General features: G+C 40.0%; 1 protein-coding gene across 1 annotated transcript; it reads left to right on the top strand.

Annotated features, from left to right (window-relative positions):
- The first annotated feature begins 43716 nt into the window (after positions 1-43716).
- Positions 43717-50288, top strand: LOC139694860 (uncharacterized). The gene is made up of 6 exons (XM_071593383.1): positions 43717-43747; positions 43866-44038; positions 45398-45886; positions 46075-47110; positions 47825-48873; positions 50274-50288. Exons 1-6 carry the CDS (start codon positions 43717-43719, stop codon positions 50286-50288), a joined length of 2793 nt encoding a protein of 930 aa, XP_071449484.1.
- Positions 50289-72089: the final 21801 nt, after the last annotated feature.

The raw sequence follows: 72089 nt of genomic DNA, 5'->3' as shown, positions 1-72089 counted from the left end.
TACAAATGAAACATGAACCAGAGTAGGAATTAAATCAATCTCAAAAGCAATGGTCGCACCAAGCAATGCTGATATAATTACGAAGATATTCATTACGCTAAATGTGGGGCCATTGATTGGGAAGATTTCATAGACCCAAATGGATAAAAAGTTTGTTTTCAAATCTACCAACAAATATGTATTTACGATCCAACTGCGTTACACTTCACCAAAGTTGAACTACTGATTGTACAGAGAGGGAAATAATTCCCGCCACTCTTCATTCCAAAGATCTCCCGCACAGGATTGAGTGCACTGAGCAACATCAAAGAACCGCTCAAAAGTCTTCGACCATTTGTTTCTTCCAACGATTCAGCGTGAGAGATAGGAACTGCAGTTTGTGTTTGAGCCTCGAAGACTTCGCAGCCACAAACATTTGGCTGGGAATGGCCAAAGGCATTCTCCCTTTAGGGCTATACTGCTCCACTCCAAATCCAAAAGAATGGTCCCCCTTGATCTCGAGCTAAGAATAATTTCATTCCATTTCCTCCCGACGAGACCATCCAAATGTTGACAGAGGAAAGGGAACGTTCGAGAGCGAAAACAAGCAAATAACGAAACGCGTGAGGCGCGCTTCGCTCTATCGACAGGAAGGGAGTTCGGGGGACGAAGTGGATGGGGAACCCCAGAATGTCCCGCAGTCGATGGGGAGAGGGAGGAGGGTTTTGGGGGGGAGCAGCAAAAATCCTAAGAGTCCGTGTAAGGGATCTGAGGGAGGGTCTCCTGCTCGATGTTACCCGAGTGTGGGAGGGATGGAGAGATAGGAGGATGGGGGCGGGCCGCACTGCCCCGAGAGATGCTAATGCGACCGTGCGAGGGGGTAGGAGAGGGATTTCCGGATGGCTGAGGGTGAGAGGGAGGAAATTGTGAGGCGTTGGAGAGGGGAGGTGGGACACCGAGGGCCATAAATGTTAAATCCCCTTCTTATAAATCGCTGAGCGTCTGAGCCGGGTTATCGATAGGGGCTGCCACTGGGCAGTGGTGCCCGGTCTGTGCTGCGGGCCGGTCAGGGGGAGGGTCTCGCAGGAGGAAGAGGAGGGGGGGTCGATTGCTGAAGGAGTCGTGCGGAGTGTGGGTACGGACGAATTGGCCAGGATGGGGGCGAGCGGGGAATCGCGTCGACCGGCGAGTATGGCCGCGGCATCGGCTCCCGGATTGCTTGGCGCGCTCCCCCTCCCATCCTCCGCTCCTCCCACCCATCCGCTCCTCCACACACACACGCAGACACATCGACACCCGTTCTCGGCATCATCGACAATTAAGAGGCGGCCCACCGAACGAAATGCACACAATTGCGGCACGTGGCGTCATAACATCGCGAGGACGGCGTGCGTGATGCCATGCGCTCCAGCCGCTATCGATATGTCAAAATCGAAGTCTGGGAGTGGGGGAAGACACTTCCGCCGACGACTCCCGGTCCTCTCTTCCGAAGCGGACACTTTTCCCCTTCTCCGCAGATAAAAGTTGAGCGACAGATTTGTCATCACAAAGGGGAAAGAGAAATCTCTCAGTCGATGCTGCGGATGTTCGCCCACGAAATTCAAACAGTTTTCTCTCCTCGTGAATTACACTTATCCCACATTGAAAATGCATATAAAATGGATTTTATAGACGGCGAGAGAGGATTTAGCATGGTGGCATATTTTACGAGGTCTTTCATCCGTGAAGGCAATCGTGATGGGCTCGAGGCAAGATTATGATGGCGTCAAATCTTCTTGGTCTACGTTTTTCGTTTCATTGACTTCATGACCGACTCTTCAGAAAATGAAAATGATTATTTGCCACTCAAGACGTCAACTAACCCTTTATTAGGATAAGTGCGAATCGAGGAATTCGCGCAGCTTGTAAACCAGGCAAAGGGTAACACTTTGATAGTTAGATTGAATAAAAATAAAAACGTCCATTCATTAAAATTTCACGCAGGGGTGGTGTGTAGATTAACAGGGGGTCTCCGAGCGAGAGGGGCGGCCAATTCCTCAGCATCCCACGATGCTGACACGCAATCAAATCGACGCACTCCGTTCCCTAGCGCACTAATCAAACTATTAATCTCTCTATGAGCGGAGTGATGGAATAATGATGACGCAACAGCGCGTCCGGTTGCAGATAAAAATACCACTACCATGAGGGCGCAAGTTTCAGGAAAAATGGACTGCCCGGGAAGAAGAAGAAAAAGAAACAGAATAATAAAGCAAGGCATAGTCTTGCATATGAAAGGACGAATTAACCCTGGCGTAACATATAAATGAAATAGGAAAATATAGTCCGTGGAGATTCACATCTCGAAAGTCCTCGTTAACATTAAATGTGAATAAGTAAGGGAAACTGAAAGTCCTTCTGTAACAATATTATCCACCATAACATAAAATATAAATTACTTTCATAGAAATTAACCCGACATTTGATGCTGAAGGGAGTGTTTATAGAGTATCTTTTTTGCTAAAATCGTATTCGTAAAAACAGTGATGTATAGTATATGTAACAATGTTTTTACATTTTTAGTCATATTGATTTCATGTGTATTTAGCAGGTGTCCTCTTTTTTGATATTCAGAACTTATCAAGGACCTTCTGTGAATAAGGAAAGTGGACCTGGGCCATCGTGGTCCATTGTGAATAAAGAAATACGATTTTAGCAAAAAGGATACTCTATAAACACTCCCTTCAGCATCAACTGTCGGGTTAATTTCTATGAAAGTAATTTATATTTTATGTTATGGTGGATAATATTGTTTTAGGAGGACTTTCAGTTTCCCTTACTTATTCACATTTAATATCGCTGCAAAGAAAATGTTAACGAGGATTTTCGAGATGTGAATCTCCACCGACTATTTTTTCCTTTTTCATTTATATGTTACGCCAGGGTTAATTCGTCCTTTCACATGCAATACTATACCTTGCTTTAATATTCTGTTTCTTTTTCTTCTTCCCGGGCAGTCCATTTTTCCTGAAACTTGCGCCCTCATGGTAGTGGTATTTTTATCTGCCACCGAACGCGCTGTTGCGTCATCATTATTCCATCACCACCCATAGAGAGATTAATAGTTTGATTGCAAGGGAAAACTAGCAACAGCAGGACAGAAGACGCCGGAGAAGAAGACCACATTAGTTAGAATAGGAACGTGGAAAGTTAGGACAACGATGAGGACAGGGAAATTGGAGAATGTAAAGCGAGAGATGGAAAGGGGAAATATAGATATTTTAGGTCTATGCGAGGTGAGATGGAGAGATAGCGGGGATTACTGGAGTGATAAGTATACGTAGAATAATATAGAGCGGCGGGAACGAGAGCCAAAGAGAGGTTGCCATAGTATTAAATAAAGAGGTAGGAAGAAGCGTAGTCAACATAGAGCAGGTAACATATAGAATCCTACTAGTAGAGATCCTACTAGCAGAACCGACGAACTTGGTTATTATTCAGCTATACATGCCACCGAGCAACCATAAGGAAGAAGAGGTCGATAGGATATACGATCAGTTAGAGGACATAATCGCGTAAGTTCCCGAAGGGAAACATTTGATAGTGATGGGGGATTGGAATGCGACGGTAGGCGAAGGAAGAGATGGTGATGAGGTGGGGGACTACGGTTTAGGCACGAGGAATGATTGCGGGGAGAAATCAGTTGAGTTCTGCAGGAGACAGGGGTTAGACATCACCAACAATTGGTTTAGACACCACAAAAGACGCAGGTATACATGGAATATGCCAGGTAACTCAGTAAGGTATCAGCTAGATTATATCCTGGTTAGATACAGGTTTAGGAAGAGTGTGATAAATTCGCACAGCTTCCCGGGAGCGGATGCGGACTCTGACCACAATTTAATTGTTATGAAATCTAGCGTCCGTTTCAAAAAGATAAGGCTGGGGCGGCGAGTTAGCAAATGGAATGTAGAAGCATTAAATGGTTTGAAAAGGAAGGAATACAAACAGGCGATAGAGGAAATCATGGAGGATGGTAAAGAGCTAAGTACTATCAAAGAAAAATGGGAATGTATCAAGAAAGGGTTGTATAAAGCCGCAAAAGACACTATTGGAACCGTTAACGCTAAAAGGACTAGGAAACCATGGATCACGGATAAGATGATTACAAAGATGGATGAGCGGCGAAAATGGAAGAATGTAAATACAGAATTAGGCAAAATGAAGTACAAAGAATTAAACAATAAATTGAGGCGGGCAACAAATAAAACAAAATAAGCATGGTGCAAGACGCAGTGCGAGGATATGGAAAGTCTGCAGAGGAAGGGTGAAATCGGTGCGCTGTACAGCAAAGTTAAATCTTTATCGGGAAGTAAGGAAGGGAGATCTATGCTAACAGTTGGAGATAAGGCGGGTAAGGTAATAGTTGACGCAGGGAAGATCCAAGAGAGATGGAAGGAATATAAAGCAGAACTGTATAGTAAAGAGCTTAGACCAACAAAGTTAGACATAGAAAAGGAACATGGCGTAGAGGAAGATAGCTTAGGTCCAGGCATACTAGACACTGAGATAGAAAGGGCATTAAGGGAGATGAAACTCAATAAGGCCGTGGGGGTGGATCACATTCAGTGAAAAAAGGAATAGATTGGAGGGAAAGGAGGCTAATCCGCAACCTGTACATGTCTCAGACTGCTCAGGTGCGAGTGGGGAACGGGGAGTCCCGTTGGGCAGTGTTAGGAAGAGGTGTAAGGCAGGGTTGCCCATTATCACCGTTGTTGTTCAACCTGTATGCAGATGTAATGATTAAAGAGGCATAGGAAGAACTGAAGGTAGGAATGAAAGTGGGCGGGGAATTCGTAAAATCAGTTAGTTTTGCTGATGACCAAGCTTTAGTTTGTCAGTTAGCCAAGGGGCTGCAAGCATTGCTTAGTGATTTGGAAATTCAGTGCGACAGGTATGGGATGAGAATCAACATTAATAAAACAAAGGTTATACGATTTTCAAGAAAGAAAAAGGCTTAGCTAAACATTAAAATAGGAGGGCGAAAACTAGAGCAGGTAGAACAGTTTACATATCTCGGTAGTGTTTTGGACCAACACGGTAAAAGTAGTAGGGACGTAAGGAGAAGAATTGCGCTAGGCAAAGAGGCTTTCTCAAGGAGGAGGGAGATGATGACAGGGACGCTGAGTAAGGATATTAAGAAAAGACTCGTATGGAGCGTAGCTATGTACGGTGCGGAAACGTGGTCATTGAAGCAGGAGGATAGACGTAGACTGGAGGATTGTGAAATGTGGGTGTGGAGAAGAATGGAGAATGTGAAATGGACAGAGAAGAAAACAAATGAGGAAGTACTTGATATGGTGGACGAAGAGAGGGGTTTTTTGGGAGAAATCCTATGGAGGCAGGAAAAGTGGCTGAAGGGGGTATTGACCGGCAGCGGGATGTTGAAGATTGTAATTGAGGGGAGAATGTTAGGCAAAAGAGGAAAGGGAAGGAACAGGATAGGGATGTTGGACGGGATGAAGGGAGGAAGAAGGTACTCAGAGCTGAAGAGGGACCTGATTTAGAGTAAGATGTTGTGTTTTGCTAGGGGCCACAAATTATTTAATTAGTAATTATGTCTGGCCAAAAACCTACCTTAACCGGTAGATTACCTAATAATAATATACATCACTAAATTTGATCATTTCCTTCAATTCAGACTTAGACAATTAGACAATACTTCCAGGTCAAGGCCTTGAGGCGAGAAACTATTTGCTGTGAGAGTTGAACTGATCATTTATTTAGTTGAAATCTTAGACGGTAAAAATATTTTTACCTTCAACTTAGTCGATATAATAATTAATTTTGACGAACATATTATAATCACGACCCACATTAAAAGGACTTCCAAGTCGCTACAAGGAGCTACAAGGCAAAATGAATTTTTAATGGTTGCTGATGACCAATTTTCAAACACCAAATGATGTCATATCAATCGGCCAATGAAAAAATGAATCCCCACATATATTCCTGGGTATTAGAGAATCAAATTTTCACGTGGAATTCAATCAACGGCTTACCTTTCCAATGCTTAAAACAGTAACCCTATTCCAATGACTACTTACGTGTTTGCTGAAGGCATGTAAACACTGTTCTTTGACAATTCATTACAAAGGAGTAATACACTCGGGTTTCCATTTTAATTGCGCGTCCTAGTCCGTCCGCTCACTTGACAGGTTGTCTCCCTTCAACGAATTCGTGTCTGTAACTGTAAAACTGCAATATGAACACATGAAAGGCTACATATGACGAAACGTTGAGGTCTCATTTTCAGTGCGTAATACCCCTGATCTAGAAACCTTAGTACTCCGCAAGACCGAGTCGGGGTTCTTGACAGTGGCGTGTGTTTCCGAGCTGTTATTCCCATAAAAAGATTAAAGGTTTATTCCCACGGAAGCTACAACAAGCACATATGGAAACGATATGACCTATTATTCTGGGTTCACCGCCACTTCCCCCGTATAAAACGCTTCAGAAGGAAAACAGTCCGTCAATCACTGCTTTGTCAGGGCTCGCAGGAACGCGTCCCTGCCAACAGGGTGTTGACTCCATCCGTCCTTCGTGAAGCTCACTAACGCGGAAGGGATAACACTTTCATTCTCGGCGTTGTTCTCTTAGTTCTCGGGAAATGGCGCTGGCATACCTACCTTTTGCCTGTTTTCAAAATTGACAGCGAACACTTCATCATCCCTCTGTATATTTATTTCTTCTGCAAAAACATGAGAAAGTCGCCAGAGGGTATCCTGTATATATTGACAAATAAAACCGTTTCATCTCCAAATGAGGTATTCCTCCTCAGTGGGATATTATTTTCATCCTTAGTAGCTGCGGGAGGCGAGGTCATTTCAGGGAAACCCGGCGTCGGCACTAGCCTGCTCTTAACGAAAGGCGCCAAGGGGTCCACAGCTTAACGTCCCATTCGAGGGAAAGCGTACTCACTCAAAGTGCTCTCCACAAAGCACCTCAAGTAGGGATCGGGATACCACTGAATAAAATCGGCCATCTCCGGGATTCGAACCCGGGCCCTCTGGGAGGGAAGCCTTTACGTTAGCCGCCGCACCATCCCGATCCTCTATTTTCATCCTTTCTTCTTTCAGTGGGCGCATGAGCAATCTCCTTGGGCTGTCAAACGTAATAGTTGGTTTAAACCACAACTAAACTTTAGACTAAAAACAACATTTTAACTAAAAACTACACATTTAAGCTTAATACCAAACGTTTTAACTATAAAATTAACATTTGAGCTACAAACTACACATTTAAACTAAACACTAAACATTTAAACTATAAAATTAACATTTAAACTAAAAACTAAATATTTAAACTAAAAAATAAACATTTAACTAAAAAATAAACATTTTAACTAAAAACTAAACAGTTTAACTAAAAACTAAACATTTAAACTAAAAACTAAACATTTAAACTATAAAATTAACATTTAAACTAAACACTAAATATTTAAACTATAAAATGAACATTTAAACTAAAAACTAAATATTTAAACTAAAACCTAAACATTTAAACTAAAAACTAAATATTTAAAATAAAACCTAAACATTTAAACTAAAAATAAACATTTTAACTAAAAACTAAACAGTTTAACTAAAAACTAAACATTTAAACTAAAAACTAAACATTTAAACTATAAAATTAACATTTAAACTAAACATTAAATATTTAAACTAAAACCTAAATATTTAAACTAAAAAATAAACATTTTAACTAAAAAATAAATGTTTAAACTAAAACCTAAATATTTAAACTGAAAAATAAACATTTTAACTAAAAACTAAACATTTAAACTAAAAACTAAACATTTAAACTAAAAACTAAACATTTAAACTATAAAATTAACATTTAAACTAAAAACTAAATATTTAAACTAAAACCTAAACATTTAAACTAAAAACTAAATATTTAAAATAAAACCTAAACATTTAAACTAAAAAATAAAGATTTAAACTATAAAATAAACATTTAAACTAAAAACTAAACATTTAAACTAAAACCTAAATATTTAAACTAAAAAATAAACATTTAAACTATAAAATTAACATTTAAACTAAAAACTAAATATTTAAACTAAAACCTAAACATTTAAACTAAAAAATAAACATTTAAACTTTAAACTAAACATTTGAATGTTGTCATCACACATTTTGAGGAGAACTTGTATCTTATCTTGCATCTTATCTTGAAGTCTGAACTGAAATACGTCATTTCAACGCAGAAAACGTTTTCATAAAAAATTCCTAGATGAAACAGTTCACAAATTTTTCATTCGTCTAAATGAAACATCGCAGGGGCGTGTTGACAAATTGGATTAAAATTAGAAAAAATTCAAATTCAAACAATCTCGTGTTTTTTACGGCATCTCATCCAATGGAAAACCATAGTAAGCAAGTAATTTGCGGAAGACGAGGAATTGAAGAGATGGACTTTTTGGAGACTAACAGGGAGATGATCGCGGAGGCTACCCTGAAGATTTATGCCAACGGTCACCGGGCAGAAATCGTCACTACCGAAACGACGCCGCGAGCTATCTCGACTTCTCCCATTCTCAGATGTCGATTGCCGTCGCCAAAGCGAATCGACGATAACGTCGCCCGTGCGAACAGGCGATGTAATCGTCCGTGAGATACTAATTTGCTGACCCGAATCTCTCGCCAAATACTGGTGTAGTCGCGGATCTTTTCATGGTATGATTTTTGTTACTTTACCAATCAGTAAATTGCTTTTTATGACTAATTTTATGATCATGTTTTGAGAGAACCGAATTTTGGATTTTACCCGCCATCAAATACATTCCATGTTCTTAAATATATTGACAAAATGGCATGAGAAATATGGAAATTACTCTTTGTATTTCTCACGCCTATCTTTGCAAATCAATATATAATCTACACACACGTGCACATTACACTAAATATTTTTCATTGGAAAAAGGTATACTGTAAGATTGTCGTCTTGCAATACAGCAATGTCGTTAGCTTAAATGTAACTGCCACTCTAAACGACAGCGAATACTCTGAAAATTATATTAATACTCAATCTCGGAATAACAAATCCTTTTCAAAAGCGTACTTCGAATTACGCTTCAACAGCTGACTGAAAATATATACTACTGCAGCGGCAGTAGTTTGATTAAGGGTACTAGTAAAGAGGGACGTACGGAAAACCAATTATTTATTTTTTGTTAATTTTTCTTAATACCCTGGAAGCCACCGCTGGTGTGTGCGGTACGGGATGAATACACACCAGACTAATTTTGACCCGATTATGACACATAGTGCGGTCGGTAACAGAAATCGTTTGTATTTCTGTTAACAGCAGTTTACAAATATCGTCATTACTCAAACCCTATCATTCCACACGTCATTTCCGCGAATGGTGACGTCATTGACATGCTCCTTACAGCTATACAACTAAATATGCGAATTTTGTAAATGCCAAATTTTAAAAAATGATTACGGCTATCAAAAGTATACGATTATGAAAGATTGTCCAGGGTGTTATTAAGGTAGCTTTTGAATGGAGGCTGCCTGTACATCGATACATTTCCTTGCCTCTCCTTTTAAACACAACCTCATATTCCGGCACCACAGTAAGAACCTCTTCAATTTGCTCACTTCCTTCCTCCCTCTATAACGCCCCATGCCCTCCGCTCCCTCGTTTGCCTAACATTCCCCCTCCACCGCAATCTTTAACATACCATTAGAAAGCTCTTCTACCTACTAATACAACATATGACGACATTGACAGTTACTATCAATGTTTACCAATTTTTCACTATCCTAAAAGCATCCGGTGTCAAATTATTGCTGTTACTCACCCGACGCTATTTTACTTACTATTTAACATGCATATAATTCACTAATCAAAGTAACTTTTTAAGATATTTCACGTTCTTTAACCTCGGACGTACGCGCCCAATGTAAATAAACGTTTAAATGACTCGCGATTCTTTCCACTCTACCGTCGCTATGCAAATAGTTGGAAACCAAGGGTGATTACCATTGGCTGATTAGTCCACAGCGACTTTTGCTGTACTGATCACACATAATTTAAGCGACTCTGAAAAAATTCGACAAATTTCGTCGACGCCCAATCTTAGAAAAGCGAGAGTCGGCATGTTCCGCTCATTTGCGAAACGTCGACCAATTATCTTAGAACTGCCCCCGATGCATGTCCTCGACTGTTTAGTGGTCAATGATCACGCCCAAGGAGTTACAACCCAATATTATTGCGTAATACTAATTTTTAAAAAAATCCCATTCTCACGACACAAACAACGGATGCAGTGCGCATAGCAAAAGTTTTTAAATACGATACCAAAGTAAAACATTCTACACGAGTTTGCTATCCTTTGTAGGAATATGCGATCCTAACGGCTGCGTCATCCATTACACTAACAGGCCAAATCATTAGCGAATACTAGAAATGGCGACAGGGGTCACCAGAAGAGAATTAGCTGCGAGGGACTAGGAGTGGATTTCAAATTTGTCGTCGCTGTGGCGTCTAGCCCAGCCTCCGCCACTGGGGGAGGCGACCAGGGGCTAGGGCCGGCATCCCCACCGCCTCGCCCCAGAGACGGTTGATTGTTGGCCCTGAGCCATGGAAGGAACCACGGCGTGTCCGCCGCGCTCCCCAGCCTTATCCAGGCGCCCACCCCCGCCGCCCTGACAGCTAGCAAACGCCGAGCGCCCCGACTACACACGAGCGGAAGATAGGGAGGGAGAGGGGGAAACGTCGCCTCCCCAGGAGTCAACCGAAAGGAACAATGTTTGCGCTTATGATTTCCCACGGAGACCAGCTCATCGCGGAGTCCACGCTGTGCAAATACAACGCGCCCCGCGCACGGAAAATAAACGGCCCCAAATTAGAATTTCGACTCATGAATTTTATCAAAAGTTTTGCTCAAACAGAGAGAGAGGGAGAGACGAAAAACAAATAAGCAAGCGGGGCCCCTCTCTCCTGCCCTCCTTCCCCCCCACCTCCCCCCACACACACACCCTCCTCACCCTCTTTTCCCTCCGACATCTCGCCGCGATCTTGGCCCGTCCCAGGGGTGGCGGTCGCGCACCAGGGGCAGGCAACCGACGACGCCTAACCACCGGAACTTCACCCCGGTCGCGTAGCCCCGACACCCGCGCCCGCCTGAGCGATTCGTCTTCGCGGGGACTCGAAGGGATGGCACCGCCGGGCATCCGGACTCTCTCCCCCGGCCCCCCCCCCCTTCAGGGGCATCGCAACAAATGGGCCGAAGGGAAGAAGGCAACTGACACGACGTGTTCTCCAAACTCACACTCACACCTTCGTATTCACTGCGTCCAACGATGGCTCAATGGAGGAGTATGATCAATCTTAATGGCACTCTACGGATCGGAGACATGGAATATTGGACCAAGGAAGAATAGAAGCATTTGAAACATGGTGCTGGAGGAGAATGCTGGATGGAGAGACAAAGTGAGGAACGATAAAGTATATACGCAGAAGAGCAGAAGAGGAAAGCACCTTATGGAAAGCTCTACGGCAAAGAAGTACTAGATGTATATGACAAACATTGAGGCACAATGGGTTAGTTAGAAACATAATAAAAGGACCAATTGAAGGAAAGATCCCGCGAGGAAGGCCAAGAGACAAGTACATGGGGCAAATTAAGTAGGACGTAAAAGAGGGAACCTATCAGAGGGTGAGGGAATTAACACTAAATAGGGAAGAACGGAGGGCTGCAGTAAACCAATCCTATGATTCAAATACTGATTATGATTAATCTTAATGTGATAAACATACGCACAAAAGTTAAAACTCTCTCCGGACAATAATTCTATTTCCAATAGGTAATATGGAGAGGATAAGAACATGAGGAAGGTGTGTCATTCGTTTTTAAATGCACCGCAGGAGATCTCAGTCTCGCCGTTTTTTCTCTCGATATTGCTGAAGCAATGCTAAAACTCAATCTAAAACGTGAATTGATAAACTGAATTATCTCGTCATAATGGTACACGTACTAAACGACAGCATACTCCGCCTACAGGGTCGCACCCAAAAGTGGTAGGACTGATTTTTTACAAGAATTTTATTGACGATATACTTTCATCGACTTAATAATCTTCAAAGTGTGCTCCTTGAGCTGCTACACACTTAGTATAACGTTGCTCCCATTCCCCGTGCGCCCGCTGGAAATTTTCTTTGGGGATGCCGTTGATGACCCTCGTCGAAGCCTCTTGAACGGCCTTTATCGAGTCAAAACGTCGTCCCTTGAGCTGTCTTTTCATCAGGGGAAAGAAGAAGTCCGGTGGGCCAGATCGGGAGAATAGGGCGGGTGAGGCAACGTGGCAACGCCGTATTTGGCCAGGAGCTGTCTGACGACGAGCGCGCCATGGCAGAATTTTCCGCACCATCTTGGCGCACACCTTGCGCATGGCCAAGTCCTGTGAAATAATGCGTTGGACGTTGGATGCAGACAGACCCAACTAGTCTTCAATTTCTTCACTGGTTAAGCGTCGGTCTGTGTTCAGCAGTGTCCTCACTCTGTCCACAGTCGTGTCGGTTCTTGCCGTCGACGGCCGTCCGGAGCGATGGTCCTCTTCAACGAGCTCCCTACCCTCTTTAAACAACTTGTGCCACTCAAATACTGTGGAACGGCTTAAGGCAGTGTCCCCCTAATCCTGCTTGATCATATCGAGGGTCTCAGTAGCCGTCTTCCCGAGTTTCGCACAAAACTTCACGGAATAACGTTGCTCTAAATTCAGATTCATTTTGTTTTTCGACGCGGACAAAAAACTTGCTTCACTAAAAACGGTGTCCTCACTCAACGACAGCCCACAGGCGACTGAGGTTGGTTTCGGTCTGTTGCTAAGAGCCCCCTCCACCTTACCCTGCCAAGCAGACCCCCCTCCACCGCTCCGTTCGCGCCAGAGAAAATCAGTCCTACCACTTTTGGGTGCGACCCTGTAGTTTCTCAAATCTAAATCAAACTCAATCTAAATCGCGCCATTTGGGCTACATACATCGCAGGCCGCTAGGTATCAGTGGTTACTGCATGATATTACTACCTACTTGTATTAGTTTCTACGGAGTGCCGCCTTATCCACACTGAAGACCTCTTACTCGACTGCTCAACAGAGATACGACACGCCGGATACGACACAATATTTTTGTCGAACGATTGAATAATTCACACCATGAGCGAACAATTTTATTAGTAGTGGCGATACGTCCTGGGGAGGAAAATAAGCATGGGCAGTGGTGCATATTAAATTCAAGTAAGATCAAATGCGGGCAAACATTGCGTGGTTTCCCAACCTCGTAACGGCGCCAGAATATTCATCCCAACCTCCCGGGAATTGTTTGCGGGCGAACCTTTAGGTGATTAGCCGTAACCTTATTAATCTAACCAATGCGGCTGGAAGTTTCTCTCCACCCAAGAACACATCAATGAAGTTGATGCCATTGCATGCTGGTCAATTCGTGTGAATTTCTATTTTGAGGGAGAAACGCATTTTTCAAACATTTTCCCAGAAGTTCATTAAAAACACGCGACGAGGCTGGTTTAGAATGTACGAGACCTGAATTCATTTAATTGTTAATTTGTTTTAGTAGAGATATTTAATATTCATTTTAAATTGTTCCTATCTGGCAATACTGCCCCAAATATCACAAAAAACCTTTTGAATAAAAACAAATCGGATAAAAACCCATCCGGACAGAAACCAACCTCAACCGGTGCTCTAGCCATCATGCATATTTATTTTTCCATTCTTTCATTGTGTTACTTGGAAAATATTGAGCAAAATAAATTTCCTCTCGCAACGTTTGTTATCTCAAGTACCTAACGGCACCTGTACAGGCATGCATAACTGCGGGTGCTCACGATGGCGAAACCATGGTAACCTAAACAGAGAGCACATCGCTTCTTCTTTGCGGAAAATCAAAGCAGAGCTATTCATTCAATGCTAGCGCAAACCCCTTTCCGCATCAACTGTAATCCTACAACAATCACCTTATACATATTGATGAGGCGTCCACCATCTGAGGGTGTCGGCTGCTCACCCTGGTGGGGTCGGGGATTGCCTTTCAACAGCGACTGAGATGATTGGCATCGCCCTCTCCCCCACCCCTCACTCTCTCTCTGCAATAACTGTGCTAGAGTCTTACCGCCGGAAAAATACGACTCTCAACTATCATCATATTTTAGTATTGTAATTGGCAATTGTGTTGGCTAACACCCGGCTGAATTAGACGTGCTTGCTGCAAATCACAATCATTCCACACCTTCTACGGTTTTGTCTTTTGCGTTGCATTTTTGAAGAGGGGCGAAAGACTCCTCATCCCACGTCTCCGATTTCTGTGCAGTCAACTTTGCAATATTATAAAGACATAATTTAACATAACATAACGATTCATCAAAAAAAACTTTGGACTAATTTTTTATATAGTTAAAAAACCGCACAATGTACACGGAAAGGATACTGAAGATGAGGATTAGTACAACATTTTAGCAGTTTCAAATATGAAAACGTAACGAAATTGAACTCCATGGGGAATGCTTGCGGTCTCTTTAAGTCTTTCCGATCCAATAGGTAAATCGAAAGGGAGAGATAGTATTGTAGATATTTCAACGACGAAACGAAAATTATCGTTCCAATGGAGAAATTTAGATCCAGGTCAAAGAAAAATGAGAATCTTCAAAAGATGAAAGTAGCAATGCTGGAAAAAATCCACTTCGACGCTTTGAGGAAAAGATTAACATGTGTGTTAGTTTCACAAATAAAGACTGCGCTAGAAATCCGTTTGAAATTTGTAAAATCAGAGCCTACCTGAGATTATGGCAACAAATAGGCAAAAAGGCATTCAGGAGTTTTGAAAATCTTCCCTTATACCATATTTTATTACTTAATTAACACAATGAAATACCGAGAATGCATTAATTCTAAAAAAAAATAATTTTTCCATCCCCAGTAATATTTGCAAAATATTTTTTCCCTGAAATGCCAAATGTAGTATAGTGAGGACGAGAACAAAATGGATATTCAATCTAAGGATACAGCACTTTTGAACTAACTATGTATATTTTCAATGTTATGCATATGTGAATATGTTATAGAGAATTAATCTCAGTTATTATCACCCATGCAATGGATTTTCAGCTCAGATTTGAACAAGAGCTAAGGTCATGGCATCTAATAGTGATTATTTTTTATGTGATCGGCATCCCTTCAGCCTCCTTTATATTTCGATCAAAACTGCTAAAAAGACCTCTGAATTATCCATTCAATACATTTTGACTGATTACTTCCTTAAGCGGTGTTTCAAACAAGCAAAGGATTTTTCTAAGAAAACTCGTATTAGTGAGGTGCAAAATTAAAGTAACTAGTTCAGTTTAAGTATTGAGGACCATCTGAAAAAAAACATAAAACATAAGGTGACAATAAGAATAATTCACTTCAATTTACTACCTATTCTACAGAATTCTACTATTCTACGACCGCATACTACATTCCTTCAACGAAAATAGGATAAAAAAGCCCTGAAAAGCTTTCAACATTTTCACTTTTGATAGCATTCTTAGTTATGTACTTGGAATCGCATTTATCTCACGACTAATAAGGATGTCTCCGTAGAAATAACAGCAAAGCAATGTCCCGCTCGCCTGTTAAGCTCGATCAGACACGCGATGGTGACACTGCATGACCTCGCTTTCAACAGCGAATGAAGCCATCGTCCGCTAAACGAGGGGTACAGAGGTTCGTGACTTGGTAGCGTAACACTTAGCTCCTCTTTTAATACCTCCACAACTGCTCCTTCTGGTCATTGTCCGTTTCCGCTGAGATGCAATGGCATCGCATGCACACCAGCCATTACACAAATGGTTGTCCAACAGCCTCGTGCGCCCATTGGAGAAAGAGAAGGTTCGCGTAATCTCATCATCATTTGTCAACAAGTCAGCTAGGCTTTAAGTGAAAAATTTGATGCGCCGCGGAGAGATACGAGAGGGCAGGACGACGGCGAAACCAGCGGCGGCATGACGCACTTCGAAACAAATTGAGGTGCTTACCTCTAATTCGAATCCTTACGGATCCGCTCTCTTTTATGGGCAGACGGACGAGGGTCTGTGCAGATACGGAACAGCGGCGATTGATTTTCGGAAGTGTAAACGCCGATCCGTCAATCAAGTCGATATATTAGAGGACAACTACAATAGTGAACACGCATTGCGTTAAGCTATTATTCTTGCTCGCGTGAAAAAATGAAACGTAAGGACAGTGATACATATTTACTCAGCAGATGCACATCTGTGGAGGGAATATCAAGTATAAGTACATTGATTACTTAAATATATTATAAAAAAATAAAAACCTAATTCATTAGGCATTGAAATTGAGAATCATTAAAGGAGATTGCCTTCCCCATGGACTATAGCACTGACGAGATGGACGGGCCTGTGCGTTCCGATGACCCCTGGAGTTGTGCTGGAGAGATCAACGATCCAGTTACCCAAGCCATAAAAGCCCAAGGGTAGGAACCAGACGAAGGGTAGTACAAACAGCGTCTGTTCCTGAGCCAGGCGGCTTCACAGGCGTCTGTCCCCAGTGGGGCGGCCATTGAATGATGGTGTGATGTTAAATACACTATTGAGTAAGTCAATGGGAAACCACCTCAATAACTTATTCCAAGCATTTCATGATGACTTCAAAATAAAATCCTGGCAACTACGGGACTCGGTCCTATCGGCCGAGTGTCGTGCCCGGCAGCGAGAGAGGCAAAGCTTCCGCGGTCATAATCTCACGAAACCCTTGCAAAGGAAAAGGAAAACCGACAGCAGAAAAACAGAAACTGCAGAAAAGAAGACCAAATTATTAATAATGGGAACTGGGAATGTTAGGACAATGTTGAGAACAGGAAAATTACAGAATATTAAGCAAGAGATGGAGAGCGGAAATATAGATATTTTAGGTCTATGCGAGGTGAGATGGAAGGATAGCGGGGATTACTGGAGTGATAAGTATAGAATAATATACAGCGGCGGGGAGGAGAGCCAACGAGGGGTTGCCATTGTATGAAATGAAGAGGTAGGGAGAAGCGTAGCCAACATAGAGCAGGTAACGGATAGAATACTATTAGTGGAGATAAAAGCAGAACCGACGAACTTAGTTATTATTCAGGTATACATGCCACCGAGCAACCATAAGGAAGAAGAGGTCGATAGGATATACGATCAGTTAGAGGACATGATAGCGTGTGTTCCTGCAGGGAAACATTTGATAGTGATGGGGGATTGGAATGCGACGGTAGGCGAAGGAAGAGATGATGATGAGGTGGGGGACTACGGTTTAGGCACGAGGAATGACCATGGGGAGAAAGCAGTTGAGTTCCGCAGGAGACAGGGGTTAGTCATCACCAACACTTACTTTGGACATCACAAAAGGCGCAGGAGCGGATGAGGATTCAGATCATCATTTAGTAATAAAGAAGTGTAGTATCCAATTCAAAAAGATAAAATAGGGAAAATAGCATTGGAAATGATAATTGGAAGAAATGACTGGAACAACAAGAGAGGAAAATGAGCAAGCGTTGGAGAAATTACGAGTGAGGACAGGAACCTGGGTTATACAGAGAATGGAAATATATCAAAAGAGGGATATCGAAAGCCGTAAACGAAACTACAGGGTCTGTATAAAAAATAAGTTGAATGATTTTTTCTCACCGACGCGGGCGGCTGTAGTGGGGCGATTTGTGGTGAAAATAGGCGGTGGGAAGTCATGGGAAAGCACGCGACAAGCGTCTGTTGTCTGTGAGCCGTTAAAATGTGCGGTCACTGCTAGACTAGAACCCCTGTGTGAGGGTCGTGCCACGAATTCACGGTGTCACGTTCCATGGAACAACGATACGTTATAAAATGCTATGGTAAGCTCGGTAAATTGGGTTTGGGAGATAAAGCAATGCCTCAAGAAATGGTTTTCGCTGGCACAAGATGTTCCGGGAAGGTAGAGAGGAGGTTGAAGACGAGGAACGTCCTGGACGTCTGTCATCAACAGAGTGCGAAGAAAATGTGCTTAAAGTGAGTGATCTGCTCGATGCCTATCGACTGTCAGAATGTTAGTAGAAGCGCGCAATATTCCAAAAATTAGAGTGCATCGCATTCACACGAAAGATTTATTAATGAGAAAGGTGTGTACCAAGATGGTCGCCAAGGTGCTGTCGAAAGATCAAAAGGCTCTTCGTATTATAACTCCGATATGGTACCGCCGGACGTCTTTTTGTTCCCAAGAATAAAAAGGAGCTTGAAAGGCAACCATCTTCGAACACTTTGTAACGTCAGAGAGGCTGTGAAGAGGAGCCTAAAAGAGGTAGCATCAATGTGTCTATGGGGGCTATTTTGAAGAATTTTGGCAATTTGTTCTTTGATCAGGAGCAAATATTTTGCCGGATTAATTCAAATTATTTTTGGGACCGAACTTAAAAAGAACGATAGGCTAAGGGAACAATAATTAGGATAAGGACGAGAATTACAAAAAGAGAGACCAGGATTACGGATGATGAACGATTAGAAAGATGGTGAAGAGAAGAGGAAATGGAAGGTTTTAAACACAGAGTTTGACGGAAGTATGGAGAGTAAAACTGAGGCGACCAACAATTAGGGTGAGATAAACGCGGTGGATTATGCAGTGGGAGGATATGGAAAGTGAAGGGTGAAATTAGTGCACTATACAGAAAGGTCAAAACAGCGTCAGGAATTAAAAGGGGAAATCTGTCATAAAAATTAAAGATAAACGGAAAAAAACATAGATTCAAGCGTAGAAGATTCAAGAGAGATGGAAGGAATACACAGTAGAACTACATGGTTGGCCAGTCTAGAAAGCTTGGGGATTTAAACAGAATTTTATTCAGATGAGGGCAACTTAGGTCCAGATAGGTGGGGAGAAGGAAATAACTTTAAATAAATTCAAATCAAATAAGATCATGGCGGCACGCAAAATTCCCGTGGAACTACTAGAAAGTTTAGAAAAAGTTGAAAGAAGAGTTTTAACGGACTAATTTGTGGCATTTATGGTGAAGGCATTTGGCCGGAAGAATTAGCCAAATCAGTGTTAGTTCCTATTTCAAAAAAAGGTAAAGACTACATCGTGTGAGGACTACAGAAGAATAAGTTAGATATCGCAAGCAGCTAAAGTTGTTCTCAGGATCATAAACAAAAGGATAGAGAGTAGGGCAAATGATTACTTAGGGGATGATCAGTTTGGGTTTAGGAAGGGGAGAGGCACGCGTGACGCCATTGCAGTAATGAGATACAGATAGAATAATATTGTACAGTCACGATGTATTTGTTTGCTCCGTATATATCGAAAAGGCGTTCGATAGAGTAAATCGGGTGGAATCAATGAATGTTTTGCAGGAATAAGAGTATGTTAGAGGGTTAGGAGATTTATCCGCACTTGTACATGACTCAGACTGCTCAGGTATGAGTGGCGAATAATGAGTCCGGATGGGCAGTGTTGGGAGGAGGGAGCAGTACTTATTTATTTATCATTAATCCGAAAAAAAGCACTCTTTGGCCATTACATTGGATTTTTTAAACTTGAAAATAACAATATTTACATAGAAGACAGGGGTGTCTGTTATCAACTGTGATTTTCAACATATATGTGAAGGAAATGCCTTAAGCGGAAGGAATGCGAAGAACTTGAGGTGGGAATGAAAATCGGTGGAGAATTCATTAAATCTGTTAGGCTCGCTGATGGATCGAGCTTTGGCTTGCCCCTGAGCCAATGGTTTGAAAACGTTGCCGAGAGCATTGGAAAGTCAGTGCGATAGGTATGGAATGAGAATATACGTTAACAAAACAAATGTTATGTGGTTTTGAAGGAAGAGAAAATTTAAGTTAAGTAAATATTAAAATATGAAATTCCAAGAAACTGCGGGAGATACCGCAGCAGTAACTTTTGACGGAGTCATCCGCTAATATGCATTACAATGCAACAATGTCAAAAATCATTCACCTTGACCGGGATTCGAACCCGGATACCTCGATGTTCGGCCGAGTGCTTTAGCCAGTTAAGCTATCAAGGCGTTTTATTCCATCATGAAGGTTTGGGGGCTTTAAAGGAACAAGATGTTGTGACGAAATACCGTGCATAAAATGTCACAGGCATTCGTAGTCGTGCGCGACGCGCCACTGTCCACGAGGTTAAAACACTTAGCACTTAGGCTGTTTTACCTTTCACAAATTCCAAGAAACTGCGGGAGATGCCGCAGCAGTAACCTTTGACGGAGTCATCCGCTAATATGCATTTCAATGCAATAATTGTTCTTGTTCCTTTAGAGCGCCCAAAATTTCGGGGTATCAGAGGACGCCTTGGTAACTTGGTATCTAGCTAACGCCGGACATCAAGGGATCCAGGTTCGAATCCCGGTCAAGGCGAATGGTTTTTACTCTCTGAAATCGTTGCATTGTAATTAAATTAGGAGTTCATAAATTAGAGCAGGTGGAGCAGTTAACCCGTCGTGGTAGCGCTCTGGGTCAAAATTATCAGATTAGTGGGAATATAAGAAGAAGAATTGTGTTGGACAAGGAAGCTTTGAATAGGATGAGGGAGTTGATGACAGGGACTTCTGAATGATGATGTTAAGAAACGGCCTGGCGCGGAAAAGTGGTCATTGAAGCAAGATGATTGGCGTATATTGGAGGCTATTAAATGAAGGTTTTGGGAAGGATGGAAAATGTGAAATGGCCTTAAAGTAAAACAATGGAGGAGAGTGAGTGGGGAGAGGATTGTTCGAAGAAATCATAAGGATAGAGGAAAGATGGATGGAGAGCACATATTTAGATCGGAGGGCGGGGGGGGGGGGTTGTTGAAGACTGTGGAGAACGTTAGCCAAACGTTGAAGGGGTGGGAATTGGATAGGGATGTTGGATGGAATGAAGGGAGAAGGAAGTATAGTAGAGTTGAAGAGGGACTTATCGTAATGTTGGGCGTTGGATTGCTTTTTGTTAGGAGAGAAAAGATACTTCTTTGGTAGTTGTATCCATCCAAAATCTACCTTAACCGGTAGATAATCAATAATAAAATAATAATGATAAATGTATATATATATATATATATATATATACATATATATACACACATGTAAATACATGTATTTCAATCGCCTTGTTAACATGTGGGAGATGGCTCCCGAAAACCGATACCTTTTAAGAGCAAAGAGCGTATTTAATTACCATAACAACCGCCCTAGGCACGGAATTTCACCTGCTTTTCTGAATACACCACGAAAACAATAAAGTGATTTCTTGTTTCACTGGAATAAGCGGTACCCAGAAGTTCTGCACAAAGATGAGAGGCTGAATAGTTCTCCCAATTAACAAACTTGTGTTGAAAGTGTTATGATATGCGCGGGATATTTTTTCATTTCTATAAAATTAAACAGAATATTATAAAATTAAGACTAAGATAAATGGATAATGTAATAGGTTCAATTTATGCAAAAATATTAACTATTCTGACAAAATTATGATAAATATTTTTTCATTGAACTCATTAATTAAATAATCGGTGTTGTGACCTTAATATCGACCGACCTTGACAGGCAATGTTCAAATGTATTAACTTATATTGTACTTAATAATGTAAACATTTATAAGACGATATATATGATAAAAAATTAATAAAAATTTATCTTACAAGCATGAGCACAATTTATGAAACAAGCACATTGCCGATCTCGCTAACATAATAATTAATTGCACCCAAATCGAATAAGTACATTACATTTCCCCCAAGAGAAAAGAAAAGCTGACAAATTTGAACAATATTTAAAATAAATGTGACCAGACACCATTTATCAACACTGAATAACCCTGGAGTTCAATAAGAGGTATTTATGAAACCAAAGTATTTGGAATTACATGATAAAAAAACAGGATAAACTCGCACAATAAATATAGGCGTATGCAAACCGAAGCCAAAAAACTCGGTCCCCTCCTTGCATTCAAAAACATTGGCAAGTTGAAGCAAGTTAATGTAAGAATTGCAAACGCGCCGTGGTGAATGTTTCCATCGCTCGCAAAGCATTACTCTAGCCCGCTAAATTTCCATTTTTTCGATTCCACTCCTAAACGCAATGAATTTTTAAAAAAATGTTCGAGGACCAAGGATACCAACTCCAACCAACCAACTCGCCATTCAGGTGGGGACGTATTGCGAAGAATTGAACAAAATAAAACCTCGTCCGGATCGAATATTTACAGAGAGAGAGAGAGAGAGAGAAATAAAAGAGAAGGAAAAAGAATAGCGTCGACTCTTTTAGGTGGTCCTAAAGTTTCCGGAGCGGCGGAGCACTTCAGAGCTGAAATGTCGGTCGCTGAAGAAAAGAATAGCAAATGGAAGCGGCGGCAATCATTTGGCGTCCATCAAACCCTCGAGAGATGCCTGGCCTTCAAAAGAAAAGCATCCGAGCACCTAAGGAAAACAAAACGGCGAAGAAAAAGACAAGCGCCACTGGGTCACTTCCCGAAATAAGAACAACGGGTGCCCAGCGCCGAACGGCACATTAAATTTCTTCCGGGTCGTGACTCCATTGGAAAGATTATTTCAATAATATGTCCATTCATATTTAAAGCCAAGTACTCCACTGACTTCAATGATTGAATCATCATATCTGGATCACACCCGAAAGGTTCATTTATTCAACCGAAGTATATTAATAAAAATGTTTACGATTAAGATTTTTAATACTCTATAAACCATTTATAGTGTTTGCTATGCGGCTATTGTTAAACTGCCCGCAGCTTTAACGATAAGTGAGCAATAAAATGTTGTAAATCCAAATAATTTTACTTATTCGTATCTCCAACTTGGGACGAACGTATTAGGGGCGCTCCTCATAGGCGTGGACAAAGTCCGGTAAATGAATAACGTGAAACTACACCAGCTAAAATTTTGCTTTCTTCTTCTAGATATTTGACGGGTCGCACGCGTGCTATTGAATAATTAGCATATTCATATATTATTCTAATGATAGAAGCTTTAGTTGTATCGTTATGAGAATAAATAATACACACAAGAGAAATCTAAAATTCATATCTATCATAAATTATATCCTATATTTACTTGAACTCTCTATATTTTACACTGTTGTGAAAATATGTTAAGATATAAATCAATAGGGATTTGATTTAACATTCTTTTTTTCCATAAGTTTAAATGAAATACGTCGATTAACATATAATATTTTTTAAATTAATTTATTCTTGCAAGTGAATACCAAATACCGTTATCGAATCTGTGCGATAAGTTGAACCCCGTTGATTGAACGGAAATAGACATACATCAAAATAGGAAGTTCTTTAAAAGGCTTTGGTCAGCAAAAGCGGCCATCGCCCGAATATGTGAAATTACTTGCCATGCCGTCTCTTAAAAATTTCAGCGAGAAGAGAAAATAAGAGAAATAGAGGCATGAAAAAATAGCCAAGGGCTTTTAAATGGCTCTGAATTTATACTACAATCCACCACAAAATATTTTTAACGACGCTAAATTATATACTATTATATGACGATAATCTAATATTATACACAATTTCAAGTTAATGAGCAAAGTGGTGCGACTGGAGTATTTGCCTTGAATGACAAATTATTTTGAACGGCAAAAAATAGTCTACATGATCATTTAAAGGTACATTCATGTATACGCACAAGTGTTTAGTTCAATTATTCAATTAAAAATCGAGATATGGTATTCGCAGTATCAGAAAAGTTTTGCTTTTAGTAAGCATCATCTCTCATTCATAGGTTAAATGGAAGAAGGACCATTAGGTCTCACTTTCACCGAAATAAAACCTATTGTCTATCTACACATCAATATATCACTAGACTGCTGTAAACTTTTCAGCTATATGGTCATCTGATTTCACTTACTTAGTCGATTGAAGCAACAAAATTTGGTTTACTTAGTAAAATAGAAAATAATGAGTTCCGTGCGGTGATTAAACGTTCGTACGTATTTTAAAGGCTGAATGTCATAAAGCCGAGTAGGGTAGTTAGAAGTAAAGCACAGTAGTTAATGGCTTACTATCTGCTCCTGTTTGCGACTGTTTACAATTAGGTAAATGAGTTTAAACGTGGCAGCACATCCACAGATAATGAGACCATCTTTCGGGACACCCAGTGGAAATGGCTTCCTCTGAAATGGTTGACAAAATCCAGGATATGGTTTTTAGCAATTGATGCATACAACTCCGCGAAACAGTTGAGGCCAAAATGTACAACTTTTTCAATTTCGCACGAAAAATTGGGCGTGAAAAAATTCTCGACAAGTTGAGAGTCGCATTTGCTCTCGGCGGAGAATAAACGCAATCGTGGGGTCGACTTGGAGGCGGGTTTGGGGCTTTTCCGCCGCAATCCTGACGGGTTACTGCATCGATACTTATCGGTGGACATAACAAGGATACACTATTACACGCCAGAGACAAAGGAACAGTCGACATGGAGGGCTTCGAAAGACGATCCGGTTCCGAAGAAGGCGAAGACGGTGAAATCGGTCGACAAGGTGATGGCCACTGTTTATTGGGATGCAAGCGGAATCATCTCCATCGATTACTTGCAAAAAAGATAAACGATAAATGAAGAGAATTATGCGTCGTTATTGCTCGGGTTGAGCGAAGAAATCAAGAAAGAACGTCCTTATTTGACAAGGAAAAAATTCTCTTCCATCAAGACAAAGAATGAGCGCAGACCTCCGCAGTTTTTATAGCGAAAAATATGGAATTAAAGTTCGGAATATTACAATAGCCACTGCATTCACAAGATATGGGCCTAAAGTGACTTTTCTTTTTCAAAACTTGAAAAAATGGCTCGACAAAAAAACGATGCACATCGACCGAGGTTATCGCCAATGCAGCTACCTATTTTGAGGGCCTTCCGAAATACTGATTTTTGGTCGGTCCAAAAAGGTTGGAGAAAGGTTGGAAATGGATCGAGCTAAAAGAAGATTAAAAACCATAAACACAGTAATCAACCCGAGGGTCGGTTTGTCAGGTGATGGTAGAGTTCACCCACTACTAAGCTTTTACAGCGTGTGAAATGCACACATCAGGGTAATGAGGGGGGCCAGTGTTCGTATTTCCCTGTGCCGATAATGGTTTCCTAGGAAGATCTGGTACTAGATTTATCCTCCAAGTACCCGAAAAATCACACAGCTTGAGCGGAGCTGAAGGTGCCCAGAGAGGCTTGCCTGGGATTTGAACCCGGGTCCTCCGATCAGAAATGCAAATGCGCTCTACCCCTGGACTACCACGATTCTATTAAAAGGAGATTATGCACAAAAATTATAAAAATCTGCCCAAAACATTTATATACTTTTTATATTTTTTCTTAGGCCTTGTTGAACGACCCACAGTATATTTTATATATTTCTATACATATGTGGGTCGCGATAGTCCAGGGGTAGAGCGTTGGACTACTGACCGGAGGGTCTCGGGTTCGATTCCCGGGAACCTGCAGCTCCAAGCTATGTGATTTTTCGGGTTCCAGATCTTTCTGGGAAACCATAACCGGCATAGGGAAAGGCACTGGCCTGATATGATGTGCGAATTTTTCAACCGTCGTCGGGCTTAGTACTGGGTGATCTCTACCATCACCCACCAAACTGACCTTCGGGTTAATTACTGTGTTTATGGATACATATATATATATATATATATATATATATATATATATATATATATATATATATATATATATGTAAACAATCATAAAAATACACACAATCATTAGGACACAGCATGAATCCTCAGATATATTAAAAATATTAAACTTATTGCTTAGGCCAACATTCATCCCAACTAAGATATTTCTGACCATTTCCTACTATATGTAAATATTGATAAAATTATTTTTCAAATTTGAATAAATGGTGTGTTAAACCATATTGTAAATATTCCAGGTTCGTCTGCTAATGTAGCTGTTACATCAACACACTATACCACGGAAATTTTCGGCTCAGAATAAGAAAACGCCCAAAAGAATTAATATGTCACTCTCATCAACTTATATTTTTTCAATCATGAGGAAAAGTTTTCCAAAACATATATTGTTCAACATAAAACCAATATTCCAGCGACCAACTTTGGCAGACGAATGTTTATTATTAATGAATATTAATAGAAGTAAAATATGTACATATGCATCGGCTCCAGTGGCAACTTGGGAGTAACGCCTGACGCTGAAGCAAAAGCATTCGGAAATTCAGCCATTCCTCCATCAGTTTCAGTTAAATACCAATCAACCTCACAGCATTGGCAAACATGGAGCCGATGGAAAAATTTAAATTATGATCATCTTCAGTTTCATTTTGTAAGTAATGATATAACAGCGTTTTGAACAGATCTACAATATGTTTTTACTTCCAGGTACGCACACACCCATCTCTGAGTGGGCAAATGATGCAGAGCGCATTGTATTCTCTCACCCGTAGCACAAAAGCGAAGAAACAACCGTAAACACAAAATCAAGCAAAAGTTCCTTAACAAGTCGAATTTGTTTCTGGTATAATTAGCATAGGGATAATTTGTCCTAAGTGTTCAGTATGTGTATGATACGATTATTTAATAAAAAATATCAAAAGACTATACACGGAAGCATTGCAGAAAATTTTGAAGTTTATCGAATACATCGGCACGCCGTTAATAGCGCTGTCCACTTCACGCCAGTTCAAATTTTACGCGCGGAAAATCTTCCAGCGGCTCACGAATATTTTACGTGTTGATGTTTGCATTTCGGTTGCATAGAAGAGTACTCCGATTACAAAGAGTTTAACTCAACTGTCTCTAGTCGAAAACTTAAATCAGCGAGAGAGCAGTAGAATCCCTTCAAATATTTATGAGGTCCAGAAGGAGTTTAAAAAAACGTCTCTTGACTTTTTAAACCGATTAAAACCATCATTCGTCAACGACGATTTGTCACGACAACCCCATAATCCCCGGAATATGCAAAAAGAAACAAGCAGAAGATTACCTTTCAGCCATTCCGTCAGTTCATCCCAAACACCGTAAGCACGTGGAGAGATCACTCAACAAAATGCGGGCGTCGAAAAATCCTCAAACAAATCTTCGGGAAGAACGTAGAAATGAGAAGCCCCTCGCGTCTCGGAAGCGGTTTCTCACCGGGCCCCGGAAGACTCGTCGAGAACGAAAACAAAAGACGGAAACTTCCCCCGGCCGCGATGACTCGGGGAGGATCGGCGTGCGGGAGAGTCAGAAACCGGCGAAGAGAAGCGCGCCACCGTCGCAGCCAGAGCGAAACGCTTTCGTCGGAGTCTCCGACCGTACTGCAGCATGGGGAGCGCGCGTCCCGAACCCTGCCCCCTCCCCGCGGACTCACACACGCGGCGGCGGCGGCGAGTCCTCCCTCCCTCCCCGGGCGGTCGCGCCCCCTCCAGCGCCGAGACGGAGAGGCCGCCCGCCATCCGCGTGGCGGTCGTCCGATGGACCGCGCTTTAAAGTGGGCCCGACGGTCCACGACCCGGCGCGCCCACCGAGGAGGACCCTTCCGCCCCGCATGCGTGTCCATGGGTGGGCAATCCTCCGTAAACAACACTGACTTACACCCAGGAGCAACACGAAGGTGGAAGTTTGGCAACAAAGATAATTCCACCTTCTACTCCGTCAATAGTTGACAGTTATTCGAGAAAAGTTCATCAAATAACCATCATTAGTGTTGTTTAATATCTCCGGGGAGACTTGTGAGATAATTGCATCCCATTGTTGGTGGCGTATTTTTTTGTAAATTGAAGGTAGGATTCCTAGGTGAATAACCGTAAATCCTACCTAAATATATAGTATGTACGAGGGTAGCTAGAAAGGTTCTCGAAATCACCGCCAAATGTCAGCGCTAGCGCAACGAGTTTCCGCTTAGTAATAGGTAATCCTTCATGAGTAAACTCGCAACGCGTGGGCATTCGTGGGCGTGGGCTCTGGGAAGAGATCTGTGGTGTGGACGCTTCTTTATTGTTGTCCCCGTGTAGTGATTTGTGAAGATGGAAAAATTGAGATTCGAGCAGTGATTAAATATTTCGTAAAGAAAGGTTCGTAAGCAAAGGAACCTCATGCCGACTTTCAGAACACTCTGATAGGGGACTCTGCACCTTCTTATTCCACTGTTGCCAGGTGGATATTGGAGAAGTTTGGTCGGGACAACTTAGATGATGATCCGCGTAGTGGTCGGCCGAAAAAAAAAGCCACTGCTTAAGAAATTATTACAATAGTGTATAAAATGGTCATGTAGGATGGCCGACTGAATGTGCGAGAGATGGCGGAAGCTGTAGCAATGTCATTTAAACGGGCACATCACATTTTAACACTGGAATTGGATAGGAGAAAATTATCTGCTAGACTCTTGACGCAAGAACAAAAACGTATCAGAATGGAAACTTCCGAATCATATTTGAACCATTTTAAGAGCAACCAACAATATTTTCTGCGAAGGTTTGAGACCACAGATGAAACTTGGATCAACTACTGTACCCCAGAGACAACACAAGTGTCAAAGCAGTGGAAACATGTTGATTCACCATCACCACCAAAGAAATTAATGGTAATATGGTCGGCTGGAAAGGTGATGGCTTCAGTTTTCGGGGATGCGAAAGTGATTCTGCTGATAGATAACATTTATTCCCACTGGTCAAACAATCACTGAAAACTAACCTCCTGGACCTGGACTAACCTCCTCAAAGATAAGATACACGAAAAGAGCCAGGTTTGGCAAGGATGAAAGTCATCTTTCATCAAGACAATGCACGTCGACACACAAGTATCCTTTACGATGGAAAAAATATGTGAACTAAGATACGAGTTGTAGCCACACCCGCCTTATTCTACTGTTTTGGCTCCATCAGATTCCCATCTTTTCCCCAAGCTCAAAACGTTCCTCTGTGGAAGGAGATTCTCTTCGAACAAAGAAATTACCGCCGGAGTAGACGAGCATTTTACTGGACTGAATGAATCTAATTTTCGAGGTGAGATCAACATATTGGAACATCGCTGGACCAAGTGCTTTAGTGTACGGGAAGGCTACATTGAAAAATAAAAAAGTTTAACTCAGGTTAGTCGTTTCTTGCCCAGCTCAACGCTTGCCCAGCCTTGTCCCAAAAATCACAAAACTAGACATCCCATCGCAAACCAAACAAAAACGCTCTGCATCTATCTTGCCCGTCTCCTTTGGATTTCTACCAAGACGTTCCTCTGCTTCCACAATATGTCTAGCACTTCCTGGTTTATTTACTGTTCTCCACACCCAAATTTCAAAAGCCGAAATTCAAAAGAACTATCAGTTTGCTTCAATGACAATGTGCCTACGCCACGTGCAAAACCAAACTTCTTGTCAAATTTTCCACATTTCTGAACACCTTTACTCAACGTCCCCGTCATCAATTCCCCCTCCTTGTGAATACTTCTTTGTTCAACATAATATATATATATATATATATATATATATATATATATATATATATATATATATATATATATATATATATATATACATGAACCATAAACACAGTAATCAACCCGAAGCCGAAGGTCGATTTGGTAGGTGATGGCAGAGTTTATCCAGTACTAAGCCCGACGGCGTGTGAATTTCACACATCAGGGTAGGGGGGGCCAGTTCCTTTCCCTGTGCTGGTTATGGTTTCCCAGGAAGACCTGGAAAAATCACTTTAGCTTGGGTGGTGCTGCAGGTACCCAGAGTGCCTTGCCCGGGAATCGAACCCGGGACCCTCTGGTCAGCAGTCCAGCGCTCTACACACTGGACTACCGCGACGTATATATATATATATATATATATATATACATATATATATATATATATATATATATATATATACATATATATATATATATATATAACACTTTTTGAAAGTCTCACGGACGTGAATAATAATGTATAACACTTAGCACTAGTGGACACAGACAAAAACACAGAAACACAAAAAAACAAAAAAAGTGAGTCTCTTTTTTTGTTTCTGTGTTTTTGTCTGTGTCCACTAGTGCTAAGTGTTATACATTATATATATATATATATATATATATATATATATATATATATATATATACATATATATACACATATATATACACACACACATACATACATATATATACATTTATATACATTCAATTATATATACATTATATATATATATATATTATTATTAGGTAATCTACCGGTTAAGGTAGGCTTTTGGATGGACAAAGCTCCCAAATAAATATTCTGTAACTCCTAGCAAAACACATCATCCTACTCTACATCAGGTCTCTCTTCATCTCTGAGTATCTTCTTCCTCCCTTCATCCCGTCCAACATTCCTATCCTGTTCCTTCCCTTTCCTCTTTTGCCCAACATTCTCCCCTCTATCAAAGTCTTCAACATCCCGCTGCCGGTCAATACCCCCTTCATCAACTTTTCCTGCCTCCATAGGATTTCTCCCAATAAACCCCTCTCTTCGCCCACCATACCAAGTACTTCCTCGTTTGTTTTCTTCTCTGTCCATTTCACCTTCTCCATTCTTCTCCACACCCACATTTCAAAAGCCTCCAGTCTAAGTCTATCCTCCTGCTTCAATTACCACGTTTCCGCGACGCACATAGCTACGCTCCATATCAAAGTTTTTACGAGTCTTTTCTTAACATCCTTACTCAAGGTCCCTGTCATCAACTCCATCCTCCTTGTGAAAGCCTCTTTGCCTAGCGACATTCTTCTCCTTACGTCCCTACTACTTTGACCGTGTTGGACCAAAACACAACCGAGATACGTAAACTGTTCTACCTGCTCTAGTTTTTGCCCACCTATTTTAATGTTTAGCTTAGCCTTCTTCTTTCTATAAAATCGCATTACCTTTGTTTTATTAATATTGATTCTCATCCCATACCTGTTGCACTGAATTTCCAATTCACTAAGCAATGCTTGCAACCCCTTGGCTGACTGACAAACTAAAGCTTGGTCATCAGCAAACCTAACTGATTTTACGAATTCCCCGCCCACTTTCATTCCTACCTCCAGGTCTTCCCATATCTCTTTAATCATTTCCTTTGCATAGAGGTTGACCAGCAACGACGATAATGGGCAACTCTGCCTTACACCTCTTCCTAACACTGCCCATCAAGACTCCCCATTCACCACTCGCGCCTGGCAACAACAGGCAAATACCTCCTGGTTGTGTTCTATATTCCTCTCGATTAATAATCTCATTACTGCAATGGCATCACGCATCCCTCTCCCCTTCCTAAACCCGAACTGTTCATCCCCTAAGTAATCATTTGTCCTACTCTTTATCCTTTTGTTAATGATCCTGAGGACAAATTTATCTGCGTGAGTTATCAAACTTATTTATTAAACGCAGGATAGGGATGTGGGACGGGATGAAGGGAGGAAGAAAGTACTCAGAGCTGAAGAAGGACCTGATGTAGAGGGGTATATTGTGTTTTGCTGGGGATCACAAATTGTTGAATTAGTAATTTTGTCCATCCAAAAGCCTATCTTAACCGGTAGATTACCTAATAATAATAATTATATATATAATATATATATATATACTATATATATATAATATATACTGTATATCCCTCCCCGGACTACAACCTTGACGTGGTGGAAGGGCTTGTGCGTTCCGATGACCCCTAGAGCTGTGCTGGCAGGAGTAATAATAATTGCTCCTGGTAGGGTCACCCATGGGCAGTGTTAGGAAGAGGTGTAAGGCAGGGTGTCCCTTTATCTGGAGGCAAACAAGCCTCAAATCCGTTATATTCTCTTTCTATGATATTTCTAAGTTTGCTGATCTAATAACTCGATCATAATGTTCCTCGATATGTTCCTTTCATCCCTCTTGAATCTTTCCTCGTCCAATCAATAATTTTCCCTGCGTACTGTTTCGTTTGAACGGATTTTCCCTTCTTACTTCCCGACCTTGCTTTCACTTCTCTGCATAGAGCACTCATTTTCCTTAGTAAGCTTTCCATTTCCTCGCACTGCCGCTTCCGCCACGCTTCTTTCTCCCCATTAGTTTCATGCCTCCGAGTATTATTTATCTCTTTGTACGTCCTCATTCCTAATTCTATGTTTGCATCCTTCCGTCCCTTTTTCTCGCCCATCTTTGCAATCATCTCATCTCTACCCACCGTGTCCTTGTTCTCTTCTTATGTACCGTTCCTACATTTTTGTTTGCAGGTCTCAATATCACTATTGTAATTGCTCTCATTTTTTCTATTGTATTCGTCCCACTCAAATATTCGTCAACATCCAGGTGGTACCCCCTTCTTTCCGTTCCGGTTAATGCTTCTCCATTACATTTCCCCTTTCCTTTCTCATCCTCTACAATCTTAAGTTACCCTTCATCAGTCCTAATTATGATTTCAATCTTCATCGGCTACCTGAAAACTGTGAATTAATCACGCTGTTCCGAAATGTGTGCCTAAGCACAATATATGTAGTCTAAATGATTACCTCCTAAATCTCATGGCATTTTCAATATATGCATACGGCTTCTGTGGTACCCAAAGTGCGTTCGTTATAATCAACTCTTATCTCCTGCAGAAGTCTATTGCTCTCTCCCCGCGGTCATTCCTTGTTCCTAAATCGTATGCCTCTACCTTACTACCATCTTTTCCTTACGCTTACCGTCGCGTTCCAATCCCCCATGATTTTTGAATATTTCCATCCAGGAACACCCAAAATTAAACTCTCGAGTGAGCTATCCTTATCTTTGTCAACTACTCTCTCTATGTCTAACCTCGCTGGTCTATTTTCTTTAGCGTACAGTTAGTTCCTCTATACATATATTCCTTTCACCTCTCTTCGATCTTTTCTGGTTCAACTGGTATTATTCCCGACTTACCTCTAATTGCTAACACAGATTTTCCCTCCTTGCTTCCCGACAGTGTTGTAACCTTCTGGTATTACGCACCAATTTCACCACTCCTCATCAAACTTTCCATATCCTCGCATTGCTTCGTCCACCACGTTTCTTTTTCTTTATTTTTTACCCGACTCAGTTTATTATTCAACTCTTAATACTTACTTCTACCTGACTCTGTATTCCCATCCTTAAGTATCATTCTTTTTTCTATCTTTTCAATCATCTCGTCCGTAATCCATGGTTTCCTTGTCCTTTTCCTATCTGCTGTTCTTGTTATTTATTTTTTGGCTTTCAATTTTCATTTTTTTATTCGTTTCCATTTTCCCTTTATGGTACCCAGCTCCCTGACCTCACATATAATATGCACTTAAGCCTGCTGATACTCTTTCTTTGACGTTCTTGCCAACGCTTCCAAATTCCATCGTCTTTTCTGTTTTATTATGTAAAATTGGAAGCTACATTATTACTAAATTGTGGTCGAGTCCGCATCCGCTCCCGGGAAGATGTACGAATTGACCACACTCTTCCTGAATCTGTGCCTAACCAGTATATAATAAAACTGATGCCTTTCTGAGTCACCTGGCATCTTCCATGTACTATAAACGACCACGTATACCTACGCCTTTTGCGGTGTCCAAACCAAGTGCTGGTGATGACTAACCCTTGTCTCCAGCAGAACTCAATTGCATTCTCCCCGCGGTCATTCCTCGTACCTAAACCGTAGTTCTCCACTTCATTACCATCTCTTCCTTTTTCTACCGTCGCATTTCAATCCCCCATCACTATCAAATGTTTCCCTGCAGGAACATGCGTGATTATGTCCTTTAACTGATCGTATCGACTTCTTCCTCCTGATTGCTTGATGGCATGTATACCTGAAAAATGACCAAGTTTTTCAGTTTTGCTTTTACCCCTACTAGTTATATTCTATCTGTGGCTTGTTCTATTTTTAATATGCTTCTTCCTACGTTTTTATTGAATATTATTGCCACTGTTATCTGACTCTGTTCACTTCTGCTCTATATTACTCTACGTATGACTATCACTCCAGTAATCCCCGCTATCTCACCTCAAACAGCCCAAAAATTGGGTGTTCGTAATTGTCTTCAACGTAATGTACAAAGGTTAAGTCGAAGAAGGGACTATAAAGTCTAAATCTCCCCCCGATGAAAGTAGTTACATAAATGAATAAAATATTAATATTTCCTCTCTCCATCTCTAGCTTTATATTTGTTCATTCTTCTTCCCTCAAAATCGTCCAAACATTCCAAGTCCCTGTTCTAACTAGTGCGCTTCTCTTCGCCGTCAATGTCTCTTCCGCTTTGCAAGGATTTCATGAGATGACGACCGTGGGAGCCTTGCCTCCCCCGCCGCCGAGTGCGACACGCGGCCGAGTCCCGCGGTGTTGCAGTTCACACATGGAATGCTTCAAATAGTACGCAATATCAGTGCCAACTGAATTTAACTTGTCAAACGGGAAACAAATATGGCCATAGCAAAAAGAAAATACATCCATGGAGCAAATTATTGCTGCATTCAATTAGACAAACTACTCACAATTAACGAGCGGAAGCCAAAGGGAACATGGCAGTACGAGTAATAGGAGGAAATGGAAGCACACAAGCCTATCGATTTTTCTGAGCGTCCTTATGGAGAAAGAAAAATTCATAACTGCCCCAGAAAACTGCGAAGATAAATACGTGGATAGAGCCAAAAGGGGATATAATAGAGACTTGGCAATCATTCATCACGGCATTAATACTGCGTTCAGAGAATTTAGGAAACGGTGTTGTTGACTAATAAAACTTATGAGAATTCCATCGACATCGTACCGAGGTAAGTTCACCTGTTCTACAGATTTGGAAATGATAAGTTTCATGCAGAAATTCTGGTTTCCTTATATTTTTCCTTTAAGGCAACTAGAACTGCCAAGATTCCCAAAATTTCAAAATGTTTGCTTCAAATTTAATCTAAAGCTCAACTTTTCAGAATGATAAAGGAAAAAGAAAATCCCACTCCTCTCTTTCCCCTACGTTTTCTCATACTTATTACATTCTGTCGAAATGATATGCTTTTCATAGGAAAAAATACTAAATCACTACTCGTTGCCGTCCATTCATGTATGGCTACGTAATACGTCGAGTAATCTTCACTGTTACTTGCTGCAAGAGTTCCAAATTCAAGGTGAGAAAATATTAAAATATAAAAGAGCTATTTATTTGTGGATTTCCGCAATAAAGCCCTAATATATTCCAAGGGTAGCATAGATTATACTTGAAGACACAATTGTAAAAAAATAATTTATGTACCTTCAGATATAGTTGAGGCTTTTGAGGCAAGGGTGTGGAATTAAATGGAAAAATAAAATGGATGGAAAGGAGAACCAACGATGAAATTCAAGGCAAAATAGGGAAGGAAGATGGCCATTGGGTTAACTTCAAAGGTGTTACACGTAGTGCAAGAGGACGGAGGAGATACTGAGAGACAACGAGATGCTGAAGACGGTGATGGAGGGAGGAATTCTGGGAAATTGAGACAGGAGAAAGAAAAGAACAGTAATTCTGGATAGAATTAAGGGAGGTAGACGGATACAGAGCTAAAAAAGAAGTTATTAGAATGTTAAGTATGGGGTCAATTGATATTTTATGATGCTGGTTAGGACTTTGCAGAGGTGCGTAGCTCTGGAGTTCATCGCAAGCCAACTCTAGCGCATTGGACAACTACTAACAATGATTACATTAACGGATAATGCCAAAATATCAGTTGTAGCGAAATGTCCAATGAATGAAATGATAACTAAACATGAAATATATACTAGTCTGTAAAATAAAAAGAGGTCTAAATTATTGATAAATATTACTCTCAGGGTTATTCTGAATATACTGATTTGACGTCGTCGCAGTCTAGAGGTAGAGAGTGAACGTACCCTGGGTTCAAACTCCGGACGGTGCCTCTGGGCAACCCGAAAGAAAAGTGAAGCGATGAGACTTGCCGGAACCAGGACTTGATGAGAAACGGCATGTGGCGAGTGAAAGCAAGGAATTCCCTCACTTTGGCACCCTTAGGGCTCCAAGTGAACTCTACCGTCATCTCCCGGAGCCAATCTTCGGGTTATTTCCGGGTCTGCACTGTGGCAGTGGTCAAACAAAAATCACAAGTCTCCGGAGAATTATGTTAAATACCTTGGACTTGTGACTTAAACTACATTCAAATTTATGCACACACACCAAGTGCCAAAGGGCGTCATTGAAAGTTTTCAACAACGTTTGAATATTTAAATGATATTATTTGTTGAGATATTTTCAAAGACCGACTATCGTTGGCAATTAAAATCCTTCCTAGATATAATATTCCCATCCGGGGAAAATTAGAAGTATTTTTATAACAAATGACGGACAACTAAGTCAATGGAGAGAAGTACAACTAATCGTATAGATAACCAATAGCACATTGTCATGAAAATGCTAGCTGTACCAAATAAAAGTGATGAGTGATGTCGTTTCTGGGAAAGTGTTAAAACAGAAATACTTGATAAACATTGAACTGCCTCAATACAACTCATGGAATCGATGAGTATCATCATTAGTGATTTCAAGTGTCACACATAATACATATATTCCCAGGGTTATTTTTTTACTGATTCTCGTTACAAAAATGGCTTTACATTCACAATCTTTGATTTTGTAATGTCTGAAAAACAAACATTTAAAAACATAAGCATTATTAAATTTTATACAAAAAATTAATGCAATTCAAATATTTTTTCTAATTTATGAGGCAGTAGGAGGGATGTTTGTGTCATGCATTTTATCACTTTCTAAAATTACGTCATTTATTGGGAATTCAAGAAACAAAAGCATATGAATAGAAAATTCATTTATGTAGCTATGATAATAACCATGAGATTTTCAATGCGATCGGCCCAAAGGTTATGTAAAATTACTTTTAGTTACGAACGTATTTTTGCAAAAGTATTTACGTATAACATATTTGTAAATTAAGAAGAGGTGTGAGACGAATTTGGCCGACTGAGAATCACATTGTTAGCAAACTGTGGCATTTCAGCCAATTTCAAATTCCGTTAGAATATTTTCCGAATTGAAATAATTAATGGCAACGCTCAGCGTCGGTCTCAGCTCAACTCCTTGCAAGAGCATAAATATGGAAACGTTTTCGATGTACAGGCGTGATCGGCTGGATATGAGGGCTCGGATTGACCTGAGTGAAGTTCAATAATACACGTTGCTTCGGATTCGAGAATCCACGACATAAAATCGCTACTCATCCAATGCACACAAAAAATGGAAACATAACTCTCAGCAAAATCACAAGGAGGCTAGGTTACTCTACCAACGTACACGGCAAATACGTATGAAGTCAGCTTCACAAGGAAAATGAATTTTGTGATCGTACTACTGATAAAGTGAGCCATTAATATTTTTTAAATTCGTGAGCTAAGTCCAAAAGAACATTACATTAGCGTTACACTACATTAGCACCATTACGATCTCATTAGCATCTCAATTTGCAAGTGCTACAAGGTTTGTATAAAAAGTATCGGGAAAAGTTTCGGAAAAATAGATTTATTTTCGATATTGCTACACTGCCTCAATATTCTTCATTCAGTACATCCCTTGAGCGTCGACACACACTTTTTTGCCCTTGCGACTTTTTCGCGACTCGAAGTCTCCCTGGTAGGCGGATTCCGGAAGGTCCTTTAAGGGTACGCGGGCAAGCTTCTTTGACGGCTTGACTAAAAATTTTTCCTAAACCCCCCAAACAAATGCGTGTTTGTCATTTGGTCACGACTAAAAATGTGTTAACCTCTTCAAAATTGACTAGCAATTCACAGAAGTGTATGCACTGCTACTAAGCCCGTTTATCTCTATGATTGAAAGAGAGTAATTCTAATGGCCTGAGTATCTATTCGTAAAACTACATTCGACCAATTCATTGATAAAGTGATTAATAATGCTGTTGAATGATTTTATCCCATCATTCATGATAAAATTGATATATTCACACCAACACACTATTTATCCAGTAGTACATATCCTAAATGATTTACTCCATATATGAAACACTTTAATAAACAAAAGTTCTCTCCATTAAATTTATAAAATTGCCAGTGACATGAAAGATTACAAACATTTTGCCTTACTTTTTAATAAATGTAAGAAATAATAAATACGTTTTACTCTAATTATACTGATAATAGTCAAACAAATATATCGGATATTTAAATTTCTTCTGGCACTATGTCAATAGCCAAAGAAAATCATGTAGATTACCAAGAATTAATTTTTCCTGGTAAGTCTGTACTGAAAACCCTTCTTACATAATAAACTTGTTGGCGATCATTTCCCTAAGGTTTCCACTTAAAATTCCTCTATCACTCAATTGAATTTTCAATGAAATAATATAATTTGTTTATCAAACTTAAATCTCTCCAACAATGAAATTTCGCCCCACGTAAAGCACACTGATGTATCTGAAGGGACGGGTCTTGATAATAATATTCCTCCACTTCTGCTGAAGAGGAGACGACAGATTTTTTTCAGTGGTATCCCAATCCTTACTTGTGGTGCTTTGTGGAGAGCACTTTAAGTGCTCGAATCCATCCGATAGGTTATTAAACTACAGACCCCTAGACACCTTTTCATTAAGAGTAGACTAATTCTGATGATAGGCTTCTCTCCACCCTTCAACCTTTTACATCCATCCCTAATGGTGGAAATTACCTCAACTGTTGGTCACCTCTTTTAAATCTACTACTAATTCTCTTTAGGATGTGTTGCAATCCATTGATGTACCCATTATATAACTTATGTAACATGTCATTGTGTAATGTTATCTTACCAAAGTTTTGTAAGACTCCTCTGTAATCCCCGTTCATAAAAATGGGATAAACATGACGTAATAAACTACTATCAGCCAATTAATATTCAATTAGCCATGCATGAAACTTTACAGAGTTCAGTACCTGGCAGGCTGAATCATCCTCAAAGTGAGAATGCCTTAGCCAATGAACTAAATGGCTTCAGGCCAGGCAAGTCCGCTATTATTAACCTGGCTCTTTCTCAGCATGATTTAGCATTAATTTTACAGCTCCACTACCAGGCTAACACCATCTATTGTGCATTTTCCAAGGCCTTTGATAGGATGCGCCATACCTTATAACTAAACAGAGAAAGCATATCATATGAATCATCAACTCAAAATCTTCTCCTCAGAGCAACATCTTGTGTTCTCCAAGGATCATACCTTTTCCATATTCTTTTTCTTTTATTTACTGACAATGATGATTTCCAAATCTTGTATTTACTGTTATTTAAAGATGTTGCAAATACCACAATTTTTAAGACAGTATTTCAAAATAGTCTCCGGAGTTTTTTTGATAAGCTAAGTAGAATCCAAAGAAACTTATTTCTCTAGAATTTTAAGATTGCTTCATAAAATTCAATTAGTAACAGTCAACATCTCAGAGGAAAGTTCTCCTAATGCACCCATAAATCTCTTTTTCTTTAGTAAACCTTCAGCTGAATTCTCAAAAGACAACTTAGCCATTAAGGAAAGAAAGTATATGAGATTGTCAGCTTAATCAGTGAAGTGCTCTTATACATATTCAATGTCAACATCGGGGTGGAAGGGAAAATCTTTAAAGTAAGTAATTAGCTGAATGTGCTCATTAATCAATTTTGAAATCAAAGTTTAGGTGAAAGTCTACGGTACCAGTTGCAGAAACCAGAATAATAATAATAATTTTTATTTGCCCAATATATGAATTTACCTACACTGCCACACAATATAGAAGACTTGTGACTTATGCCTAAGCCTATTGTTAAAGTTTTCCTCCTATTTCTTTTCTTTTAAAAGATTAAAATGCCTTTCCATAATCTACTAGACGATGTGGAAATTATTGCCCAATCAGCTACACCTTCAACCCATGTACTTCAAAAGAAAAGAAATGGATCAGGCAGTGGCTGAAAATGTTCCCACAACCTCAAATCCAACACTATTTTTAATCCACCACATTAATCTTCTGTGTCCTTTCCTAAAGGGGCCATGGCAGCCAGTAGATAGAGCACTGGTCTACTGACCGGACGACCCCACTCCCTCTGGACACCCTTAGCTTTATCCAAATTGTATAAGTTTTTGGGCACCAGATCTTCCTGAGAAAGAACAGGGAGCATGAGGAAAGGTAACCCTCACCCCAATGTGCCAATTTCCCAAACCATTGTGCTAAGCAATGGGTGAGCTCCATTATCACCTATCTCACTGACCTTCAGGTTGATCACTGTTGAACTAACCGTTGATTATATCTTGAATTAATAAAGGTGTCATATTAAAAACAACATTGAGAAAGGCATTGGGAAGCAACCTCAATTATTTGTCCCATGATCTTATGATGGGCACATATTAGACTATGAGTCCTGGTATCCATGAGATACCCTCCCACTGGACTGTGTGCTGTGGCCAGCAGTGGGAAAGGGTAGGCCCCTGTTACAGTCTTCACATGAAATCCTTGCAAAGCAAATAGGGACTAGGAATATTAGGACTTTGTTGAAGATGGGGAAATTAGAAAATATAAAGCAAGAGATGGGAAATATGGATATTTAAGGGCTGTGCAAGGTGAGATGGAAGGATAGTGGGGCTTACTGGAGCATTAGTTCAAGGGTAATACACAGGGAAGGGGAAAAGAGCCAGCAAGATGTGGCAATAATACTGCACAAAAAGGTGGGAAGAAATGTAGCAAGCATAAAGAAGGTAAATGATAGAATATTAGGTGAATGAAGATGACATTCAATACATTTGGACCATTAATCAAAATTAATAAAGTATATTATTTTTATTAGAAGTAAAAGTTGAATCAACAAACTCAGTCACTATTCCATTCTAAAGCCAACGAGTAAGCATGGGAGAATGAAATGGATAGGGTAAGTAATTTATAAAAGGAAATAATTGAGGGTTTATTTAATAGTTATGGAAGATTAGAATGTATTGATGGTCAAAGGGAGAGATGGGAGTGAGGAGTGGCACAATGGTTTAAGAACAAGAAATGACCAGGTAAAGAAAACAGTACAGTTCTGCAGGGGACAGGGTTTAATCATAATGAAAACCTGGTTTAACAATGCAGTAGATGTATAAGTATGACTGGAATTACTGGAGATTCAGAGAGATATTGTTTATACTATAAAACGTTTATACACAGATTTAGGTACGGTGAGATTTTTGCAAAGGAGGAGATTTGGATTAAAATCATAATTTAATACTAATGAAGTGTAACATCAGATTCAAGAGGATAAAACAGGAAGGAAATAAAATGTAGAACCATAACTGGGAAGAAAAGAAGGGCAGTACCAGGAATCTCTCGAAAACATTATGAGGCAGGACAGGGAGATGGTTAGAGTAGTGGAAAATTGGGGAAATATCAAGAAATGGATATTGAAAGCCTTAAACCAAACTTTAGCAACAGTAAATAAGCAAATGACCAGGATACCATGGACTGCAAATTATATAATTGAGATGACAGATGATTAAAAAATATGGAAGAATTCATAAAAAGGAAATTGGTAGAAGAAGGTACCAGGAGATAAAGCAATGAAGCAGGTTCATTGGAGAACAAGATTGGAGACTTTTGAAACGTAGATTTGGAGAAGGTAGGAAAAGGTGAAATGGACAGAAAGGAAAGTAAACAAAGATGTATCAGGTATGTTTCTGGTGGACAGACAATTGTCAGGAGATATCCAAGGAAGGCAAGAAACAGAGCAGACACAGGGCATTTTAATAGGCAATGGAATGTTGAAGACGATAGATGGCAACATATTAGGCAAACAAGGACGGGCAAGGAAAGGGGTGGGCATGTTGGATGGGAGGTAGAGCATATGCTGCTGCAGATGGGCAGAACTGAAGAAGCATTATTGTATTGTGGTTACACAGGTTTTATCTTGTTTCATGATACAAAAAAATTTGGTGAAGCTGTTTGTACCCATCCAAAACCTGACCTAAATGGTAGACAACCAAATACATACCAAATGAGTAGATATGAAATGGGGGACAGGTTTGCAGATAACAGAACTTTAGTTATCCAATCAGCCAAGGGGTTATAATCATTGCAGAGGCCATTGGAAAATTAGTGCAATAGGTATGGGATGCATTAAATGTAAACAAAAGAAAATTTTGTGGTTTTCAAAAAAGAGAAAAGCTAAGTTAAATATTAAAACAGGAGTTCATAAACTAGAGAAAGTGAAATGGCTTTCACAATGTGGTAGTGTTTTGGATCAAAATGCTCCAAGCAGTAGGGACTTAAGAAGAAGAATTCAGTTAGACTAAGGCATTTTCAAAAGAAGGAGAGAATTGACAATGGGGGCATTGCTTAAGGACGCTAAGAAAGGGCTGCTAAAACTTAGATATGGAGTGAGGCTTTGCACGGAGTGGAAAAAGGTGAAATGGGCAGTAAGGAGAACAAATGAGGAAATGCTGGGTATGATAGGGAAGGAGAGGGGGTTTATGGGAGAAATCCAAAGGAGGCAGGAAAGATGGATGCAGAGCATTTTGACTAGCAATAGAATGCTAAAGACTGTGATAGAGATGAGTGATGTTGGGCAAGTGAGGTATAGTGGATAAAAGATAAGGATGTTGAACAGAATGACAGGAAATGGAATACATGCAAAATTGGAGAACAGTTTATAATAGCGTGGAGTGTCTGATTGTGTCTAGTGAGACAAAGTCAAGAAATGTTGGAGTGTACATTTATTGTGTTCATCCTTAAGCTACTTAACACAGTGGACTACTGGATGGTAATTTTTTCCAACCTGCACTGAAACAGAATTTTATGTAAGCTTAAATTTCTTCATCTCGAATATCTTGGAGTAGGCTCAAAATTGTGGTATGGAATATTTTCTACAGTAGAATATTACCTTATTATTTCATAGTTTTCCGTACTTAATGTCTTACCACTCCCGTTCCAACCCTAGAAAAAAAATGACAGTGGACAATGGAAACATATCATATAGATCATTACATGAAGTTTTGGATGGGTAAGTTAGAATACTTCTTATTTCTCAAGACTATAATATGATTAATCCCAGTTTCAAAAATTTGAAGTATCTTTCCCTGAAGGGACACAGTCATTCATAAAACAAACTTTTGGAAACTTTTTTGATACAATTAATGGAGGAAGTAAACTTTTGGGTGCCTAGTTTGATTCTAATATAAAGAAAAGGAATGAGTTTGAATTGAGCAAATATTTGTATTCCTTGAAGCTATATAGCGTTTTTCACTAAACACATAAAATTGCACAATTAATTCTCACTAATCCTGTCCCAAGTTATTCCACAGAGCAATTGTTGTTTTACCCAACAAGAATGAGGGTGCTGGCAGAAATATTTTCCCCAAAAAGGAGCAGAAAATGAGCTGTCTACCAGAAGTAAAAACTTGATGCAAGAAGTTTTGTATCATTTCAGATAATTTAGTTTAAAATAAACAAGGAAAGATATTTTGTGAATGATATTTGCCATTGGCCCATGTTTACAGGATGGGCATCTTGCTGATTAAATCAAAGTGTGCAATTTTGTGCAAGGATTCCTCAAAAAGACAGAAGGGATGAAAGTGTTCAGAGGATGGGCCAAATCCTTTGGGCTCAAAGTCATGCCATGTCACTGGGATATGAGGGATGAAATAAGGTTACAAAATGTAAGAAATTAAAGTAGAAAGATGACAATACAGGGTAGAAGAGATTGTATTCATATTCTGAGTAAAGAAGTGAAACAGCTTTTCTTTGTTGCTGAAATGTACACATTTTACTAAGATGGCGCCGGCTGGTAGTGTTGCTGTTGACGGTACGGCTCATAAAATAAAAAAATAGTAGTCAGGCATGCAAGTTTTGCTCGAAAAGGGTTGTAAAAGGTGTAAGATGTTATGTTTGTGCACTTTGGGTTCATTCTACATGTGCCCAAGTTGATTTATCTGACATAAATGACGAAAATGCATGGCTGTGCTCCTCGTGCATTCTCGATGAGAAGGACGCCGCTTACAAACGTGACCTTGCCTCTAAGGACAAAGTGATATCCAATTTACTACGTGATATGTGCATATTAGGTGAAAAGAACAAATTCCTGGAGGAAGAGAAGGTGAGACTAGAACAGGAAGTAAATGCCCTTCGTAGCAATCAGTGGTCAACCGTCCCGAATCATAAGTCAAGATTCACTCGGCATCACCCTCTGACTTGTACTGATTCGCCATTTTAGTGACTAAAAACAGTTTCGAAGTCTTAATGGATGATCAACAATTAGCAGATGTGGTTTGTGATGGAGATATCACTTTGATAACCAAGCAAAAACTACTTCGGCAGAACCAAAATCCCCACAAAGGCCGTTTACTAAATAATTCGTCGCATCACAAGCTAGCAAAGTCGAGTCAGGTGCCTTGTTCAAACATAACTAAACCAAATTCCAAAAAAACTGCGGGAGATGCCGCAGCAGTAACGTTTAACGGGGTCATCCGCTAATGTGCATTTCAATGCAACAATTTCAGAGTGTAAAAATCATTCGCCTTGACTGGGACTCGAACCCAGTTCCCTCAATATCCGGTCGAGTGCTTTAACCACTTAAGCTACCGAGGCGTCCTCTTAAACTCAGAAATTTTAGGGCTTTTAAAGGAACTAGAAAAAAAGCCCCAAAATTTCAGAGTTTAAGAGGACGCCTCGGTAGCTTAAGTGGCTAAAGCACTCTACCGGATATTGAGGGATCTGGGTTCGAGTCCCAGTCAAGGCGAATGATTTTTACACTCTGAAATTGTTGCATAACTAAACCAGTTTCCCAAAATAATTGTGACGGAAATGTTTTGTTAATCGGGGATTCGCTAATTAAACACGTAAATATACTTGGTGCATCTAAGGCAGTTTTTTCCAGGGATAAGGGCGGAGCAGCTAAAATGAAAGCAGAAGACATAAAGATGAACAGTTCCACCCAACCTGATGTGATTGCTGTCCACATCGGCACGAACAATGTCAAGAAATCAAAGTCTCCTGAAGAGGCGATGGGAGTGTGGCGGCGCAAGGAGAGCAGACGGAACGCACGGCGGAATTTATTTGTTCCGAGTTCCGGAAAGTACCACCAGGGGGACACGGCGTCGGTACGACGGAGAAAGGTGGACGTCGGGCGAGAGAGTCAGTCTGCCGCGAATGAAGAAGCAAGCTGTACGATCGCCCTCTGTAAATCCGTTTCGATAATAAACCCGTTGAGTTTAACGCTCGAGTGTAATTTTTCCTAACGTCCACTAGCGTAGAAGGATACCCCTTCATTGGTGACCCCGACGTGATCACGCGTGAGCTAAGGTTTGCATTTTTTTTTTCTCGTTCTGTGACTTGAAGCGCCACGTGGTGCAAAATGCCGCCTCCAAGCAACGGGTCGGAGGAGTCAATCGTAAACAGAGTGACGATGCGAGTTCCACCTTTTTGGCCAGAAAAGCCGGCTCTATGGTTTTCGCAGCTGGAAGTTCAGTTCTCGCTAGCGGGAATAACGAGTGAGGCGACGAAGTATTCCCACGTGGTCGCCCAGTTAGACAATCGCCACGCGCTGGAAGTGGAGGACATTATTGTGAATCCCCCCAGGGCAGACCCATACCAGAAGATCAAGGAGGAATTAATCCAACGACTTTCCGTCTCACAGGCGCAGAAAATACGGCAACTCCTTGAGCACGAGGAGTTGGGGGACCGGAAGCCATCGCAGTTCTTGCGCCATCTACGGACGTTGGCTGGCGTTGCCGTGCCAGACGACTTTCTGAAGACGCTGTGGATGAATCGCTTGCCATCCCACACACAGTCCATCCTGGCCTCACAAGACTCGCTGGAACTGGAAAGCCTGTCGAAACTAGCCGACAAGGTGCACGAGGTGCCGTGCCCCCCGCAAGTCGCCAGGGTCACGCCGCATTCCGAAGTGGAGGAACTTCGAAGGCAGATAGCGGCCCTTACACAACAGGTAGCCGCGTTGACTGCTTCTTGTCCAGATTTTCGCGGACGGAAACGTTCCAAAAGCCGACAGCGGCGTGCCCGCAGCCCTTCCGCGCCTCCAGATGCAAGGTGGTGCTGGTATCATGTTACTTTTGGTGCTCGCGCGACTAAGTGCCGTTCCCCGTGCGCCTATAAGTCGGAAAACCACGAGGGCAGGGCGTAATTGCGGCCGACGCCCGCTGCCCCCAGCCTCGCCGCCTGTATGTTGTGGACTCGGTGACGAAGACAGAATTCCTGGTCGACACCGGTTTCGATCTTTGCGTTTACCCGCGTAAGCTGGTGAAGGGACGACAGCCACTTTCTACCTACCAGCTATTTGCCGCGAACGGGACGGTGATAAAGACCTACGGGTGGATAGACTTAGCCTTGAATTTAGGCCTAAAGCGGGACTTCCGTTGGCGCTTCGTCGTGGCGGATGTCGATAGGCCCATCATTGGCGTGGACTTTCTGTCCTTTTACAGCCTTTTAGTGGACGTCCGCCGGCAGCGAATAACGGATGGGATAACGTCGTTGGGCACGGGCGGTCGCATTGTGCCGTGTTCGGTCCCGCAGGTGAAGACTGTAATCGAATCATCGCGATTCCATGAGATTCTGACCGAATTCTCAGAGATCACTCGCCCAGCTGGCACACCGAGGGTGCCCCGGCACACGACCATGCATCACATCAAGGTGACGTCCGGACCCCCCGTCGCCTGCAAGCCCCGGCGACTAGCACCAGATAAGCTCGCCATCGCCAAGAAGGAGTTCGACGAGATGCTACGCAGCGGTACGGTCCGACGGTCGGACAGTTGTTGGGCCTCGGCTCTGCATCTGGTGCCCAAGAAGGATGGCGAGTGGCGTCCCTGCGGGGATTATCGCGGTCTCAACGCGCGGACCATTCCCGACCGATACCCGGTGCCTCATATCGCCGATTTTGCGCACAATCTGGCCGGCAAGACTGTATTTTCGCGTATTGACCTCGTACGCGCGTACCACCAAATACCTGTGTGCCCCGACGACATTTCAAAAACGGCAATCATCACGCCATTCGGACTCTTTGAATTCCCGTGCATGCCGTTCGGCCTGAGAAATGCAGCCCAAACATTTCAAAGGTTCATCGATGGGGTGTTAAGGGGTTTGGACCACTCGTACGCCTATTTAGACGACATTTTAGTCGCCTCGATGGACGTTGAAGAGCACGAGCGCCATCTACGTGAGCTATTTGCGCGTTTGCGGGAGTACGGAGTGCTTGTAAATCCCGCCAAATGTGTGCTAGGTAGGACGGAAGTGTCCTTCTTAGGCTACTGTGTCAGTGCATCCGGGGTTAAGCCGACGACGGCGAAAATAGATGCGATTAAGTGCTTTCCTGTCCCGGAAACTGTGAAAAAACTGCGCCAATTCTTGGGCATGATTAACTTTTATAGACGGCTCATTCCAAAGGCTGCGGCAATCCAACTGCCACTTAACGATGTCCTAAGGGGGGGAGTAAAAGGGAATGAACCTGTGCGGTGGAATAACGACTTGGATCGTGCGTTCAATGAATGCAAAGACGCCCTCGCGCAAGCGACGTTTCTCGCGCACCCAGACGTCTCTCTGCCCTTAGGCCTTTTTACGGACGCGTCGGACGCCTCGTTGGGCGGAGTCTTGCAGCAGAGTACGAGCAACGGTTGGCAGCCACTCGGTTTCTTTACCCGTAGACTCACTTCCACGCAGCAAAAGTACAGCCCGTACGACAGGGAACTGCTTGCCGTGTATGAATCTGTTAAATATTTTCGGCATATGCTCGAGGGTCGTGAATTTTCAATTTTTACTGACCCTAAACCCCTGATTTATGCCTTCGCCCAAAAACCAGAAAAGTGTTCCCCGCGTCAGTTTCGGCATCTAAATTACATTGCCCAGTTCTCCAGCGACATCCGTCATCTTTCAGGCAGCGAAAACGTAGTCGCGGACGCCCTTTCAAGGGTAGAAGCTGTGAGTGGTGCCATCGATTACAGCGCCCTCGCACGTTCTCAGGCGGAAGACGACCAGCTCAAACAGCCCAACGATTCCCTCCGGTTGAAAATGATGCGCATTCCCGAGTGTGAATTTCAGTTATATTGTGACGTGTCGACACCATCAGTCCGCCCTTATGTAACTGAACCCTTCCGGAAGCCAGTCTTTGACTCGCTGCATTGCTTGTCACACCCAGGAATACGGGCTTCCACCAAGTTGGTCGCAGAACGGTTCGTGTGGCCCTCGATGCGCAAGGATTGCCGTGCATGGACACGCGCATGTATTCCCTGCCAGCGAGCGAAGATTCATCGCCACACAGTGTCCCCTGTGGGAGGCTTTGCGCCGCCCACCCAGCGTTTTGAACATGTTCATATCGACATTGTAGGCCCCTTGCCGGTTTCCGCGGGATATCGGTATTGCCTGACGTGTGTCGATCGTTTTTCAAGATGGCCAGAGGCGTTCCCGGTTAGGGACGCAACAGCTGACACGGTCGCCAAGGAATTCTTTCGGAATTGGGTGGCTCGCTTCGGCACTCCACTCCGGATTACGACGGACCAAGGCCGACAGTTTGAATCTCATCTGTTCAAGCAGTTGGCGGGGCTCACCGGTTCGAGGCACCTGAGAACCACGGCTTATCACCCCGCAGCAAATGGCATGGTGGAGAGGTTCCACCGCCAACTGAAGGCAGCCATAATGTGCCACCAGTCGGATGGTTGGCCGGACGTCCTGCCAGTAGTGCTGCTCGGTATACGAGCCGCCTGGAAAGCAGACATTGGGGCGTCGCCGGCGGAGATGGTTTATGGTCAACCACTCCGTCTACCAGGAGAGTTTTTCGTCCCTAGCGAGCGGCCGGCGGACGACGACCTTAATTTCGCCGCGCAGCTACGGCAACATTTCTCCACCATACGACCAGTTCCTGCGTCACGCCACGGCAAGAAGTCTGTCTTCTTGCATCAAGACCTGTCGTCCTCATCCCACGTTTTCGTGAGAAACGACGCGACAAAGGTTAATCTTCAACCACCGTACGAGGGTCCCTTCCCGGTCATCCGAAGAGAGCCAAAATTTTTCGTGGTCAACGTCCGAGGTAGTGAGAAAACAATTTCAATCGACCGCATAAAACCTGCCTACACTCTTGAGGAGAACGACGGGACGAGCAGCGCAGCACCCGCATCTCTTCGGGACAAAACACACCCAAGAACCACCACTGCTGCACCTGCCGAAGAGCCGAGAGAGACCCGCTTTGGGAGGAGGGTCCATTTCCCAAAGCACCTGGAAGATTTTGTACCATAGAATCTCACTTCTTTTCGCTAATCCTTCCTTTTTCATTCTTTAGTGGCCTAAAGTCTACAGAGGGGGTGATGTGGCGGCGCAAGGAGAGCAGACGGAACGCACGGCGGAATTTATTTGTTCCGAGTTCCGGAAAGTACCACCAGGGGGACACGGCGTCGGTACGACGGAGAAAGGTGGACGTCGGGCGAGAGAGTCAGTCTGCCGCGAATGAAGAAGCAAGCTGTACGATCGCCCTCTGTAAATCCGTTTCGATAATAAACCCGTTGAGTTTAACGCTCGAGTGTAATTTTTCCTAACGTCCACTAGCGTAGAAGGATACCCCTTCAGGAGAAATCTACTGACTGATGCGTGAATTGAAAAAACTTTTTCCTAAATCTCGTCTTATCTTCAATTCAATGTTGCATAGAAGAGATGTGAATATCAATTACATTCGTGACATAAATGAAAATATTAGATGGGCTTGTGAAACGCTGGGCGTCATTTACTGTCATGTAAACGAAGAACTGAATGATAAGTGCCTAGGTAGGGATGGTCTTCATCTAAATCATCAAGGTTCTTTTTTACTTGGTGATACGCTAGCTAAAGTGATAAAACAGGGAAACTAGTTAGCGCTTTGGCTGGTGACTTATTGGTGAAACCAGACAAACTGAATTGTGTTGTCACTAAGGTGGATATTGCTATGAAAGATAGTGCTAAGTCTATACAGCAGCCCGTTCATTTATTGCATCAAACGCCCTTTCTGATTTGGTGGTGTTTCATCTTAACACCCAATGCCTGCGTAACAAAGTTCCGGAACTCGAAGTGTTTTTAGATTGTCATAACCCAGATATTGTGTGTCTTTGTGAGCACTGGATGTCAAAGGAAGAAATCTCTTCTCTTATTATACCAGGCTTTTCTGTTCCAAATTCTTTCTCTCGCTCTGTACATAAAAATGGCGGTGTATTAATATTGGCTCGGGATGAAGTTGCTTTCATGCTTGCTGATCACAGTTCTCATGCGACTTTTGATGGTGTCAACACCGAGTGGGAATTTGAGTCAGCAGTTGCTAAGATTATTATTGGTGATGTGTCTATCTTTCTTGTTACTGTTTATAGATTGCCTCTTGGTAATTTCCAGCTATATCTAAACAAATTAGGTAGTATTTTGGACATACTTGTTGGCTCTTGTGAGTCTTCACGGATTATTCTCACAGGCGACTCTAATTGTGATATGCTATCGAATAGCCGCAAAAGAAAGGACTTTTTTAATCTTTTGAGATCTTTTAATCTTTTTAATTATGTATCTTCACCAACTCGGTGTACTAACCACACCAGAACCTATTAGATGATATTATTTCCAACATTGATCCAAAGTTAATTACCACTAAAGTTATTTCCTCTGACATATCTGATCACCATCCAGTTCTGTCAAAATTTTCTATTACCCAAAATACCACTGCTAAATTTTGCACCATGCGTTATTATACTGAACCTAACATAGCTAGTTTTCTCAGTTCTCTCAGTGCTGAGTCCTGGACAGATGTTCTTTCTGCACCTGATTATAACAGTTAACTGAACTTGGCCCACGAAGATCTAGCCCACGACTATCTACCGGCCGTTGGAGCTCTGGATTTTTCAGTCATACCAACGTAAATATTTTTGCGCAAATGGCAACAACATATAGGCATAAAACCCACATCCATAGCCTAACTTAGCATCCAGGGCCCAGTGCAGTCACCAGAGTCGCCCTTTCACACAAAAAATAAGAAAGTACTTAACAATATATCCTTAACTAGAACATTTATTTTCTAAAATATGGCAAAAAACACTAAACCCTCTTTCCTCTATATTCAACCTTTCGCTCATGGCCTGGTTTAGGACCCAGGGCCCACTATCGTCACCAGCGTCGTCCTTTAACACGAAAAAAACAAAGTACTTAACAATATCTCCTGAACTAAAGCATATTTTTTTTCAAAAATTTGGCGTAAACATTAAAATCACTATAGTCTATCTGCTGCCTTTTGCTTACCCCATGCTCATGGGCTAGTTTAGGGCCCAGGGCCCAATAACGTCACCAGAGTCGAACTTTCATACCAAAAATAAAAAGTACCTCACAATATCTCCTAAGCCAGAACATTTTTCTCTAAATTTTACAATACACTTTCGGCAGTCTCTCGCTTACCCCATGCTCCTGCCCTAGTTTACTAACCAGGGCCCAATAACATCACCAGGGTCGTTATCTCACACGAAAAAACACAAAGTACTTCACAATATCTCCTAAACCAGAACTTTTTTCATCTAAATTTTGTAATACACACTAGACCCACATATACTTTCGGCAGTCTTTCGCTTACCCCATGCTCATGCCCTAGTTTAGTAGCCAGGGCCACCAAAAGTGACAAGGACACGACGCTGAACTTGGCCCATGGAGATAGGTTTTTTCAAGTTTGTTCTTTTATGTACTCAATATTCTCTTTAATTCGACCGTTTTTCTCTTCCTCCAATTAGACCAATTTTTTTATGAAAAACACACCTTTTCAGCATTCTATTCGTTAATTTATTACTTACATGTGTTCTTTTCATTTTTGCACCATTTCCCGGCCACGGATTCCTCATTTTCATAGTTTCCCCCGATTCTTCACTTCTCTCCATTTTCTTTCTCTGGTGTCTTGAGCTGCGAAGATGGGATTTGATGAAAAGTGTTAGAAGGTATGTATGGATAACATTTTTTTGGGATTATTAGTAGTATTCATAAATACATCACGGTTTTAGTATATCTGCAAGTTATTCCAAATCACCCGAAGAGGTTACTCGCTAGATGCGTTTCTCTTTGTGCTTGGAGAAGAAAAGAGCGAAAAAGAGATCCCGGGAGGCATATGAGAAACCGCTCGCCCTTTCCTTAATTAAAAAGGGAGCATCTCCCGAAACCTACGATAAATTAGGGGAATTTTTCAACATTTGTTTTTAGTTTTTTACCCTTATGAAATCCGTTAATATCAGTAGCATGAAATTGTCTTGTTGTAAATAAGCTATTTAATCTTCCCAAGTCATTTCGTCCCCCGCTTCTTCAGATAGACGGAATGGACCGCAGATCCCTATATCATCATTGCCGCCTCCCTTTTCCTATTTTTAATTGTTCCTATGCTATCTCTTCTGACGCTTTCCGTCCGCCGCTTCTTCAGATAGACGGAATGCACTTCAGTGCCTATAAAATCATTGCCACCTCTCTTTTCCCTATTTTATTGGTTCCTACGCTATCTTTTCTGAGGCTTTCCGTCCCCCGCTCTTCAGATAGACGGAAAGGATAGTAGGTTAACGTATATACTGTTGGTTAACCTTTGTACTGGAGGAAATTCAACAAAATATAATCGCCTGTCCACTTATAATTTGCGTTCAAAGCTAAAACAATGTACACCAAGGGATAGCCACAAGGCCAATTAATCAGCTGTCTGCCATATCTAGTAATTGAATATCTAATGCTATCCATTTAGTGCACAGTATACACGACCAAGCCATATTTCGCAATCGGAAGCGGTGGCAGTTTTATCTACGCAAGAAAGATGATACCATCGGGAACACGCATCGCACACGACCGACATTGTTCTTCCACGGATTTTACCCCGATCGCAAAAAGGGCATATTTCGTTAAATTAGGGAGGGACTGTAATATATTTGTTTTAATTTTGTTCCGGTACTCGTCGGCATTAACTTTTGTTCAGTTCCCATATTTTTCGCTATCTGATTTATGAAAAAACACGTATGCACCCCACAGTTATCTCTGTTTGCCGAAGGGCACCCTTATTGCTCAGTTTACTGGGACCGTAGTTTTTCCTTACTTAACGTATTCCGCTTATTTAAGAAAGTCGTGAATAAATTGTAATGCCTGGCATAATCCTTATCCGTGCTGCCCAATGGATCGAAATAACTGAATAAAAACTTCCGGAAGCTTACGACGAATAGGCACCAGTGATTTTGATCTTTATTGAGCGGCATTAATATAATTTTCTCTTTGAACTTAAGCTTGGCAACTAAACCCTCGGACGTGAAGTTCCCTCGTAGGGCATAACTGGAATTTTCGCAAGGGATATAATTAATGTCCTTTTGTTTTTTTTCAAGAACTACGGTGGCGAAGATATCTATGATGAAATTACAAAGCCATTGTTTTGGGGGACAGCGAAAGGAAGTCTTCCAAGTACACGCGGGTATCTTTGCCAACGTATCCTAAAACGTATGACCTCCTAATTCCGAACAGTTATCGAAGTAACTATTATCAGAAACTATACTATTTTCGTGGAAAGATAAGAGGCCGATGATTTATGGCTACCCTGTCCCCTTCTTAACCCCAATGACTGGAATCACTTGCCTCCTCCATTGGTCCCCCTTGATCTACAAAGATTTCGGGCTGCTTCACGGTCTCCACTTTGAAACCATTGATCCCTTCTCCAGTAAAAGAAGTTACCCTTAATTTTCCTGTTCTTCGTTTCCGTTTTCCACAAGGCTCCTCCGCCATAAAATTATCGAGACTTTCAAATTTACTGGCCTTGAGGCGTTTACTTTGTGCGGGGGGATTTGTAAAAAAAATTCCTTTGCTCGAGAGAAGACATAGGGTTTGATTGCCCTCAAAAATCTACCGCACGGCAAATGTAAATTATAATCCAGAATCGTGTTTTTCACGATTCCGAACCACCTTTCCACGCTTGCGTTACTATATCGTGGTCCAAATGAAGATAATTCATCTCTGCCCTTCAAAATGTCGACCAAAGAGGTACAAACCGTAAGAAATGCTTCAAAAAAAGTAGGTTTAAAAATTAGGACTGAAATAGGGATTTGGATCCCCCCAGCACTCAACGTTTGCATTTTTCCGCAATGACAGTGAAAAGGAGATAAAAAGGACTACTCTTATAAAAGCGGCTTTTACGGACCCGAGGAATGGAAAAATCTTTCCTGATAAGGGTTGAAGGAGTCACTGAGCTCTGCGTAACCACCTCTTGGGATTTCACACACAGCTGCATCCACCGCCTCGCCACGCCTCTCGCATTTCAATATAATGGAGAAATTTTTAAAAATATTTTCCAAGACGCTATGGAATTTGACGTAACCATCAAGCCAATTACAGCTGCCAAGAATTTCCTGATTTTTTTTTGGGATAAGCCTTAGCAAGATGTCGCGCCACCAAATGCATAAATGAGCGCAGCAGATGAATACGGGAACTTCAATTTTGGCATCCGTCTTACCAATCAACATATCATAACAATCATACAAACACTGGGAGAGGGTGGAACGTGACCAAACCAAAATTACAGCATTAATAATGGGCAAAAACTGAAATCACACACGATGCCATTAAATATAGGTGAATTTACTTTTGTGACGGAGCTAGCGAAATGACGGAACTGAGATAGAAAGTTGGCTATCGCATTGACATTGTGCCTATCGCTAATTAGCTCCAAAATTGGAACAATTACATTTCCTATATTAACAACTCCTGCGTAATAAAGAACGCGTTTTTGAAAACCAGGAAGGCGTTTCACGACAGACCCCGTTGCATCTAGTTGGAGATATGGTCGGCTTTCTTTCGACAAGGAAGCCACAAGACGAACTTGTTTCGTTGAAAAACAGTATACTGTTAAAGGGAGTCCTAAGAATTGGATGTATCTCTCCTCATCCTTTTTTTCTGCCATAAACATTCGAATTAAATCTAATACCGGGATTATTTCTGAAATCCTTTTCGGCTTTGCTCCCATCCGCGCGCGTTGTAGAACATTAAGAGAATACCAAGCCTTGCTAATTCCTAATTTCCAAAGAACCCTCTTCTGAAGATAAAACCGCTCTACTTCGGAAAACAGATGGCTTCTCTTTCTTTAGAATTACTTTTGCCGATCTTTATCTGAACCACGAAGAGGACGCCCAAAATTTTTCGGTGCCATGTTTTTCTTGGGCCCTTGCTGAAACTCTTAAGAACACCTCACCACTTCACTTATACTTGGATCGTCTACCATTATATTAAAGACCCTTGCACTCATTATGCTTACAATACGCCCTAATCACAATACTACCATTGCCTCCTCGGACGCGATAGTCTCGGACAAGAAGAACACAGCGCGAATTAATCGCAAAGAACTTTCTACTAGTCCATATTATTATATTAATTATATTAGTCCATTTCCCTTCAACAAATTTTCCTTGAACAAATCTTTCCTCCCACCCTGACGGGAGAAATGAAACTGCCATATTTCCCAATATTAATGACAGAGTTTTCGTTATGGTTATCACATATTGCAGGCTCCTCTCTCAGGGATTTCCTCATAACCCTTTCTTGGTTATATATGTCTTTGTCATTTGCCAGGGTTTCTGTGCTAGCGCATAATTGTTTACCTTTTGAGGATAAAGCCACCGCTTAGTGGGGTAACGATTCCTTTCGGAAACTGGTGGCAAAGTGAGATATATTGTCATTTTAGAAAGAAGGGCAGACGTTGGCAAATCTAATAGGGTCTTTTGATTGACAATGCTATTACTCATTTATAATAACGATAGGTAACATTTTACCCTGCAAGGCACCGCTAGGGTGTGGGACAGGGGGTGGCTACTCACGTTATTCTGATCGTTTATCGTCCGTGGGAAAAATTACATTAAAAAATACGATAAGTATTATTCCCATGTAATGGTTATTTTTGTTAGATGTTTGTAAGCTGCTAGCTTACTTTAAATGGATTTTATACGAATGCAAACGCTTCCGTGCGCGTTAATCTACTTTATCCTCAAGGTTACGGATATCTCTGTAAGCCAAAACATCATCGGCCAATTAACTACGGAATTAATGTCCTTCGTTTCCTGGGTGAAACATGAACGAGGGATATGTGGAAAGCTAACAAAAAAATTGGAATTTAATAGTAGGGTCATCGGTTAATGCGATGAAAAGGTGAAAGAGAAATGTGATCTTTCGCTGGTTAGGTCTCATTAAAAAAATGCTGCAAGTATATGGGATCCTCACGAGGTTGGATTGATTGTCGACTTGGATCGCGTGCAGCGTGGATTGGAGTTAGATTTGTAAGACATTGTTATGACAAACCGAGTAGAGCATCAAAATTATTACAGCTGCTAAGCTCGGAATCACTCACGGAGGGCAGTTAAATTACAGATTAAATCACTCGCAGGAATTGAAATGACGTCTCTTCAAGGAATATGTTGAAAATGTTTTATTGCTGTCATCGCACTACGGTAGAAAAGATCAATTAAATTGCATCAGAGAAATTACACGTAAAACAGATAGAACTAAGGCGCAAATTTCCCACGAAGAAAAAAGATCCCAATGATATTGTCCAGTGGCGGTAGGGGTAAAAATATTCGGGTAAATTAATCTGGCGTGTGTTCACTCTATGCCACACACAATGTGTGATTTTTACACTCTGAAATTGTGGTATTGAAATGCCCATATAACGCCATTTAAAGTTACTGTCGTGGCATTTCCCGTAGTTGCTTGGGATTTAACTTAAGAAGGTTGGTCTCCTTTTATATCTTGAGAGACTGTAAAGATTGTTCATGCACAGCCATTAAATTATGCTCCTAACTTCAAGTAATAAGTATTAAAGTTTTATACAGAACAAAACGTGCTAAATTGTACAAGACTGTGAGTAAAATTTGAAAACATCTTAAATAATTAATCCAAGAATTGATTTTCTATAGCATTTTTGCTTGCCTTGCTCCATGGCAGTGCCATATTCCTTCTACGTCACATGATCAACTCCTCTCCATTTGTCCCTGGCCCTCCTCTAAAATTCTTCCTCCACATGGTTTCTTCAGGTTTCAGGCCTTGCGTAAAATCTTCTGCCATCTGATACATCTAATTATATGCCTCATCATTTCTACTCATTACTTCTACTTTCCACTGATTGCATCTCATAATTTCCTACTTCTTCTGGTATGTCCTCCATAGATGGTTTAGCTATTTTATTATTTATCAATCTGTCTAGCACCACATTTGAATTCAGTTTTTTCTCTCCTTTTCTCTGCTGCAGCTATCACCCACAAAATGCGGAGGCTTTGAAAGTAAACTCCATAAATGTTTTTATGGACTACTTCCTTTTGCAAGGGTTATGTCTATTTCCTGGCAATAATTTCTTTTTGTGCATGGGAAGATCTCTTACCTGGTTAGTTATGTCTTCCTGCTACTGCTCTCTCAGTTATGTATGCCCTACTTGGGGAAGATACAATAAGATAATATATAAAGAAAAAATGCACATATTGTTTTCTTTCATTATTTTAGATTCCTCTATCCTTGGATCAAATTTGATCATTGCTTTTTACTCTCCACATATGAATCTTTGACCTTTTAGTCCAATCTAGTTCCCTTCATGATCTTACCTGATCTTCCCCATTGGATCTTTCACCATTCCTGGCCACCTTGTCAAAATGTTTCTCAATATCCACAGATGGAACAAGATTTTTGATTTTTTAGTATTCTCTTCTCTTTTTGTAAGGTAGAATATTTGGTTATTTTCCACGTTTACTTCTCTTTAATCTGAATCAATTTAACTTAAATACTCTCCTGGTTTTCTCTCAATTCTTCCACTCTTATCTATATATTTTTAATGGGTCATCAGCACAATTATTTGAAAGTTTCCACATTTTGGCCATTTTATTTTTCATTTTCATGTTCTCTTGAAAGGAAAGTTATGCTTCTCCTTATCATATAAATGTAAGATATGCATTATATAATTGTATAAAAATCCAGTCTCATGTTTTATTTTAAATGATGTAATACTACCAGTAATATTTGACTGGGTGTATTATTTCTTCAAGGTCTTTGCCAGTGTCTCTCTTCCTTTCAGAATGGGTCCCTGCTCTTGTCGCAACCATCTTTTTAAAGATTTCTTGTTTGTGTTGTCTCTCCAAGTTCCTTCAACGCTACTTCCATTTATGTGATGTAAATATACATTCAATGAGAATTTAATTTCATCACTGCAACCTTTAAAGGCGTTGTTAGTCTCTCGAGTCTAGTTGGTCTCTCTTTTTTATTGAATTGGTATCTCATGATTCTGTGAACTGTCAAAACTTTTCTTATATTAAGAGAATTCTATAATTATGAATTAATTATAATTTCATTGGTCCAGCGATCAAGTACATGATATAGGACAAGTCAGAAGATAGTAGAATAATATGAAAATTATTAGAACAGAGCACACTATAACAATATTACACTCCATCATTAATGAAATCCACAACCTTGTAATATATTTTTTGGAGTAACATTGCTTTAATTTTGGATTTAAAAAGGGAAAAACTATTGATACCCTTTAACTCATTGGGTAATACATTGTTAAGTTTTAAACCCATTGAGTTTGGACTACAGAAAGAACTTGTAGTGTGTACATATGGGATATGAAAGTAATTCGAACTTCTTGTGAAGTGGCTGTGTACAGCACTGTTTTTATAAAATTTGGTAAAATTATTGTAAGTATACACATGTATAACACATATAAAATATATGCACAAGGGAAAGGTAACAGGCCCAGCTTTCCAAAAATGGGTTTACAAGGGGCAAGATAATGGGAATTAGTCATTAGCCTCACTGCTCTTTTTTGCATTTGCACGAAGAAACTAAGTGAATCCCCTAAACCATTGCAGTAATCTCACTACAACGGAGGACCAAGGGGGGGAAAAAATGTTTTAGTTCAGGAGATATTGTTAAGTACTTTTTTTTTTCGTGTTAAAGGACGACGCTGGTGACGATAGTGGGCCCTTGGTCCTCCGTTGTAGTGAGATTACTGCAATGGTTTAGGGGATTCACTTAGTTTCTTTGTGCAAAAATATTTACGTTGGTATGACTCAAAAATCCAGAGCTCCAACGGCCGGTAGTTAGTCGTCGGCTAGCTCTCCGTGGGCCTGGTTCAGTTAACTGATTCTAACGACAAATTCAATCTTTTTCACGATAAATTTTTGTATTATTTTGATATTTCTTTTCCTTTAAAGTCTAAGAAACTGTCTCCACATAAAACTAACAATAATGGATTACTAATGACATTCGTGAAATGTCAACTATCCTAAGAGAATTTAGCTGCTTCTTGCAAGCACAAACAAAACCCTGAACTGAAGCTTAGATACAATGCCTTGATTGATAATTATCGTAAGTATTATCAATACAGTGAAACGCACGTATAATGATTCTAGAGTCCTTAATAGCAACAACAAGTCACGTGAAATTTGGAGGATTATTAATAGTTACAAAAGTAATTCTCACCTCAACTCGTCTTTTACATCTTTGGATGGGTCTGGCAGAGTAATTACAGATATGACCGTTTTAGCATCTAGATTCAACGATCACTTTGCCAAGGATGTAAGCAGTAGAAATATTCCTACTAGTACCAACTACCCCTCTGCCTCTATTTGCAATTCCCTTTTCCTGTCTCCTTGTACAGAAAAAGAACTTGTGTCTATTGTTAATCAACTGGGTTCTAAGATGAGTTAAGGAATAGATGATATTCCTAACTTCTTGGTAACATGCTGTATTGAAGTAATTAAAGGTATACTTCCATTCCTAATAAACGAGTCATTAAGAATGGGTTTATTGCCTGAACGGTTAAAAACATCAAAAGTGATGCCTCTTTATAAGTCTAAAGGTAATACTTCAGATCTAAATTCTTATCGCCTAATATCAATCCAATCTGTTTTTTTGAAAATATATGAAAAGGTATTTTACAATACACTCGTATCATTCTTGGAAAGTAACAACCTCTTGTCTTCTAATCAATATGGTTTCCGTCGAGGGAAGTCCACCATCTCTGCTGTTTGTGATGAAGTTAATCATATTCTGTTTGCTTTGGAAAGTAAATTAGAAATTGCTGCTATGTTCTTCAACCTCTGCTAGGCTTTTGATACTGTGAATCACCTTCTACTCTTCAAAAAACTTTATTGTCTTGGTATTCGTGGTAGAGCTAATAATTGGATTCAATCGTACCTGAGCAATAGATCCCAGCAAGTTGTTATCAAATTAAATGGTTGCTTTTACCCCTCACTTAAAAAACGGGTTACTCAGGGTGTCCCACAGGGTTCTGTTTTGGGGCCCATTTTGTTTCTAATCTATGTTAATGATTTATCTCATATTCTCTCAAATATTCTTGGTGCCCTTCCTGTTCTGTATGCAGATGATACTAATGTTCTTGTTTCATCAACTGACTTAGACACTGTGTCCAATCAATGCAATTTAGTTTCTGATAATTTAAGTAACTGGTGCTCCAACAACCTCCTTGATCTTAATGTTGAGGAGTCCCAAACTGTCTATTTTAATAATAAGAACAAAACAAGCAACTCTATTAGTGTTCAAGTTAACCAAAAGCCAATTCCCCAGGTGGGTAGTGTGAAATTTCTTGGGCTACACCTCGATGCTTCATTGACTTGGGAATCGCATATTAATAATCTTTCTGGCCAGCTAAGTGCCAAATACTTTTTAATTCGATCCTTAAGATCCACGGTATCTCAAGATGTGCTGTTGACTTTGTATTATGGGCAGGTTTATTCCCACTTCACATATGGTATCTTGTCCTGGGGTTCATCACCCCATGCATCCAGAATTTTTAAAATGCAAAAAAGAGCAGTGAGGCTAATAACTAATTCCCATTATCTTGTCCCTTGTAAACCCATTTTTAGAAAGCTTGGCCTGTTACCTTTTCCTTGTGCATATATTTTATATGTGTTATTGTATACTTACAATAATTTTATCAAATTTTATAAAAACAGTGCTGCACACAGCCACTTCACAAGAAGTTCTAATGACCTTTATATCCCATATGTACGCACTACAAGTTCTTTGTGTGGTCCAAACTTAATGGTTTAAAACTTTACAATGTATTACCCAATGAGTTAAAGGGTATCAATAGTTTTTCCCTTTTTAAATCCAAAATGAAAGCAAATGTACTCCAGAAAATATATTACAAGGTGATGGATTTCATTAATGATGGAGTGTAATATTGTTATAGTGTGCTCTGTTCTAATAATTTTCATATTATTCTACTATCTTCTGACTAGTCCTATATCAAGTACTTGATCGCTGGACCAATAAAATTATAATTAATTTATAATTATAGAATTCTCTTAATATAAGAAAAGTTTTGACAGTTCACAGAATCATGAGATACCAATTCAATAAAAAAAGAGAGACCAACTAGACTAGAGAGACTAACAACGCCTTTAAAGGTTGCAGTGATGAAATTAAATTCTCATTGAATGTATATTTACATCACATAAATGGCAGTAGCGTTGTAGGAACTTGGAAAGACAACACAAACAAGAAATCTGTAAAAAGATGGTTGCGACAAGAGCAGGGACCCATTCTGAAAGGAAGAGAGACACTGGCAAAGACCTTGAAGAAATAATACACCCAGTCATATTTACTGGTAGTATTTTAATAATTTAAAATAAAACATGAGACTGGATTTTTATACAATTAAATAATGCAAATCTTACATTTATATGATAAGGAGAAGCATAACTTTCCTTTCAAGAGAACATGTTCACACCATGAAAAATAAAATGGCCAAAATGTGGAAACTTTCAAATAATTGTGCTGATGACCCATTAAAAATATTATGATAAGAATGGAAGAATTGAGAGAAAACCAGGAGGGTATTTAAGTTAAATTGAATCAGATTAAAGAGAAGTGAAGGTGGAAAATAACCAAATATTCTACCATACAAAAGAGAAGAGAATACTAAAAAATCAAAAATATTGTTCCATCTGTGGATATTGAGAAACATTTTGACAAGGTGGCAAGGAATGGGGAAAGATCCGATGGGGAAGATCATCAACTATCAGGTAAGATCATGAAGGGAACTAGATTGGACTAAAAGGTCAAAGATTCATATGTGGAGAGTAAAAAGCAATGATCAAATTTGATCCAAGGATAGAGGAATCTAAAATAATGAAAGAAAACAATATGTACATTTTTTCTTTATATATATCCAAGTAGGGCATACATAACTGAGAGAGCAGTAGTAGGAAGACATAACTAACCAGGAAAGAGATCTTCCCATGCATAAAAAGAAATTATTGCCAGGAAATAGACATAACCCCTGCAAAAGGAAGTAGTCCATAAAAACTATTATGGAGTTTACTTTCCAAGCCTCCGCATTTTGTGGGTGATAGCTGCAGCAGAGAAAAGGAGAGAAAAAACTGAATTCAAATGTGGTGCTAGACAGATTGATAAATAATAAAATAGCTAAACCATATATGGAGGACATACCAGAAGAAGTAGGAAATTATGATATGCAATCAGTGGAAAGTAGAAGTAATGAGTAGAAATGATGAGGCATATAATTAGATGTATCAGATGGCAGAAGATTTTACGCAAGGCCTGAAACCTGAAGAAACCATGTGGAGGAAGAGTTCTAGAGGAGAGCCAGGGACAAATGGAGAGGAGTTGATCTTAGAAGGAATATGGCACTGCCATGGAGCAAGGCAAGCAAAAATGCTATAGAAAATCAATTCTCGGATTAATTATTTAAGATGTTTTCAAATTTTACTCAGTCTTGTACAATTTAGCATGTTTTGTTCTGTATAAAACTTAAATGCTTATTACTTGAAGTTAGGGGCATAATTTAATGGGTGTACATGAACAATCTTTATAGTCTCTCAAGATATAAAAGGAGACCAACCTTCTTAAGTTAAATCCCAAGCAACTACGGGAAATGCCACAACAGTAACTTTAAATGACGTTATATGGGCATTTCAATACCACAATTTCAGAGTGTAAAAATCATTCGCCTTGACCGGGATTCAAACCCGGATCCCTCAATGTCTGGCCGAGTGCTTTACCCAGTTAAGCATTCAAGGCATCCACTTACACTCCTTAAGTTACTTTTTATGAAGGCTTGGAACATTTACACTTTTAACATAGACTGAAAGAGCCTTTGAAATAGTTATTTCATAACAAAAGAATCCATTCCATCCGAATCACTTTCATCATCTCATAATACTCTACGACTTCAATTTTCTTGGAAAGATTTCTTTTAAGAAGTCAAGCCTCTTATTCGTCTGTATAACTTGATTTGATTAAAGGATTGATAATGTATTCGGGTGATGATGGCAAACAGTCACAGATGACAGAATACAATGCAGATAAAGGCTTCAGGTTCACAAATGCAGATGTCAAGAGAGAGAAAGCTTTATGGAAAATAAAGGTGAACCTGAGACACATAACACCATTCCACAAGAATTCTATCAACCTTTGAGTATTTTCACATGTGGGCCACTTCTGGCCTAATACCAGCAGTGGGATGACAGGAGAGATTGCTGTCACCAAATAATATAAGTATCAATGCAGAGGAACACAAAAAGCTGATAAGCATTGATTGAAACATTATAGAACCATGGAGTAGCCACCACTAAACACATTTCAACATCAAGATTCTCTTACTTTCTGCAAAAACTTCTGGTAGTGAACTATAATTCCAAGTTTCAGTCCTAAAGAGATCGGCAAAACCAACTGATATTCTGTCATCATTAGTTCCAAATGGAGGGTTATTAAACCGCTGAAGAGTATCAATTGAGAAGGTTTCAATTCCTCTCTCAATGAGTTAATTAAAATGAAAATTAAGGAATGGTATGTTGCTGCTCCTTGGAATGACAATATGGTGATTTGATATTGCCCTCCACATTGAAAAACTATTGCTGTTAAAGCCATTTAACCAAGCATGTAATGAAGTTTGCATGGATGTTCCTGCCACCTTAGCCTCCTCCTAGATACACATGAGAGAGAGCTCTTTCCTCTTGGCCTATTAATCTGGAGAAGGGAACAGTTACCCTTCATCGTGGCATGGGGGTATCTATTGAAAAACACCTCTATCATTAACAGCAATATACTGGGTTAAAATAGGCTTCTATAGTGAAAAAGGCAATTCACAAAAAAAATCAATTTTTTTGACTCACCTTAAGAGGTATGTATATGTAATAAAACAATCTTTTTTGAGTCAACACACATTTTTTCCACAAGAGGACTGCGAGATAGATCATCAAGATTGATCAATAACAAATCAGTTGGAGCTCATAACCTACAGTCAATCAATTATTGGCTTTAGCTCTGGTCAGAATATTTGCTTATTGCTGCGTATCAACTCCACTGGCGGCTGTTTATGGACTGAACATAAACTGCTCATCATAATAGACTTTAGTAATGGTCACCCTTAGGTACATAACTACATCGGCAAAGAGCATTTTTTTGCAAATCACAGTTTCTTTTGAGTTAAACTAATTTAAACAAAACAATAATAATAATAATAATAATAATAATACTTTATTCATTTTAAAAATGGTACAACCATATTAAATGTCGTCAATCATAATATTACTTAATATATAAACATAAGTTCTTAAATGTGATGAAGATTGTCACAAAAGAATTCATCCAATGAGTAAAGTGGGTGAGCAAGTAACCAGGTATATACCCTATTCTTGAAACTCTGGATACCATCTGATTTCAACTGAGTAGGCAGATAGTTATACAGTCGTATGTTCATATTGTGAAATGTGTTGTAAGTTGATGACAATCTACAATAAGTAGTATTTAGATTCGATTTACCTCTTGTGGAATAGTTATGGAGGTTGGATCTTAATTGGTAAGTTTCCAGATTAACTTTCACATGAATCAGAGCCTTAAAGATATACAAACAAAATACAGTCATGATTCTATACCTAATAAAAAAAGGTTTGCAGGAATCACGTGGTGGTATATTAGCAAGAGAGCGAATAGCTCTCTTTTGCAGTAGCAAAATTTGTTTAACATGAGGGGAATGACCCCATAACTCAACACCATAATTCAAATGACATTGAAAGAAGGCATGGTAAAGTGTTAAACGATACTCATTTGAAATGATAAAGTTGAGCTTTCTTAACATATAAACAGCTTTACTAAGTTTATTACAGGTCTGACTGATGTGAGTCTCCCAATTAAGTTTTGTATCAATATAAATTCCTAGTATTTTAGCAGTTTCAATATTAGTTGTTTTTGATTTAAGACTGCACACAATATGCTGAGTTTTGTTAGTATTTAATTGTAAATGATTAACATCAAACCATTCCTTAGCCTGTTTTTGGGTAGGGCTAGATCGTAACTTTGCATCTTCTGGATGTTGACACTTTTATGTTGACACATATTGTATGGGTGGGAAATTGCTTACTAACATGGATAATGCCATTGCACTGATGCATACAAACATAATATTACCAGTGAACGTACCAACATAAGTGGTGATGGGGAGAGAACATTAAGCCTTGGCTCCAGATGACTGGAGTCAACACTTACGAAATCCAGTTGCAGTCAGAAGGAGCAACAAAGAGAAATAGCTTCATAATGTGTGTTGCACACAAGTATTCAATGTTTGTTTGGCATTATTGGAAGTCAGAGCTTTTGCTTAAGCCACATATTGTATGTATAAATGAATGCTGATTAAAACCAGACAATCTCCACTTGGCATCTCTGCCTTCTCATTTCATTTTCAACGCTTATTTTCACACATTATGAAAATAGTAGCATTTTTGAACATGAAAGTGTATGTGTCAATGCTCTAAACTACTAATTTACATTATTTAATGAGAATGTAATGTTTGAATCATATGCAATAAGTGCCTCTCCCAAATTTTCACCATTTTCAAAATGTAGTTTCCATTTACAGATCCCTAAACAGTGATTACAATGCTTTCCTGTGATAATTCACTTCTCTTACTTGAAATGACACATTCCAACAATCAGTGCTCTATGATGCCATCATCACAGGGGACTTTCACTGTAATCTTCTAAATAGCTCTGGAGCAAAAAATGGGTTTAACAATATAATATCTTCATTCAATATCCATATGACCCCATCAGAATTACCTGAAGTACCAAATCTCTTATTGACTATATCTTAACAAACATTGTTGCTCAAAATATTAAAAATGAGGTACTCAGCTGTGATATTTCTGACCATTTCCCCTAAATCACATTCAAGATACTACTGATATAAAAATCTATCACACAAGAACTCTCGGATGAAAACATTTCCAGGTTCAGATAAAAGCTTCAAACAGAAGACTGGGCTAATTTATATAAGGCTAAGTCATTCGATAATAGTTTTAAATATTGTCATAACAAATTTCAGTACTGCATATTTTGATATTTTCTTTTGCTATCAATGACAATATGTACAGAGTAAACCAAGAAGTATGTCATTAGTTACAATAGAAGGTGGACACATCTCATCAATACTTAAAGACCTAGCATTATCAGTAAAACTATGTGTATATGGTCATGATGAACTCCTTGCTTCATATGGAGGTCTAAAATAACTACATGAATTTCTCAGTGATAAAAAGAGTGTACTTGCTATGATAGCAAAATCACTGTGCTCATAATAAATCAAAACCTGCTTGGGAAATCATTAATCATGCTAGAAATGAAATCATCCTTTCTACTCTGTCATAAACCAAGTGTTGATAACTTAAATGTCTAATTAATCCATTGTGTTTTTGCATTGCATTGATCCATGGTTTTTTCCATATGTGCCAAAAATATCAAAAATAGCCCCTATTTATAAAAACAATGAATTAAATAGCTACTGGCTATGAGCAGTACAAAATACATTTTCTTAAGTGCTTGAAAAAGTTATGTAAGCACAACCTGTATCATACTTGAAAAGATATAATCTATTTTCTCCCGTCACATGGCTTCAGGCATGTGGATCATGGACCCACCATATCTGCAACACATTAAGCTATTAATTCAATAGTGATTTCCCTCTACAATAAACAAGATGCATTCAGATTGTTCTTTGTCTGAATCAAGGCCTTTATCAACTGAAATAATGAAATGGTAAAAGGTGATACAATAGGAATTATAGGCAGTCTAATAAGTGGCTTAGACCCTACTTATACAATCAAACACAGATTTTCTTCAAATGTCTATGGTCACAAATACTCTCCTAACTGCTACCATACTGCCACGGATGTTCCTCAGGAAGGTGCCTTAGGGCCTCGATTGCTTCTCGTCTACATAAATGATTTCCCAGTAGCCTTTGATAGGATAGTCAACATTTAACTGTCACTAAATGCAGATGATACAAATGCCATATTATCAACATCAAGAAAAAGTTTATTTCAATATTCCAGACTAGTTGCTACCAAATATCGGCAATTGGCGCAAAGATAATCATGACCCTCAATGCAAATAAAACCTTAATGGTCTGCTTTGCACATAATAAAAATCAAATGGAAAGTCCATTGATAGGAATTAATAAAAAAATCAATAGAGCAAGTACCAAACTGCAAGTTTCTAGGTGTTTACCTAAGCATTAATCTCTCACGGGGAACAGTACTTCAAGGTTTTACATCATAAAAATTAGAAATACCTACTACCTCCTCAGACAGCTTGCAGCACACAATAAGCAGCAATGTTGTCTTGAATTTACCCTGATGTGAATTCCAGACACAAATTTATCAAAACATAATTGTTTCAAGGTCTTCATATCTCTCCACTAATATATTTAAAATACAAAATAAAACTGCGAAGATTATTTCAGACAGTCAAATAAATGACCTTCCAGATCAATTTTCATTAATTTTAAACTTTATTCTCAACAATACATTTACATTTTATCTACATAGTTGTATGTAAAAAATAACCTGCCAGGATTTTCCTATCAATTCAGATCTTCATGATCTCTTTACCAGGACCAGAAATTTACTTTGCTACCAGGTAATACTCACAAATACAATAGCACTAGCACCCCATGAAATGGATCTTAGACTGCACGATAAATTAATATCAAACACTACATAATAATGGTAACTATATTGTTCTGTTGGTCAACTGTATGACATAGAACATGGTCAGCAGGGTAAGGAAAAGAAATAAAAAAGTAATAATACACAAAAACATTACTACACAGAACACAAAATGACCATAGGATAGAATTTTGGCATTGTACACCAGTTTCAAAGTCTCAAGTGAGGTAGTTGGGGCAAGTTTCCTTATCATGCATGCCCCTGAGGCCATTTTATTGATTATTTCCTCCGCATGAGACATGTCAAAATTTTAACTAAGAGATGATCTCAAAAATTTTGTGGACCTTGACTGATGAATAGATTTAAGTGAAACTGCTCTGTGGAGAGGACTTATTCAGAGGTGGATTAACTTTAAAATGAAACTGTAGAAAACATGTTTTATTCTCATTCAATAGCATGTTATTTGACCTAGACCTGCTTGACATGTTTGCTAGAGTATAACAAACGTAGGAGTTAACATCTGTAAAATTCACCCCATGCTTAATGTAGAGGTATCATCAGCTTATAATATTATTTCACTATTGGGTAAATAAATCTGAAGGTCAGTTATGAATATAATAAATAAAAGTGGATCTAATACTGAGCCTTGAGGTACTCCACAATTCATTTCAACTTGGCTGGACATGAATATGTTGGAACCAGACTTATTTTTGAGATTTGGACCATTTGTTCACGATTTGAGAGGTAAGATCTTTTCCACAATTAGGAATGCCATTAATTCCAATACTGATTAATCTGGAGTAGAGTTTGTTGTGATCAATGGTATCGTATGCTTTAGATAAGTAAAAGAAATACCAATTATTTATTTTTGATCATAGAGTCCCCAGATGACTTTATTAATTAGTTGAAAGGCTGCAGTTATTGTTGACTTTCCCTTTATCAAGCCATGTTGGGAAAAATGCAGAAGATTGAAGTGGTCTAAAAAGTTAGCGACTCGATTGTAAAATAGCTTTTCAAAAATCTTAGAGAAAACAGGAATGATTTTAATTGGCCTATAATTTTATTTTTTTTAAATCAACATTAATAAAACAAAGGTTATGCGATTCTCTAGAAAGAAAAAGGCAAGCTAAACATTAAAATAGGAGGGCAAAAACTAGAGCAGGTAAAACAGCTTACGTATCTCGGAAGTGTTTTGGACCAACAGGGTCAAAGTAGTAGGGACGCAATGAGAAGAATTGCGCTAGGCAAAGAGGCTTTCACAAGAAGGAGGGAGTTGATAACAGGGATATTGAGTAAGGATGTTAAGAAAAGACTCGTAAAAACTTTGATATGGAGCATAGCTATGTACGGTGCGGAAATGTGGTCATTGAAGCAGGAGGATAGACGTAGAATGGAGGCTTTTGAAATGTGGGTGTGGAGAAGAATGGAGAAGGTGAAATGGACAGAGAAGAAAACAAATGAGGAAGTACTTGGTATGGTGGGCGAAGAGAGGGGTTTGTTGGGAGCAATCCTATGGAGGCAGGAAAAGTGGATGAAGGGGGTGTTGACCGGCAGTGGGATGTTGAAGACTGTGATAGGGGGTACAATGTTGGGCAAAAGAGGAAAGGGAAGGAATAGGATAGGGATGTTGGACGCAATGAAGGGAGGAAGAAAGCACTCCGAGCTGAAGAGGGAGCTGATGTAGAGTAGGATGTGTGTTTCGCTAGGGGTCACAAATTGTTGAATTAGTAATTATGTCCATCCAAAAACCTACCTTAACCAGTAGATTACCTAATAATAATAATAATATAATTTTATGATTCACTGAATGATCCTTTTTTATGGATAGGAATTATCAAAGACGTTTTAAGTGCAGTGGAAAAATGACCTTTAAAGAGAGACGTTAAAAATATCAGAGAGAGGTTGAGAGATAATCTTGTTTGCCAGTTTCATGATTGGCATTGGTTTCTGCATCATACTATGCAGACCAAGTATCGTCCACTCCCATGTTCTGACTTTTAACTCTGTTTTCTGTATGACTCCTGCTTGAAGAGGAAGTTGTTTTATAATGAAACTACAACATAGTTACATTCTCATACGATAGATGACGTTGGCATCCCATTGCCACACCGTGGCTCATATTCTTTCCTATAGATATATCCTGCATATATTCTTCATATTTTATAAACTGTCTTCCATATATTTTCCATAAGTTCAACCAATTGGTGGCGATCATCTGAATATGACTTTATTAGTGTCAGTACAACTCCCTTTACACCATAATATTCTAGCTTTGTAAGTAATATTGAATGAATAACACAGTGGAAAGCCTTACTAAAATCACATACTTGTAGTGTCACAAAGACTAACTCCTCCTCAAATACATTATTGATATAATTATGGTAACTATGGACTCTACAGCCAGAATTGTAGATTTCCAGATTGAATGCCATTCTGTGTATTGGAAAACAGATTATTTGACTAAAAAAAAAACACATATTTGATCTTTCATTATAGCTTCAAAAATTTTGTCAAAACCATAGGTAGTCAGTTTATTCATCTTTAACACCTTTCTTATAGACAGATACCGCTTTGAAATATTTTAGAGCTGTTGGAAAATCACCCCTCTCGAAACATAAGTTGACTAACATAGCTAATGGTTCTGCAATGAACACAATAATGTCCCTGATAAGGGAATTAGATAGACCATAAATACCCTTACTGTTGGATTCTTTGAATTTTTTAACAGTTGATATAATATCAAATGGAGTAACAAAATTCCATTCAAATTTTAATTATTTGGAGGAAGATTTTGCAGCATATTGCCAATATTGATCTTTAATTGTATTAAATGACCTTTTAATGACTATCCCTGGGATTCCATCTAATCCAAGACAGTTAGGCAATTTATTGATCATATTGGTCACTTCCATAGCTGAACAGGGGAATCGAAGTAATGAATTACGCGTGTTTGGAACGAGAATAATTAGCTTAATTGACTGAAACCGTGGGATTTTTATGGGATAGGTAGAAATCATTCAGAATGAAGGCCATTTTAGAGTCATTTGGGATAAAATTTCCAGCAGAGTAATGTAGCTGAAGATCTTGTTGTGAATTATGCGTCCCCTGGGACTCTTTAATAATTTTCCATATCTCTCTCCATTTATTGTCTGCATTGATAAGTCTGTGGTTGTTGAAAGATTTTTTAGCACACTGTAAGGTATGGCGATAACTTTTCTTGAGTACTGAATATTCCCGACGGTTGGCTGAATTTGATTTTGTAATATACAGCTGCATCTTTCGTTTTCTTGGAAAGCTAATGAATTTCATCGAAGACTCACTGACTTTAGTATTTAACAGAAGAGCTTTTGTTTTTTGTATGCTTCAGGACACAGGGAAAACAGATTTCAAACCAATGTAGATAGGTGGTATAGAAATATTCAAAGATTTTGTTGAATGACTCCAAGGAAAACAAATCGGACCACTCATGGGAATTAAATAAGTCACAAAAGGTGATCATACTACCTTGATCAAAAAGTTCCCGGAATAACCACCGTGTGGCGCTCCCATCGTTCCGATTTGAGTTCTGTTTTTTTTTGTTAAATTGGTACATCTGTTGTTGATATTCCCTTTAAATCTTAGTGTCATAACTTGACATTTGCAAAAGTTACGGTCGGTTTTCGGTATGTCCATCAGTGCTTCCTGCGATTTTTCCATTACTTCCTCTCGGCTGCTAAAACGCGTTCCCCGTAATGGTTTTTTAACTCGATTGAACAGAAAGAAGTCACAGGGAGCCAAATCAGGTGAATTCGGTGGCTGTTGGATGGTATTTGTTGCATTTTCGTCAAAAAATTACGAATAATGATAGCACTGTGCGACGGTGCGTTATCATGGTGCAAAATCCACGAGTTTTCTGCCCACATTTCTGGTCTCTTTCGGCGAATTGCTTCACGCAAACGTCTCATAACGCCCAAATAATACTCTTTGTTTACTGTCTGGCCTTCTGGCAAAAATTCATGATGCACTACACCGTTGTAATCCATGAAAACCGTCAGCATTGCCTTCTTTTTTGACTGAAAACGACGTGGTTTTTTTGGTCTCGGCTCATTTGGTGAACGCCATTCACTTGCCTGATGTCTGGATTGCGTGTCGTACTCATAAACCCACGTCTCGTCTCCAGTAATGATCCTTTTGATGAATGTGGGA

Source organism: Hetaerina americana, unplaced genomic scaffold, assembly GCF_022747635.1.
Source record: "Hetaerina americana unplaced genomic scaffold, ioHetAmer1.1.p SCAF_58, whole genome shotgun sequence".
Taxonomy (NCBI): domain Eukaryota; kingdom Metazoa; phylum Arthropoda; class Insecta; order Odonata; family Calopterygidae; genus Hetaerina; species Hetaerina americana.
Note: the sequence above shows the minus strand (reverse complement) of the source record. Positions and strands in the feature narration are given on the sequence as shown.

What these genes read in the sequence shown, in the direction of transcription:
- LOC139694860 (XM_071593383.1), top strand. Translation starts at nt 43,717, where the DNA reads ATGGCGCCGGCTGGTAGTGTTGCTGTTGACG. An exon ending in TAGCGGCCCTTACACAACAG is followed by an intron (nt 45,887 to 46,074) that starts GTAGCCGCGTTG and finishes CCACGAGGGCAG; the next exon opens with GGCGTAATTGCGGCCGACGC. An exon ending in AGAGCACGAGCGCCATCTAC is followed by an intron (nt 47,111 to 47,824) that starts GTGAGCTATTTG and finishes GTCATCTTTCAG; the next exon opens with GCAGCGAAAACGTAGTCGCG.